The following is a 72,089-nucleotide window of genomic DNA, read 5'->3' on the forward strand; positions in this document are numbered from 1 at the left end:
TTCGCGGCTCAGCTCGCGACTCACTCGTGGGTAGACCTTCCAGTCGCGAAAAACACTTAGAAAAATTTTTCAAACTTTTGTCCTTGAGTGTTTTGGCGGCTTGATCTGGCGACTTTTTGGCGACTCGTTTCAGTCGCGAAAATCGCGTGTTTTGGATATACAGGGGCAGTTTTTAAAATTTTTATTTTCCCTCAATCCTTTTGTGACTGTTCATTGTCTTTCTCATCTGCTCTTACACATTGACACCGTGCCTCCATTTTCGATCTCCATTATTTGCCTCTTTTCAGCTCAAAATCGTCGACTAACAGGTATGGTTTTCTGTCCTGCACTCTATTTTACTTGTTGTTATGGTTTTCCCTCTGGTTTATTCACATTTGATTGTGATTTTGTGATGGGTTTTTAGCTCAACTATCACTCTTTGTCCGTGCTCAGCTTGGATGCTTGTGTTTCTGTTTTTGAGCTAGTTTGTTTTGGTGGTTGTGTTCTTCATCATGTGCTTAGCTAGGGTTAGCTATTTTTGTCTGATCTGCTGTTGATGTCGTGTTTCACTGATCCTGTGGGGTATCATGTTGATGTGTTGTTGAATGTGGATCCTTTTTCAGCTGATTATGTGGTTCTATTTGAACTCCCTATACTGTGTAGTTCATTTTGGGCCATTTGTGTCCCTCATTGCTCTTTTCTGACCATTCTCATCCAGCTATTAGGGTTTCTTCATTGTCCCTAAAATTTCACTAACCCATTGCTAATTTAGTCTGTTGGATTGTGTTCTGTCATTTCCCTTGTTCATAATGCAAACTGGTCATGTCACCATTCAAGAAAGCTATTGTGAAAGGAGGTAGTTCCAAAGGGAAGGAACCAGTAATTGATGTTGATGATTACCCACCTCAACCAAAAGGGACTCGCTCTTCATCAAAGAGATTCGATCCCAACAAGTTCAGATCATATGCAGCCTATCAGTCTTATGAGAATTTCTTTCTACATGCCACACCACTACTAGAAAGAGCTTTGGATCAGTCCTCACTTCATGACACTGACATTCCGAAATGGTTTGCTCACAAGGATTGGAATTATCTTCTCTCTGATCCGGATGATGTGTATGAAGAGTTGGTAAAAGAATTTTATGCTAACGCAATTGTGGAAGGAGATGAACTTAAGTGCTGGGTTCGGAAAAAGAGCTTTTCTGTCTCTCCTACATATCTAGCAGAAATTCTTCACATCAACAGACCCATTTTCCGACATTCACCGGTTTATGATGATCTCTGTCCAGATGAGGAGCTTCTCAAAGAAAGTCTTGGTCAAGACTTGGAGTTCTCACCCAATGGCAAATCCATCAGTGTTTCCTCTCTTTCTCCAAAATTGAGAGTGCTTACAATTGTGATGTTTCACAATTTGTACCCCTTATTAAGCACTGGGTATATGAACCTCGGACGTGCTTTGTTTCTTCATGATCTGATCTCTGATGTGGAAATAGACATCTGTGCTCATATCTTTCATGTTCTGCGCAAAACGGTTCTTCGAAATGAGTCTCGGATATGCGTTCCTTTCTGCAGTCTCATTTCACGGATCTTGAAGCTCAAGGGAATTTATCCAACGGCTGATGAATCTCCTATCTCCAAACCAAGTCCAATCAACATGCGTACATTCAATGCAAGCATTGGACATAGTCGGAAGAGAGCCAAACCAGAAACTTCTGCATCTCACAGTGACTCTTAGTTCAACACTCTCTCCCTAGATGAGAAACTTGATCGCATTGTATCCTCTGTCCACGAGTTGAATACAAAGATGTCTGGACTCACAGCTTCTCTACACCATCAAAGCACTCGATGGGATATGAAGTTTACTTCTCTTCAAACTCAATTGGATTAAATTCAGAGAAAGCTGGAAGAGGATGACTAGCCTATTCCATGACAAAAAGGGGGAGTGATAGGCTATCATGATCAGAGGGGGAGAATATTATCAGAGGGGGAGAATATTACTTAAGGGGGAGTGTCTTTGCATTCTTCTTCTGTTTCATTTTTTTTCTTTAAGTTGATATATTGTGTTTTGTAAACTGTTATTCAGGATGTTTTTGTATTTGTACCCATGTGCTTTTGTAAGCTTTTAGGGTTAATGGTTTATGCATAGTTTGTAGGCTTTGTGGTATGTACCTTGCTTAATGCAGCCTTTATGCTATGTTGAAATCAGTACTCTAATCTAAATGTTCTGCATTTTGGTTTATGTACTGTCACTCTTGTGCCCTTGTAGGATTGTTCCTAGATGCATATGCCTTGTGTGTTATGCATTGGTTGAGTGTTGAGCATACAAGTGTCTTGCCTTGTGCTTGTTAACTTGTATGTCCTTGTGTTCATTCCAAGTGTGAATGAGCACTGTGATCATCAAGTCATGGTTTGTTTATTAACTCCATCTTTGCTTGATCACATATTGCCTGTTTCATATGCATTTATAATTTTCTGCTTACAATGATCATGGTGTATTGTTGTGTTTCAGGACTATTATGTTCATATGATTCAAGTGCTTCACAGTTTCTAGAGTTAGGTGTGAGTGAGTTTTGTTCAACTGTTCCCAACTCACATGTTAAGTCTAGAGTCTGTTTTAGGGTTTTGTCACGGAATAGCCAAAGGGGGAGATTGTAAGGTTGAATTTATTCAACCATCTAATTGGCTTTATTCCGTGCCAAATTTGCTTGTAATTCAGCATTTAGTAACCCTGTATTTAGGTGGGTTTGTTGTAAGGGTAGTGAGTGAGATAGAGTGAAATTTGCTCAAGAGTGTGCAAGAAAACAGAGACTCGCGGCTGGGACTCGCGGGTGACTCGCAGCTGCAAGCCGTCAGAAGCAGCACACGTGCCAAGCATGCTGGAAGATGAACAGTCATGCTAGCTGGAGCACTACAGGTCAAAACAGGACAACTGGCCATACGGTTAACTCGCAACTGGATCTCGCGACTTAGTCAAGCCGCGAGGTCAAGCCGCGAGCCACCCCTGTTTTGTAAAACCTAACGTTTCACATTCCTCTCCCACTCCAGTATAAATACCCCTTTTACCCACGATTGAAAGAGAGCTTCCAGAGAGAATTTTGAGAGAGAAACCCTAAAGAAAAACCAGATTGTTTCACCCACAATCTCTACCTTAGAGTCTCTTCAAATTCCTCAACTCTTTTCCTCTCCATTGTCAAATCCTTGAGAGGCATTATACCAAACCTGGTTCTCACCATCATCATCACTGTGAGACAGTTGTTTGGATTTCTGGGAAGCAGTTAGGAAGGAACCAATCTTCATTGGTTGATGCTACGGTCTAGTAGCGGAATCCGGGAAGCTAGAAAAGAAAAAGGTTTGGCACAACCTCGTTGGAGCAAGAAGCTTGGAGGGTTTAGGTGCACTGGGTAGATTAGGCTTGGAGGGTCTATTGCTGTCCTTGTATCCCAACTGTATTTTCTAGTGGATTGATTACCGCTTGGAGAGCGACGGAGAGGTTTTTCGCCGAGAACTTCGGTTTCCTCTTCGATAACACATCGCGTGTTGTCTTTGTGTTTGCATCTTCCTTCCTCTCTATCTTTGCCTTTTTATTATCTGCTGTGGTTTTATTTTGTTATGGCTTAGATAGTCTTTAACCAATTTCATATTATAGCATGTGTTAAGTTTCCGCACACTAGTTGTTTGACATATTGCTTGTATTGGTTAAGTTGTAATTTGGGGGTCTAAACGTTCAAAGGTGTTTTATATACGTTTTTGAACTTTCAGCGCAGATGCGACTAGCGCTTTTCCTTGGGTCGTTACATATGGTATCAGAGTCGGCCCGGTGGGGGAGATTGTGATACCTCAATTTAATTGATTATGTGATGTGTGTGGGTGTGTGATGAGTTCCACATCGGGTATTTACTGGGTTGAACTGGGCTTTATTAATAAATACAAGGAGCCTCAATTGTGACTAGTCCTTTTGAGGCATAGCGTAGATGTGGCTAGCGCTTTTCCTTGAGTCATTACATATGGTATCAAAGCCGGCCTGGTAATCCCGTGTGGGTTCAGAGACACTACCCCACAAAGTGGGCCCTAACGAGGACATTAGAGATTTAAGTGGGGGAGATTGTGATATCCCAATTTGATTGATTATGTGATGTGTATGGGTGTGTGATAAGTCCCACATCGAGTATTTACTAGGTTGAACTAGGCTTTATTAATAACTACAAGGAGTCTCAATTGTGACTAGTCCTTTTGTCTACAGAGAACAAGGGAACCAATTTTTTTCAACTGCTGTTCTGTTCTTTGTCAGAAACAAAATCTATGAAACCCTGTGGCTCCCATTACAAGCAAGAAACCTGATACACTTCCTTTGCTAGTTGAAGTCACAATGACCAACGAAACGACCAAAACCCAACTACCAAATGATCACAAAGAAAAAGATTGAGGAACGAAAATTAGATTTGTTTGTTAGCATGTTTTTATGTCGTGGGCTAGGATGGTAATTGTCCTTAGTATTTAATAAAACATGTATTAGTTGGAGTGTATTTTAGTGAGCATTTGTTAGATAGTGAATAGTGATCACCACATATTGTTAATAAGGTCCGGTTAATGTGCCCTTAGAGCATACATTAACAAACCTGTTTTTGGAAAATTTTATCGGCAATTGAAAAAGCTGTCAAAACTTTTTCAATTCTCAATAAAACTTTTTCCAAAAATAGTACACCATTGTGTGCCCATTAGTAAAATCCTGGTTAGTATTGAACAATTTTTAGTGCACCTTACCATTAATGGTATGAATTTAATATTGTGTAATTTATTTGGTTAAAGGCAGTCTTTAATAGGATAGGCTTGCATTTTAAGTACTCACAATGGAAAGGTCCCTAGTCTTATGCTGGCGCATTGCTATTACTGTCACCCCAAAGCTAGTGCCATTGCCTATATTAGGTTATGAGCGAGTCCAACAGACAAGCCCTGACTGGTATGGTTCCAAGCTTCATGTCAGGATGACCAGCTAAGGAGAATCGTCATATTTGGAGGAAAAAGATTGGAAGCTCTCAATGTCACCTTTGCACACTTTGAGCTTATCTTTTAGGGTGGTCCCATTAGCACATCTGTGCTTGTTTGTTCTTTTTCATTTCTTTCATGAGTTATAAAAAAATAAAAATAAAAACCAAAAATAATAATATAATGTGATAAAAAAATTATAAATGAAAAATTATAAAAGTATACTTAGTCTGATTAGCCTTGTACGTTCAAGTTCATAGATTTTCCCCTCCATAATCGGGAAAGTCTAGTTTCAATGCCTTTTCAAAGTCGCCTCCATTACCTGCTGGAAGCTCTATTGTCTTATTGGATTCTACACTCCCTGTTATGTTTTAGATAGGGCTTTAAGGCTTTCAAAGAGTTAGTAAAACTGTTGCGATAGCCCTTGCAAGGCCTTTTATTGATAATCTTGTTGTTACTTCATGCAAACCATGGATTAAATTAACAAGAAAATTGAGTACCTTTAATCATTCCAAGTTGATTGATAGGAGCTGATTGGGACTAACTAGTTCGTTTAGTTGGGTGAACAGCGCAGTGACTAAGAGATTGAGTTGCTGAGTTTCTTAGCTATCTGAGCTAGCAATTAGTTGAGATTGGTTTTTGAGCTGGCATTTAGTTAGTTATGATGTTAGTTAGTGACAGTTAGATTTAGTTAGTTCCTAGCAACTTGTAACATAATGTATAACTGTAATTGATAGTTGATTAGCTACTATAAAGGGCTATGGTTACTTGTAATTCACCATCTTAGGAAATAATAAGCAAAAGTACATTTTTCTCCCTCTAAGTTCTTCCCCTTCTCTCTGTGTTCTAATTCTTTAGGAGGCCTAGTTCCCTCGAAAAACTACTCATAATCTTCTTAATTCCATAAGAACCGGTGGGTTCTTATCATCAATGCTCTGATATCAAATGTAATGAACGATTTGCAAAGTTGGACTCTTAGGGAAATTAGTTAAACTTGACCAATTCAAGGTAGTCACCCTCCAAGAAAAGAGAATGAGTGAAAGAAATTGATTGAAAGGAAAGAGGAAAACTGTGACAAATTTCTTATTGATGTTCAATACTATTGACATTTGACTAGTATTTATACAGGTTGGTTCACTTTAAGTTCTCTAGTTTGTTGACTCTAACTCATGTAACTAATTGAGTGAGGCAACTGACTTACTAGCCAACTAATTACAACAAACTCTTAACAGTCCTTTCTTTCATACAATAAACAATTAGTAGTAGACAATTAGATGTAAATATTACAACATTTAGGCTCATTACAAAAAATTATTTATGTAAAGCCTACCTATTTTACTTTGTGCATTTAATAAGGAGTTCTATGACATCTCAATTTCGAAGGTGGGGAGGCTTGAATAATATTGTCCAGAACATTGATAGTGCTCACGTCTTCCCGTCTTAAAGAAGTCCAATTATCTAAGTTTGGTGTGCAAGATGAACTTGAAGCTCTCTCTAGAGTATTGATCTCTCCATTATAAAAGTATTTTGCTAGTCCAACTGCCTTGTTCCAAACACTTCCAGAGCTAGCAGTTGCATTGCCTTGATATGCCTCTTGATCATGTTGATAATTATTTAGTAATCGAATTAATGATAGTAGGAAACAAATTGTAGAAATGGCCGCCGATATAAGGTAGAGACCCCAGAAGCTCTGGATGCTCAAAGGATCTGTATCATTGGATGTTTGGTCTGCTGAACACTCACGTGAGGGAGTCAACCATCTTTCTTCTAGACCTGTTAGGGTACCATCTTCTGATAGCTTTAGAATAGCTTCTGAAAAATCCTTCACTATTGGCGAGCCTTTTTGGAATGCCTGCATGGAGGGTAATTAGAAGTTATTCCTATTAAATAAAAAGACTGTCCTCTTCATTTCAAATGAAGTAAATACTATCTATTTCAGAGTAATAATTTTATTTCATGACAATGTATGAAGTGTCACGTCATTTAATATTCTAAATGACATGACACTCGTTACCCTTTAAACTTATAATTTTTAATCTAAAACAAGAAATTGATACATCTCAAACAGTGAAAATCCTAATACATTTGGAATGGAATTACTAAAACAAAAAATCATAGCATGTTTGGACAATTTTCTATAATTAATATTTATTGAGGATTTATACGTTTAGAACATCACTTAAGCTTTAAAACCATTGTATGAAAATACACGAAGACTTCTTTGAAATAATGAGTTTTAGCCAACATAGAAAACTTGCAGAAACTCTCTACAAAATTGTTTCTTTCCATATTTAAACGGTCTGGAATCCACATTTTCTGCCAAGAATTCAAAAAGACCAATGTAATCTAAAAAAGTGCATGAATCTTTTGAATTTAATTCATTGATGGCCAATGCTAATGTGTAACACTATTGAACTTCTAAATGATCAATTTAAAATTATGTGGAAACTAAAAGATAGGAAGGAGTAATTACTACTCACAAAGCCAAATCCTCCAAATCTATAGGTCTGTCTGGAGGTAGTGAATCCCTTGCAATATTTATTGATGAAAATTTTCTCATATGGAAGTTCAAAAAAGGCAGCAGCTATGCCTTTTTTCCTTGAAATGTTCTTCATAATCAGATTCAGTTGTAACTGTAATGATGTTCTTTGAATTAAATTTAAGAACACTCTGCAGGTAATTCATTACAAATGAATCATTATCACAACCAATTTTTGCATTGGTGCTCCTCAGCCACTTGATATCTCTAACTGGTTGTAGTTGTTGCACAGTGAGCATGGAAGACAGACTAGCAGTGTAGCTTGAGGTTAAGATCAGTACAACAAACAGCCAAACTACCACCACGGCTCGAGTGAGGTTGCTATAAACTCTTTCCCCCGCAAATGTAATTGATTCCATTGGTTAGAAATTCCATCCTGGCTGATGTTTAGTCTTTATCTCTGGGGGCTCCTATTGATTAGAAAGAAATATCATAATAGGATGAACCTAATTGATCATAAAGGGATTAGTCCATTTTGTAAAATTGGCATTACACTGTAAGCAAATTATTGAATCAAGTGCACATTTATTTCAGACATTGTATATTTTCCTGTCAAATATGAGCTGCAACCTTGCAGTAATTCTATCATTCTAAACCTCAAACTTAAACCTACCTCTTTAACTCCCACTAACTGCAAAGTACTAGATCTCTTAAAATTATCTAATTACATGTACAAAAATAAGAGAATTTGTGCAATGGTAAGCTAATTATATTACTTTACATCCTAGACCCACAAGTTATTAGGGGTGGGCACAATGAGGCAGCCTTGACGCTGTTTAGACTCCATTAACAGTATGGAAGACTTGATCATTATCTTGTGCTAAGTGTCATAGAGCACTTATCATGATCATACACATTGGTGCTCATAAAAAATATAAAACATATCATAGACATTGGTACTTACTATGGGCAAAGAACAGAGTGGAGAATGTGAACCAAAGTGAGGTACGAATCTGATTCTTCAATGGGCCTTTAAATTCTGGATTATATTGATGCTCCAAGAACCATACTATAAGCATTGTGTAAATCAAGATGATTATTAGTTTTGGGATTTTGGGATTCCTAATTAGGGCCTGTTGCAATTATAGATTTCAATTGCTAATATTTTCCCTCTCTGTTCTTTTTTGTTTTTCCCAGGGAAACACGATAGAAGATCAAATTCTACCTAGGCTTTGTCTCTTGGCATTTTAAGGAATGGCTAGTAATGTTTTTAATTTAATTTAGGATTTCCTCCCTAACCTGTTCTCTTTATTTATTTGTTAGTAGGAGTGAAATTGTGGTTTTTGGGTCCAGTTTAGCATTTTGTTTTACTAATTTGTGTTGTTTGATAAGTGATATGTATTTCTATATATAAATATATGTGTAAAGCCTGATATTACTAGGAAGAATATCCTCCTAACAGAAAACTTAAACTCTTTGTAGCAAGATGCTGTTGTTTACTAGTACACACAAAAGTCATAATTTCCCCCAGTGTGGTGGTTTTGGTACAGGTATGCTTGCTTTTCATTGCAAGATATTTTGGTCTTCCTCAATGATACAAGGTTGCTTATTCTGTTCTCTTAATGCTTTTGTCTCTCCTTAACTTCTGTTCATATAATGTTTATTTTTTACTATAGGGAAAATGTCATATCTCAATTAGGAGAGGTTGAGGAAGAATAGGGTCAAAGCTGAAGTCCCTCATGGAGATATTATCTCATTTGATAAGAATATCATTCCATGTTTTTATATATGATTAGTGTTACTGATGAGGTAGATATTTACTATTTAAATTAAAAAAAAGGTTTGGAAGAGGTGGGTTAGGCTGATTTCAGGACTCAAACTTGGAACACATTGCTTGAGGCGGACATAACTTGCTATCGCAATGTCTTTTATTTTAATTTTCTTTATAATTTGTAGGAGTGGTCTTGATTCTGTAGGTTCCTTGAACAAATTGAATTTGAGGAATTGTTACCCTTAAAACATATATTCTAATGCTTTCAAGTGATCATGTTTGACAACCTACATAGTTATTAACATTTTTGTTTCCTTCAACTTATAACTTGCATTTGCGTTTGCATTTGTGTACAAAGAAGTTCTTGTGTCCACACCGATGCCAGATGGTGCAGTTTTAAAAAGAAAAGAAGGTATATTCTTGATGATGTGTTATACTATTTAATGGTATTTTGTTGTATATTTGCTTCTCATAGTGCTTATTACAAGTGGCTGTATTGGATATTGCATGATAGTGGTAATGTTTTTTAGAGACTTTTAATTATTGATTTCTTCCTTTTAAATGTTGGGCTTTTCTGGGTTTTGCATGTAATTAAAATTTTAGTTGATAATCTATTTGAGTGATGAAGGGGAAAATCAAACGCCTTGATTTAGCAAGTATGGTTAAACTACATATAGGTAAATCATTCCAAATTTTTGTAGCATTCCCTGTTATAATGTTTTGAAGATAAAATGTTAACTATAGTCTTTTTTTTTTATATAAAAAAATATCATGCAGAGGGTTGTAATTTAGTGCTTGAGTTTTCTAATCACATTTATGATGAGTATTTTTGCTGTATGTTATGTATATTAAGCAATTTTTGGGGTGATATTATCAAATTTACATCTTAAGAACTTTGAAATCTTTGTGAACATGTACTTTTTTTTTTTTGTTCTGCCTCCTATCCATGGTTTTGGCATGTTCTTTTTAATTTTAGGGTAATTCTATAGATTTCTTAGAGTAATGCAGGATGGAGGTTGTCTAATCTTGACTTTTGAGTAAAATTTGATGGCCAAAATTGCACCATATTTGTCACCAATAAAAAGATATATGTTGCAAGTAACAATGGCAAAATTTCTAATTGATGTGCAGTCATTAAAATGTTGAATTTTGGTTAAAAGGTTGGTATCAACCTAATTTTTAGCATCTTTTACAATTTTAAGTGAATACATGTAAATTTGGTTAAATGTTAATTTTTATGCCTTACAGGGCTTTGAGGAGTACATAAATTTGATTTCGGAAGATGTTGGAAAAGTCAACATCAAGAGGGAGAGCAAAAAACTTTAGGTGGGTTCGTTTTTTCATTTTCCTTTACTTTTAATCTCCCAAATGTGCATACTCTAAATGTGGTACATCTATTTTGTTATTTGTCGATTACATAAAAAAATAAAATAAAATAAAATAAAAATAAACAATGTACGGGGTAGATTCTTTTTAAGAGATGCAACACAATAGCCATCTCTCTCTCTCTCTCTCTCTCTCTCTCTCTCTCTCTCTCAATAGTGGAGATAATGATTTCAGAAATTGTGTAAATTGGCATTATGTTTCCTTTTCAATCCCATTGAGGTCTAGCATCTTTGTTTACTGGTAATGTTATAATTTAGATACATTTTGCACATCAAGAACGATTAATGTAATTTATGAAGGATATTTGATTGAATGAGTATGAAATTAACTATATTTGGGTAAGTATTGGAGTGTACTTATATTAGTTATATTTTCTAAATATGATCTCAAGCTCTTGGTTATCATGATATCTCATTGTATGTGATAGATTTTATTGGTTTGGTATATAATTTATACCATGATATTATTTTATTTTTTTCATATTAGGGAAGTTATTAATAGCTTTTCCATGCATCGCACAAGTTAGCGACTAATAATTCTATAAAAACAATAATATAACAAAAAATTTTGAATTCTTGCAATTGTCATTTAATTTTCATAAATTTTAGAGTTAGGGTTTTCGTGACTTTAAGTTAGGATATTTGGAAATAAGGAAATTCAGAAAATAATTAATTTGGAGAAGATATAGTCTTTAAAAATGAATGAAATATCACATTTCCATAAGTGAGCTAAGTCAAATGAAATTGGAATAGTTAATTTAGGACATATCTTAAGGGGCACTTAAAAATAAAATCTTTCATAAACAATGAGAATCAAATCATTTTTAAGTTATTTTCAAATTCAAAATTTGGAAAGATAATGGTTTTAAATAAATTAAATTCTAAAATATTTTTTAATAAAAGATATAGTCAATTAGGTTTAAATTTCAAATTTGATTCTAATTCATTTTAAGTCAATTTAAGTTTTGAACCTCTCTCTCTCTCTCTCTCTCTCTCTGACTTACGTACTCACCTTTCCTTGTGAGTTTTCAACCTCTCTAATCTGCTTTCTTATCAGATTAGAATCTCATGAAGTAGCTGTTTCTGAACAGCAGGCTCAGTTTAGCATTTTGTTCAGATAATTTGAAATCTTGGTTATCAAACCATTAATGTCTCATTATGTCAATCTTTCTAAAAAAATCGAGTTCAATTCCTTCAACCATTGCAAGGTCAATGTTCTGATATCAAATGTAATGAAAAATTTATGAAGTTGGACTCTTAGGGAAATTAGTGGTAACTAGACCAATTTGAGGTAGTTGCCTTCCAAGAAAAGAGAATGAGAGAAACAAATAGGTTGAAAGGAAAGAATAAATGTATATGACTAGTTTCTTATTGAGGTTCAATAATATTGACACATATTTATACAGGCTGGTTTACATCGAGTTCTCTAGTTAGTTTACTCAAACTCGGTAAAATTAATTGAGTGAGACAACTGGCTAACTCACCAGCCAACTAATTGTAACAAATTCTTAACAACCCTTTACAACACCCCTTACCCCTTCCAACAATTAGTAGTACACAATTAGAAGTAAATATTACAACATTTGGGCTCATTAAAAAAAATCATCTATAACCTACCTATCCCACTTTGTGCATTCAACAAGGAGTTCTATCATCTATGACATTTCCATTTCTGAAGGTGGGGAGGCCCGAGCAATATCATCAGGAATGTCGATAGTGTTCATGTCTTCCCATCTTAAAGAAATCCAACTATGCAAGTCTGGCGTAGATGAACTTGAAGCCCTCGGTGGAGTAATGATCTCTCCATTGTAAAAGTATTTTGCAAGTCCAACTGCCTTGTTCCAAACTCTTATAGGGCTAGGAATTGCATTCTCTTCGTTTGGCTCTTGATGATGTTGATAATTCTTTATTAATCGAATAAATGATAGGAGTAAACAAATAGTAGAAGTGGCAGCAGATATAAGGAAGAGACCCCAGAAGCTCTGGATGCTCAAAGGATCTGTATTACTGGATGTTTTGTCAGTTGAACACTCAGATGAGGGAATCAACCATTTTTTTTCTAGATCCGTTAGGCTACCATCTTCTGATAGTTTTAATATGGCTTCTGAAAAATCCTTCGTCATTGGTGAGCCCTTCGGGAATACCTGGATAGAGGGTAATTAGAATTTAGAATTGATTCTTACTAGATAAAAAGATGATCCTCTCAATTTCACTTGAATTAAAGACTGTCTATTACATCGTTAAAATTTTAGTTTCTGACAAAGTATAGATTGTCACGTTATTTAAAACTTTAAACAACATGGCCCTAGATACAACTTTAAATTTATAATAATATTTAATCTAAAGCATGAAAATTGATACAATTCAAATGGCGAGGATGCTAATGCATTTGGAATGGAATTACTAAAACAAAAATCATATCACTTATGGAAATTTTTATTTAATCAATATTTATTGAGGATTTATGTCATTAGAAGTCAGAACCAATGTCTGAAAATAAATGAAGACTTCTTAGAAATGATGAACTAGTTTTAGCCACCATCGAAAGCTTGTATAGAAACTCTCTACAAAATTGTTTCTTTCCATATTCAAACGGTCTGGAATTCAAATTTTCTGCAAAGAATTTATAAATACCTGAAATAATCTAAAAATGCATGAAAATTTTGAAATAAATTCTGTGATGGACAGTGCTAATATGCTTTTCTGGAAAAATTCAGTATTAAGCCTTTTTTTTTTTTTTTGGGGTGTGTGTGTGGAGGAAAGGAGCATGTAGAAGGAGTGGTTATTACTTACAAAGCCAAAACCTCCAAATCTATAGGTCTGTGTGGAGGTAGTGAATCCCTTGCAATACTTGTTGATGAAAACTTTCTCATATGGAATTTCATAAAAGGCTGCAGTTATGCTTTTGTTTCTGAAATGCTCTTGATAAGCAGATTCGGTTGTAACTTGAATGATGTTCGTTAACTTAAGCACTTCCTGAAGGTAAGTCATTACAAATGAATCACCATCACAACCAATTGGTGCATTGCTGCTCTTCAGCCACTCGATATCTCTAACTGGTTGCAGTCGTTCCACAGTGAGCATTGAAGACAGATTAGCAGTGTAGCTTGAGGTTAGGATCAACACAACAAAAAGCCAGACTACTACCACTACTCGAGTGAGGTTGCTATAAACTCTCTCCCCTGCAAATTAATGGATCCCATTCATTAGAATTCTCATCTTGGCTGTGTTTAGTCTTTTCTCTGGGGGCTCCTATTGGTTAGAAAGCAATTTCATTATAAGATGAACCTAATTGATCCTACAAGGGTTAATCCCTTTTTAATCTTGGCATTATGTTGTAAGAAAAATCTTGCATCAAATGAAAGTTTCTATTTCACACACAAGTATATTTTCAAGTCATATATGACCTGCAACCTTTCAGATATTCTAGCATTCTAAACCTTGAACGTAAACCTACCTCTTTATCTCCCTCTAACTACTAAGTGCTAGGTTTCTCAAAATTAACTAATTACACATACAGAAATAACAGAAGGATTTGTGCCATGGTAAATCAGTTATATTATTTTACATCCTAGACAACCATAAGTTATTAGGGGTGGGTACAATAAGGCTAATTAGACTCCATAAACAGTGTTGGAAACTTGATCTTTACCTTGTGCTGACTGCTATGCGTCACAGTACTTATCATAATCCCAAATATTGGTGTCCATTAAAATAATAATAATAAAATAAAACAGATTATAGAAATTGGTACTTACTTTGAGCAAAGAACAGAGTGGAGAATGTGAACCAAAGTGTGGTACCAATCTGATTCTTCAGTGTGCCATTAAATTCTGGATTATATTGATGCTCCAAGAACCAAACTATAAGCATTGTGTACATTAAGACGACACCAGTCATTAACCACATTTTCCAGGTAAGAGGCTTCAAGAACATCCATGCTGATCCTTCAGGTTGTGCAGGAACTACCATGGACAACCCTGACTCGGCATATGGCTGAGTAAATTCCACATATTTTGTACGGTTCGCAAATATTGTCACATCCCCAACAACAGCATCGAATGTCTTCCATTGTTGATGGTCCGTACAAAACAAGCATAGTTTTTATCAGAAACGAGTTCATAACCGAGAAACAAAACAAAACAATAAACAACATGAAAAAAGTGCAGGTTATATACAACTTATTTTAGTCATAGATTCACTACTCTTCCTAGGGCATTCTCTCTTTCATTCAAACTTAGGCTAACTATCACCAAAGTCACACTGGCAGTGTTTCTTGCTGTGTAAGTTAGAAATGAGAAGTTTCAAAGTTACGAGAAACCATAAGAAGAAAATTCTGTACAAATTTATCTCCTCAATAGTCAAGACTCATTTTTCTTCCCTTGGTAGCATCGTAGAAATTTGACCTATAGAAAATTTGACTCAAAGGCTCTTTTCTATGCAATATCAAGACTGCAAAGAATTTACACATCTCTTTTTCTTCCTTTATAAGATAATCGAAGTTTAAAAAAAAAAAAAAAAAGTTAGGACACATGATATACTATAATTGGTAAAACATAGAGTGGAACACCTAGAGGGGGATAGATGATTTCTATTCAAATTTGGTGGTCTATTGAATTGAATTTCATTTATACTATATATTAATATATCCAAAGGAACTTTTTGCTAGGTGAGTATAAACAATGAGGAAAATTTTTGGGAAGTTCATAAATATAAGTGAACATATAAACAAATTGAGAAATTAACGAAGAGATTCAAGAAATTGAATGGTAAATCTAGAGTTGTTACCTTGTTGTAGACACAATCAATCAAATCCTCATAGGTGCCATTCAAGGGTATGAATTTATAGGGCAGAGAATAAGGCAATTTTTTAAGCACCTCTTTGAAGACATCAATGCACCAACCATCAAATTTGGAATTATCTAGGTTCCCGCTGTAGTCAACCTTTACAAACTTCTGAAATGAAGTTCTACCTGGAACTCCAATTTTCAAAGGATTTTGTTCAGTAGGCATTGCCCAACCCTTTGGAACTTGAATGAGATATCCTGGCCAAGTTACTGGACCTGCAATTTTCTCTGTACAATTTTTCATCTCAACCCTTTCCGAGAACCCAAACTCTGATGTCCAAAAGTCTAATTCTTCGTATCCTTTCTTTACAACATTTACTATCCTCAATATAGGAGTTTGCAGCAGCTTTCCTGCTTCGAAATTTATTTGGTCACTTAAACCAGAGAAATTGCTTGACAGTATATTTTCTAACATTATCTTTGGGATAATTGAGTTATTAATCATTCTCTCTATGGCCTGTGAAATTGTCATAATGCTATCATATGCTCTTAGAGCATAAATTCCAGGTTCGTGATTATGTTCCTCAGGATACTTGGTTTCAAAGATTTTTGTGAACTGACCAAAGAAACCTTTATAAGAATTACTACTATTAGAATAGTAGGTCTTGATTCCCAAAGCACCTTCCATAGAGGAAATAACAGAGTTGTTTACAGAGTCCAGTACACTCGCAACACTCCAAGGAATTATCCAAGCTGACTCTCTTCCTACAAGTCCTACTTTCTTAGCTTCTCTGAACAAATGAGATACCATTGGTATTGATGACTGAAGAATGATAAAAGCCCGAGATTGTGTTGTTAAATGTAGTTTCAAAAGCTCATCAAGAACAAATGCCCCTGCATTAGGGAGAGAAGAAACCGGTGGAAGAACCAATTGATACTCAATCTCTGAATCAACCTTCTGAAGAGCCTCAGATAGAAGACCTAACATCCCTGAGTCACTGCCATATGCATCATCTTCATATATTGCTATAACCCTTCTCCAGTTATAGGCCCGAACAATTTCTGAAATGCATTCAATCTGAGCAGAATCATTGTTAGCCATTTGAATCAAGAAAGGCCAACGATGTTGCAGAATTGGTGAGGTTATAGCAGGAGCTGCAAATGAAAGAACTGGAACACTAGCTTTGTTTCCAATAGCAGCCACTAATGCTGCTTCCTCCCACTTGTTCATGCCAACAATCACTTGCACTTTCTTTTCTTTAATAAGCTCATCAGCTGAACCCAAACATAAAAAATAAATAAGAAACAATATAATTAAAATCAAATCAAGAATCTTTCATAATCATCCTAATAAGAAAATAACTGACCAGCAGAAACAACTTGAAGGGGGCCTTTCCCGGGGTCTTTGAAATAGAGAGACAGCTTGTGACTCTTTGAATGGTGGTTGTTGAAGTTTTCAGCAGCAATTTCCATAGCTATTTTCTCTTCTTTCCCGATTCGGGAACTGACATCAATGATGGCGCCGATATTTGTAACTTCGTTAGTCGTATTAGCAGCTTCACCTCCATGAGAGAGTGAGAGAAGAAAGGAGATTAGTATGAGAAAGAGGAGGCAAAACTTTATCACTGTTTTACCGGTAATGAAAGGGAAAGCCATTCTGAGAATTTGATAATTACGTTCACCCAAAAAGGAAATAAAAGAACACAGAAACAAGTCTCTTAAATCTTAATGACAGCAACTATTATAGATGGACATGGTTGAATACTACTCAATTCACGCAAATGTGTATGATAAAAAACGACAAAAAATAGAAGGCTGGCTGGTTTTAACATTATTCAAAATGTCGGAATCGAATTTTTGTTTTTTATGTATCTTTGACTTGGTGCCTTAGTTAGACTTGACTGATTCAATCGAACAAATAAAAACGAAAAATAACAAACTCGATTGTGTGCAGGGAAAGTTGGCTTCTGATGGTCAAATTCAAGCAACTTTTTTGGTGGCAGTGTGTAAGATGTTATTTTTGACTTGTGATGTTAAGAAAGTACAATAAAAAATAAGTTGTTTAATCACCTCTAAATGCGACCAGTGATACATATATATATGCGATGTCAACGTTTATAGAGGATACGAAAATTCATGCCAGTTGCCACCCCCATATTATGATATTTAATACTCAATAATTTTTCTAATAATAAATTATTCATTTAATATTCTCTTATAATATATGAATGAATGGGTGAACTTATCTAATTTTTTTAAAAAAATTTAGCTTATAAGAGCATTTATAGTAAGAAAGTTTTTTAAAAAAAAATAGTTTTTAGTAACTCAAAATACTAATTTATCTATCTTAACACTCCACCTTATAATACAGTTAATATCAAAAGTTTTATTTTAATATTCAATACATTAAAATAATATAAACAACACAATAAATAACTATCATAACTATTAACACATTAAAATACTATTTTTTTAATGTCAGGATGACCCATTGGGACCCAAGCTAAGGAGAATCGTTGTATTTGGAGGAACAAGATTGGAACCTCTCAATGTCACCTTTGCACACTTTGAGCTTATCTTTTAGGGTGGTCCCATTAGCACGTCTGTGCTTGTTTGTTCTTTTTCATTTCTTTAATGAATTAAAAAAAAAATTCCAAAAATAATAATATAATGTGATAAAAAAATAATTATAAATGAAAAATTATAAAAATATACTTAGTCTGATTATGTTCAAGTTCAAAGATTTTCCCCTCCATAGTCGGGAAAGTCTAGTTTCAATGCCTTTAGAAAGTCGCCTCCATTACCTGCTGGAAGCTCTATTGTCTTATTGGATTCTACACTCCCTGTTATGTTTTAGTTAGGGCTTTAAGGCTTTCAAAAAGCTAGTAAAACTGTTGCGATAGCCCTTGCAAGGCCTTTTATTGATAATCTTGTTGTTACTTCGTGCAAACCATGGATTAAATTAACAAGAAAATTGAGTACCTTCAACCATTCCAAGTCGATTGATAGGAGCTGATTGGGACTAACTAGTTCATTTAGTTGGGTGAACAGCGCAGTGGCCAAGAGATTGAGTTGCTGAGTTTCTTAGCTATCTGAGCTAGCAATTAGTTGAGATTGGTTTTTGAGCTGGCATTTAGTTAGTTATGATGTTAGTTGCTGACAGTTAGAATTAGTTAGTAACTGTAATTGATGGTTGATTAGCTACTATAAAGGGCTATGGTTACTTGTAATTCACCATCTTAGGAAATAATAAGCAAAAGTACATTCTTCTCTCTCTAAGTTCTTCCTCTTCTCTCTGTGTTCTAATTCTTTAGGAGGCCTAGTTCCCTCAAAAAACTACTCATAATCTTCTTAATTCCATAAGAACCAATGGGTTCTTATCATCAATGCTCTGAAATCAAATGTAATGAACGATTTGCAAAGTTGGACTCTTAGGGAAATTAGTTAAACCTGACCAATTCAAGGTAGTCACCCTCCAAGAAGAGAGAATGAGTGAGAGAAATTGATTGAAAGGAAAGAGGAAAACTGTGACAAATTTCTTATTGATGTTCAACACTATTGACATTTGACAAGTATTTATACAGGTTGGTTAGTTCACTTTAAGTTCTCTAGTTTGTTGACTCTTAAACTCATATAACTAATTGAGTGAGACAACTGACTCACCAGCCAACTAATTGCAACAAACTCTTAACAGTCCTTTCTTTCATACAATAAACAATTAGTAGTAGACAATTAGATATAAATATTACAACATTTAGGCTCATTACAAAAAATTCTTTATGTAAAACCTACCTATTTTACTTTGTGCATTTAATAAGGAGTTCTATGACATCTCAATTTCAGAAGGTGGGGAGGCTTGAATAATATTGTCCAAAACATTGATAGTACTCACGTTATCCCGTCTTAAAGAAGTCCAATTCACTAAGTCTGATTTGCAAAATGAACTTGAAGCTCTCTCTGGAGTATTGATCTCTCCATTATAAAAGTATTTTGCTAGTCCAACTGCCTTGTTCCAAACACTTCCAGAGCTAGCAGTTGCATTGCCTTGATATGCCTCTTGATGATGTTGATAATTCTTTAGTAATCGAATAAATGATAGTAGGAAACAAATTGTAGAAATGGCCGCCGATATAAGGTAAAGACACCAGAAGCTCTGGATGCTCAAAGGATCCGTATCATTGGATGTTTGGTCTGTTGAACACTCGCGTGAGGGAGTCAACCATCTTTCTTCTAGACCTATTAGGGTACCATCTTCTGAAAGCTTTAGAATAGCTTCTGAAAAATCCTTCGCTATTGGCGAGCCTTTTTGGAATGCCTGCATGGAGGGTAATTAGAAGTCATTCCTATTAGATAAAAAGATTGTCCTCTTCGTTTCACACGAAGTAAATACTATCTATTTCAGAGTAATAATTTTATTTCTTGACAATGTATGAAGTGTCATGTCATTTAATATTCTAAATGACATGACACTTGTTACCCTTTAAACTTATAATTTTTAATCTAAAACATGAAATTGATACATCTCAAACAGTGAAAATTCTAATACATTTGGAATGGAATTACTGAAACAAAAAATCATAGCATATTTGGACAATTTTCTATAATTAATATTTATTGAGGATTTATACGTTTAGAACATCTCTTAATTAGCTTTAAAACCATTGTATGAAAATACATGAAGACTTCTTTGAAATAATGAGTTTTAGCCAACATAGAAAACTTGCAGAAACTCTCTACAAAATTGTTTCTTTCCATATTCAAACAGTCTGGAATCCACATTTTCTGCCAAGAATTCAAAAAGACCAATATAATCTAAAAAAGTGCATGAATCTTTTGAATTTAATTCATTGATGGCCAATGCTAATGTGTAACACTATTGAACTTCTGGTTGATCAATTTAAAATTATGTGTAAACTAAAATATAGAAAGGAGTAATTACTACTCACAAAGCCAAATCCTCCAAATCTATAGGTCTGTCTGGAGGTAGTGAATCCCTTGCAATATTTATTGATGAAAATTTTCTCATATGGAAGTTCAAAAAAGGCAGCAGCTATGCTTTTTTCTTTGAAATGTCCTTCATAATCAGATTCATTTGTAACTGTAATGATGTTCTTTGAATTAAATTTAAGAACATTCTGCAGGTAATTCATTACAAATGAATCATTATCACAACCAATTTTTGCATTGGTGCTCCTCAGCCACTCGATATCTCTAACTGGTTGTAGTCGTTGCACAGTGAGCATGGAAGACAGACTAGCAGTGTAGCTTGAGGTTAAGATCAGTACAACAAAGAGCCAAACTACCACCACGGCTCGGGTGAGGTTGCTATAAACTCTTTCCCCTGCAAATGTAAATGATTCCATTCATTAGAAATTCCATCCTGGCTGATGTTTAGTCTTTATCTCTGGGGGCTCCTATTGATTAGAAAGAAATATCATAATAGGATGAACCTAATTCATCATAAAGGTATTAGTCCATTTTGTAAAATTGGCATTATGTTGTAAGCAAATTATTGCATCAAGTGTACATTTATTTCAGACACAGTATATTTTCCAGTCAAATATGAGCTGCAACCTTGCAGTAATTCTATCATTCTAAACCTCAAACTTAAACCTACCTCTTTAACTCCCACTAACTGCAAAGTACTAGATCTCTTAAAATTATCTAATTACATGTGCAGAAATAAGAGAATTTGTGCAATGGTAAACTATTTATATTACTTTACATCCTAGACAAGACAGCAACAAGTTATTAGGGGTGGGCACAATGAGGCAGCCTTGACGCTGTTTGGACTCCATAAACAGTATGGAAGACTTGATCATTAGCTTGTGCTAAGTGTCACAGAGCACTTATCATGATCATACACATTGGTGCTCATAAAAAATATGAAACATATCATAGACATTGGTACTTACTGTGGGCAAAGAATAGAGTGGAGAATGTGAACCAAAGTGAGGTACCAATCTGATTCTTCAATGGGCCTTTAAATTCTGGATTATATTGATGCTCTAAGAACCATACTATAAGCATTGTGTAAATCAAGATGACACCGGTCATTAGCCACATTTTCCAGGTGAAAGGCTTCAAGAATATCCATGCTGATCCTTCAGGTTTTGCAGGAACAACCATGGACAACCCTGACTCTGCAAATGGCTGAGTAAATTCCACATATTTTGTACGGTTGGCTAATATGGTCACATCTCCAACAACAGCATCGTAAGTCTTCCATTGTTTTTAGATCATACATGGCAAGCATAGTCTATCAGAAACAAGTTTGTATCTAAGAAATAAAAGAAAACAATAAACAAATGAAAAAGTCCAAGTTATGTCCAACTTATTTTAGTCATAGATTCACTGCTATTTTAAGGGCTTTCTGTCTCTTCCAGAAGGAGCCAATCAAAGTTAGGCAAACTATCAGAAAAGTCTTACCCGAGTGTTCTTGAAGGGCAATTTAGAAATGAGAAGTTTCAAATTTTTGAGAAACCAATATCAGAAGACAAATCTGTATAAAATTTGTCTCCTCAATACTCATTTTTCTTCCCACAGTAGCTTTGTACAAATTTGACCTATGGGAAATTTGACTCGTAGACTCTTCTTTGCAAGACGGAGACTAGAGAGAATCTACATTTATGCTTAATTACTTGCTCTTGAAAGCAGCCGAATGTTGGAGGTCTATTGAATTGAATTGTATTTATTCTACTATATATTAGTATATTCAAAGGAACTTTTTGCTAGGTGTGTATAAACAATGAGGCAAATTTATTTTTGATAAGTTCATTAACATAAGTGAACATATAAACAATTTGAGAATTTAATGTGAAAGTTTGTTTGTTTTATGTCATGCAACACAGGAACATTAACAAAGCGATTCAAGAAACTGAATGGTAAATCTAGGGTTGTTACCTTGTCATAGACACCCTCAACTAGTTCCTCATAGCTGCCGTTCAAGGCCACGAATTCATAGGGAAGAGAATAAGGCAAAATGTTAAGCACCTCTTTGAAAACATCAATGCACCAACCATCATATTTGGAATTATCTAGGTAATTCCCCCTGTAGTCAACCTTTACTAAATCCTCAAACGGAGTTCTACCGGGAACTACAATTTTCAATGGATTCTGTTCAGTAGGCATTGCCCAACCCTTTGGAACTCCATTCAGAAATCCAGGCCAAATTACTGGACCTGCAATTTTCTTTGTACTATTTTTCATCTCAATGCTTTCTGAGAACCCAGACTCTGGCATCCAAAAGTCTAATTCTTTGTATCCCTTACTCACAACATTTACTATCCTTAATATAGGAGTTTTCAGCAGCTTTCCTGCTTTGAAATGTATTTGGCTACTTAAACCAGAGAAATTGCTTGATAGTATACTTTCTAACATCATCTTTTGGCTAATTGTGTTACTAATCTTTCTTGTAAGGTTGAATTTATTCAACCATCTAATTGGTTTTATTCCGTGCCAAATTTGCTTGTAATTCAGCATTTAGTAACCCTGTATTTAGGTGAGATTGTTGTAAGTGTAGTGAGTGAGATAGAGTGAAGATTGCTCAAGAGTGTGCAAGAAAACAGAGTGTCGCGGCTGGGACTCGCGAGTGGACTCGCGGAGAGAGAAACCCTAAAGAAAAACAAGATTGTTTCACACACAATCTCTACCTTAGAGTCTCATCAAAATCCCTCACTCTCTTCCTCTCCATTGTCAAAACCTTGAGAGGCATTATACCAAACCTGGTTCTCACCATTATCATCTCTGTGAGACAGTCGTTTGGAGTTCTGGGAAGCAGTTAGGAAGGAGCCAATCTTCATTGGTTGATGCTACGGTGTAGTAGCGGAATCCGGAAAGCTAGAAAAGAAAAAGATTCGGCGCAACCTCGTTGGAGCAAGAAGCTTGGAGGGCTTAGGTGCACTGGGTAGATTAGGCTTGGAGGGTCTATTGCTGTCCTTGTATCCCAACTGTATTTTCTAGTGGATTGATTACCGCTTGGAGGGCGGCGGAGAGGTTTTTCACCGAGGTCTTCGGTTTCCTCTTCGATAACACATCGGGTGTTATCTTTGTGTTTGCATCTTCCTTCCTCTCTATCTCTGCCTTTATATTATCTGCTGTGATTTTATTATGTTATGGCTTAGATAGTTGTTTAACCAATTTCATATTATAGCATGTGTTAAGTTTCCGCACACTAGTTGTTTGACATATTGCTTGAGTTGGTTAAGTTAATTTTTGGGGGTCTAAACGTTCAAAAGTGTATTGGTACACATTTTTGAACTTTCAATTGGTATCAGAGCGGGTACACTTGTTGTGGTTTAAATACCTAAGTGTGATCCTTGACCCCTTGTGTTTATTTGCCATGGATTGTGCTTTGTATGACTCTTTGCATGATTTGGTTGGTAATGAATGTAACATGCCACGTGTTTGTGAAATTGCCTCTATGAGTGTTAATCCTCATAAGTGTGATGACATGTTATTTGAATCTATGGGTGTTGTTGACAAACTCTTCAAGAAAAATGCTAAGAAGTTTCAAAAGAATTTGAGCAAGTTATTTTGTGAAAAGGATGATTTGATTGCTAAGCTCAATGAATCCAACAAATTGGTTGAGAAATATAAAAAACTTGCTGAAATTTCTCTTGAAAAGCTGAAAGAGTTTGAATGTTTGAATATGGACTTGGAAGCTAAACTTGTTTTGTCTAACAAACTTGTTGATGATCTTAAATGTGAAAATGAATCTCTTAAGATGCATGCCAAGTATTTGATTGCTGAACCTATTGTTAAAAAGGATGAAAATATTTGTTGCAATCATGTTGTGGTACCCGATTTTGTGCCTAGTGTGTGTTCTACCTTAAAGGACAAATCGGTGTACATTCCTCCACATAAAAGAAATCAAAAGGTGGAGAGAAAGGCTGTTAAGTCAAAGCCTTCGTTTAGGTCTCAACCTAAGGCTTTGGATGGATCTAAGTTTGTTCCAACTTGCCACCATTGTGGTGTGATTGGTCATATAAGACCTCAATGTCATAAGTTGAAGATGGAACAAAATCATATTGCTAGATCCCTTCCCAAAAGGCCTAGTGGACCTAAACACATTGTGTGTCACCATTGTGGTGCCTTTGGTCATCTAAGACCTCAATGCTCTAAGTTTCATGCTTTTAAAAGAATCAAAAGAAAAGAAAAACTTGAGCTTCTTGGAAGTGGTGCTAAAAAGGATAAACCGGATTTTAGTGATAATAGCATGTTGCTAAAGAAAATGTTTAATGCTCTTAACTCCTTGTCTATGTGCATCTCCGGTTCTCATTCTTCCAACCCTCGTCTCACTTCTCATGAGACACTCATTCCAAACAATCGTTCCGTTTGGATGAGGAAGGGTTCCTATGGTTGAGCTTTTGCTCTTTTGGTCCTTGATCTAATTCTTTCGATCTTTGTAGGACCCTTCATGCATTAAATGTCATATCTTCATGCATTTTGTGCATCTTGCATTTATTTGTATGCATTGTTTCGTTTTTGATCTTTCTTTTATGTTTCTATTTTGTGTGAGTAAAAAATCCAAAACCACATAAAAAGTGAAAAATTCAAAAAGTTTGATCGTATATGTTTGAGCACATATCACATGTGAGTTTGGCCTTGTACCTTTGTACAAATGGCTTTGTGCATTTTCGAGCTTAGCTTGTTATTTTTGCACTTATATCTTTGTGGGAAAAATCTTGACATTTTTGTGTGAATGTTGTAAATCGATCTTCAAGCTTGTCATGAATGATTTGTCAATAGTCATGTTGGTTTTGATACATGCGTAGACTTGTGCTTATATCTCTTCCCACTCTTTTATCTTTATTGCTTAAAGAGCTCAATAAATGTAAATCTCAAAATGAAAAGAGATAATGAGCTGCAAAAGCCGTCGCACATACTAGTATTCGACTAGGAAAAAGGGAAAGCGACTTATATGAAAATGTATGATGCCCAAAAAGCCAAAGGCTTGTTCATCAAATTGAAATATCAAAAATTTCAGGCATCAATCTCAAAAATGAGATGTATTGCTCAAAATGAGTTGTATTGATTCAAAATGATCAAATGATATGAATTGTAAGAAGCCAAATGAAAAGCTTCAATCTTATGTAATCATTTTCTTGTGGGAGGTCATATATGTTCACTTCTATAATTGAGATATACCACTTGACTTAGTACTAGTTGTGTATGACTTGATTGAATTGATCATTGAAGCTTCATTCTAGACTAAGGACTATTCCACATTTGATACACACACATAACACACTTGCCTTATGTTCAATGAATGTCTTATTCATTTGTTAGATTGTACTTGTCTAAATGTGATGTGTGTGTGCTCAATCATATATGGTTCAATCCAAAAAGATTTTTGATCATTTTATATGTTTTTGGAAGTGATTTTTATCACTCCTTGAGTTTATGTTTAGTGCTTACTTTGTTTTTCAATGTTTAAACATGTTCTGGTTTGAAAAACTTGTGTCAGTTTTTTTGGCCACTCATTTTGGCTACTTGCGTGAGCTGCCAGCAAGCTGCCAGTTTTGGCTGGTCGGTTTGGCGGCTTGCAAGCCGCGAGTCTAAGCCGCGAGCTCAGACAGAGAGGTTTCGCGGCTCACTCGCGACTTGGCTCGCGACTCGCCAGTCGCGAGTCGCCCAGAATCAGCTTTTTAAAGAGCTTTTTCGTGGGAAACTTGTTTTAAACCTCTCCCATCCTCTCTAAAACCCCTCTTTCAATATTTTTACATCAAAACCCAACCAATTTGAATGGTTTTTCAATCCATTAACATCTCTAAGGTAATTATAAACTCTTTTCATTGATTTTGATCCTTAGATTATGTTTTGGAGAGTTTTGTGCTCTTGGTTGGGATTTTCATCATAGGGGTTAGGAAAACTTATTTTTTGTCAATTTTCTTCATGGGATTGGTTTCTTTTGTTGATATGCATTGGATGTTGGCCCCTTGTGGCAGAAAGAACATGTATTAAGGGTGGATTTCTTGATGTTCATGCATTGTTTCACATTTTTGTTTATAGTGTGCATGCTAGGTGTTTGATAAAATGCCTCTTAGACATTTTCTCGCTTGTTTGGACTCCGATGAGTACCAAAATTTGGGGTTTCTCATGTTTCCTCATTAGGAACATGTTTGGTTCATTGGTTGTGTATTTTAACACACTTTGCCCCACATGTGCATTTTTCATGCATTGATCATGCATTGCACTTAGCCACCTCTTGCACACACCTTTACTACCCTTGTCATGCATTGGTCTTGACCTTGCTGTTTCATCCTAGCATGTCATGCTTACCTTATGCTTTGTAGCATGTTACTTTGTCTTAGGTTTGAGCTTCATTTTCTCATTCATCGTGCACCCCTCATGCATCATTAGCATTGTTCGTACCTTCATCTCTTGCCCTCGTTTCTTCTTGACCCTTTGTCTATTCCTGACAAAAAGGGGGAGAGTATACTCTAGAGTATATTCCGGAGTATTTTGTCATTTCTATATGACTCTTGTGCACATCCTTAGGGGGAGAAATCTCCTTTTCTCATGCACATTTGTAGGGGGGGAGATATTCCATAGGGGAGATGCATATACCAAGGGGGAGAAGACATTGAGATAATAAGAAAACTTTGTTTTGAACTAGCACAGGCTTTATGGTGCTTTGAGTTATGTTTTGTGATTCTCTTCGCATCTTGTTTTTGTTTTGGACATGCATACTTCCTTATGCTATTGTGCTTCTTTGAATGCATGTTCGGATGATCAATTGCTTTGCTATGTGATCATTGTAGTCATTTCTATACTTGTTATATTATACTTGTCATTTATTACTTGCTTTACCTTGAGGGTCTAATGTGTTTTGTGCAAGTGTTTCAGGGTACAAGTATATATATGTTCCAAGTGCATCACAGCTTCTCATCACTTTGAAGGGGAGAAATTTTAAGCACTTTTAGTTTATATTGTTTTAGTTTTTATTCAATATAATGTGTTTGTACCCATATGCTTATGTAAGCTTTTAGGGTTATTGTTTTATGCATAGTTTGTAGGCTTTATGGTTTGTACCTTGCTTAAGTGCAGCCTTTATGCTATGTTGAAATCAGTACTTTAATCTAAATGTTCTGCATTTTGGTTTATGTACTGTCACTCTTGTGTCCTTGTAGGATTGTTCCTAGATGCATATGCCATGTGTGCTATGCATTGGTTGAGTGTTGAGCATACAAGTGTCTTGCCTTGTGCTTGTTAACTTGTATGTCCTTGTGTTCATTCCAAGTGTGAATGAGCACTGTGATCACTACCTTGTGGTGTTCACTTGGTTGATCAAGCCATGGTTTGTTTATTAACTCCATCTTTGCTTGATCTCACATTGCCTGTTTCATATGCATTTATAATTTTCTGCTTACAATGATCATGGTGTATTGTTGTGTTTCAGGAGTTTATGTTCATATGATTCAAGTGCTTCACAGCTTCTAGAGTTAGGTGTGAGTGAGTTTTGTTCAACTGTTCCCAACTCACATGTTAAGTCTAGAGTCTGTTTTAGGGTTTTGTCACGGAATAGCCAAAGGGGGAGATTGTAAGGTTGAATTTATTCAACCATCTAATTGGCTTTATTCCGTGCCAAATTTGCTTGTAATTCAGCATTTAGTAACCCTGTATTTAGGTGGGATTGTTGTAAGGGTAGTGAGTGAGATAGAGTGAAGATTGCTCAAGAGTGTGCAAGAAAACAGAGTGTCGCGGCTGAGACTCGCGGGTGGACTCGCAGCTGCAAGCCGCCAGAAGCTGCACACGTGCCAAGCATGCTGGAAGATGAACAGTCATGCTAGCTAGAGCACTACAGGACAAAACAGGACAACTAGCCATACGGTTAACTCGCGATTGGAACTCGCGACTTGGTCAAGCTGCGAGGTCAAGCCGCGAGCCACCCCTGTTTTGGAAAAACCTGACGTTTCACATTCCTCTTCACTCCAGTATAAATACCCTTTTAACCCACGATTGAAAGAGAGCTTCCAGAGAGAATTTTGAGAGACAAACCCTAAAGAAAAACAAGATTGTTTCACACACAATCTCTACCTTAGAGTCTCATCAAAATCCCTCACTCTCTTCCTCTCCATTGTCAAAACCTTGAGAGGCATTATACCAAACCTGGTTCTCACCATTATCATCTCTGTGAGACAGTCGTTTGGAGTTCTGGGAAGCAGTTAGGAAGGAGCCAATCTTCATTGGTTGATGCTACGGTGTAGTAGCGGAATCCGGAAAGCTAGAAAAGAAAAAGGTTCGGCGCAACCTCGTTGGAGCAAGAAGCTTGGAGGGCTTAGGTGCACTGGGTAGATTAGGCTTGGAGGGTCTATTGCTGTCCTTGTATCCCAACTGTATTTTCTAGTGGATTGATTACCGCTTGGAGGGCGGCGGAGAGGTTTTTCGCCGAGGTCTTCGGTTTCCTCTTCGATAACACATCGGGTGTTATCTTTGTGTTTGCATCTTCCTTCCTCTCTATCTCTGCCTTTATATTATCTGCTGTGATTTTATTATGTTATGGCTTAGATAGTTGTTTAACCAATTTCATATTATAGCATGTGTTAAGTTTCCGCACACTAGTTGTTTGACATATTGCTTGAGTTGATTAAGTTGTATTTTGGGGGTCTAAACGTTCAAAAGTGTATTGGTACACGTTTTTGAACTTTCATTTCTCTCTATGGCCTGTAAAATTGTCATGATGCTATCATATGCTCTTAGAGCATAAATTCCTGGTTCATGATTATGTTCCTCGGGATACTTGGTTTCAAAATTTTTTGTGAATTGATCATAGAAATCCTTATAAGAATTACTACTATTAGAATAGTAGGTCTTGATTCCCAAAGCACCTTCCATGGAGGATATAACTGCTTTACTAACGGAGTCCAGGACACTAGCAACACTCTCCGGAATTATCCAAGCTGATTCTCTCCCTACAAGTCCTACTTTCTTAGCTTCTCTGAACAAATGAGATACCATTGGTATTGATGACTGAAGAACAATAAAAACCCGAGATTGTGCTGTTAATTGTAGTTTCAAAAGCTTATCAAGAACAAACCCCCCTGCATTAGGGAGAGAAGAAACTGGTGGAAGAACCAAATGGTACTCAATCTCTGAATCAACCTCCTGAAGTGCCTCAGATAGAAGGCCTAACATCCCTGAGTCACTGCCGTATGCATCATCTTCATATATTGCTATAACCTTTTTCCAGTTATAGGCTCGAACAATTTCTGCAATGCATTTTATCTGAGCATAATCATTGTTAGCCATTTGAATCAAGAAAGGCCAACGATGTTGCAAAATTGGCGAGGTTATAGCAGGAGCTGCGAATAAAAGAACCGGAACATTAGCTTTGTTTCCAATATCAGCTACTAATGCTGCTTCCTCCCACTTGTTCATGCCAATAAGCACTTGCACTTTCTTTTCTTTAATAAGCTCATCAGCTGCACCAAAAATTGTTAAGAAACAACATAGTTAATATCAAATCAAGAACCTGTTAATCGTCATAATAAGAGAATAACTGACCAGCAGAAACAACTTGAAGGGGGTCTGTCCCGGGGTCCTGGAAATGGAGAAACAGCTTGTGATCAGTCTTTGAATGGTTGTTGAAGTTTCCAGCAGCAATTTCCATAGCTGTTTTTTCTTCTTTCCCAATCCGGGAACTAACATCAATGATGGCACCAATATTTGTAACTTCGCTAGTTGTATTAGCAGCTTCATCTCCATGAATGAGTGAAAGAAGAAAGGATACTAGAATGAGAAAGAGGAGGCAAAACTTTATAACTGTTTTACCGGTAATGAAAGGGAAGGCCATTCTAGGAACTTGATAACTGTGTTCACCCAAAAAGAACAAAAATAAATACTAAAATAAAGTACAACACACAAAAGTCTCTTTTAAATCTTAATTACAGCAACTGTTATATACGAACATGGTTGGATAATATTCAATATACAAAAAAGCGTGTAAGAGGAAATGAAGACTGACTGGTTTTAATATTATTCAAAATATCAGCTACGAATGTCGGAATAGAATTTTTGTTTTTCAGTGTCTTTAACTTTGGTGCCTTTGACTGGACTAATTCAATCTTCAAAAAAAAAAAAAAAAACTCGATTCTGTGCAGGGAAAGGTGGCATCATGGAAGATGTTATTTTGACTTGTGATGTCGAAGAAAGTATAATACAGAATAAATTGTTTAATTGCTCCTAATAGGACCAATGATACATGTCAACGTTTTATTTTTATTTTTATTTTATTTTTTTGATTTCTTTATTACGAAAAACGAAAGAGAAAGCAAACAACAGAGGGAAATTTATATGGTAAAAAACGAAGGAGAAAACAAACAACAGAAGGAAATTTAATCATTCCATATGAATGGGTTTTAGAGCATCCACATTTAGCTTATACTTTTTTTTTTTAGCCCATTTTCTATATTTAAGTCAAATTCTCATTTTATTTTATTTTTTTTCAAAAAAGGAGTCAAATTCTCTAATTTTTTCTAGATTTCCATTTAAGTAAATTTTTTTTTTTAAATAAAATAAAATTTGGCAATAAATTTGGTTGTAACTTAAGGTTATAGCTCCAATCATTCTCTTTTTATTGGATTTGATCATTTTGACAAATTTACATTTGAATTACATTTTCTTCTTATATCTTTCATGTCTATAAAATTTCCAAATGATCAAAGATTAATATTTAACTCATTAATCATTTGTTTAAATTTCAAGTTTTTGTGGTCTAAAATTATGCATAAAAAATAAGTTTGTAGGTCAAATAGTTAAATTATATATAATTGGCATGAAATTTGAAGTGTGTACTAAGAACATAAAGAATATACAATCCAATTGTTAGATTTTAAAATTATGTAGTTATATTAATTTTTTTAATGAAAATTGTAGTTTTAGGTTACAACTAAGTTTGTAGTCAAACTTTGTCTATCTTGTATAATATGTTATAAAATTTTATCTCTCCAAAATTTTTTTTTTGGGTTATCTCTTTTCATCCTTCTGCAATATTTTAGCCTCATCAAGCTTCCCATCAGAGCACCAACAAATCACAATATTTCACCTAAAAATATCACCAATTTTCACCAAAATTAATTTTATTTTCACCAACAAATCACAAATTTTTTGGTAGCCCCTCTCCGTCCTCTTGAAAAATAACATCACATCACTGGGCCTCCCTGCTCAGACCAACGTATCGATGACTAGCCTTAAACATTCTTCTAGTGGCCTCCCTATTGATCCTCATTAGGGTCAATGACTCTTTAATATCACGCCCCAGAATAGTCTACTGCATGAGAAAAGCCAAGAGTTTTATTTATTTAATATCATCATTATTATAAATTGTATAGTCTTATCATTTTTATTCTAAAATTAAATAAAATCTTACACGTTGTGCAGTTGTGCTTGCAATATGTGACCTTAGTTTAAGTGTTACATATTGTACAACGTAATTTTTCTATGCGAGATTTTTTTTTTTTTTGGAGAAACTTTTCCATACGAGTCATTATAGGTATAAGTAAATTAAAAAACTTTCTCAAAAAAAAGAAAAGTACATTAAAAAAATGTTAACATAGTTTATTTTGAGTGAAAACCTAGTACCAGTGTTTTTAAAAATTAAAATATTGGTCCAATTAGTAACTGAAAGTAATTTTTATATGTAACTTAAAATATTTTTTTGTTCTCTTACCACTGTTATCTATTTTATTATTAAATTGAAATTATTTAATTGAAATTAATTCTCATTTTACATCAATTATTTTTTGTTTTCTTATTCTATTATTTATATTATTTCTTATTTTAATTGAAAAAAATGGGGAAAGTAAATGGAATAGATAATAATGAAGTTCTCATTAATTTAGTGTAAAAGAAAAAGGGGAGGATGGATGTGGGCATGGGATGGTTTTTACCTCCTGAGTCACACATTTGCTTCCTTCAAAATGGGAAGAAAACTAAGGAGAAAATACAAATATAAAAGAGAGTTGTTATTTTTCCCTTTATGTCTCTCACTCTCCCCATCCTCAACCGTATGCAAAATTAGGAGATTACTCACCAAAGTCTGAGTAATAAATCAATATTGCAAGATTTGAATGGCTTTTATGGCACGCTCAAATCAATTTTACCAAAATCTGAGCGCAGGGACGAACCTAGCAAAGCCTCGGGCCCCCCCGGCCTAAAAAAAAAAAAAAAAAAAAAAAGTAATCATACTCCCCAAACCCCAACCCAGCCCTTATTGGCCCCCCAGCCCAACCTCTCCAGTCCCCCCAATTGGAACAGCCCCGAACCAAGCCCAACCCAAAAATAAAATAAAAAACCTATTAACCCTTTTCCAGTCCCCCCAGTTAGAACAGTGCTTGTTGTTGGGTTATTTATTTATTTATTTATTTTTTAAAGATGATTGTGAATTGAATTTGAATATGTGATTGTGTTTGGGACTTGCGAGTCTCTATTTGTCTATATATATATATATATATATATATATTTTGCAGCTGTTGAGTGGGAGTGTTTGAGTTAAGAAACTGAGATATGAGATGTGAAGTAATTATATATAAAGCATTTGATTGTTTGATAGTTTGTTGGTAGTGTTGGGGCAATAGGGAATAGGCATTGGACAAAGATGCCAAAAAAAATTGGTTAATGCATTATAAATTAGTAGTGGGGTAATAGCGCATTTGAGTGACAAAGATAAAGAGACAAAAGACCAAGAGAGAGAGAGAGAGAGTATAATAAAAATGTGACACAAATTTATCAAAATAAAGGCTTGAACAAGATTAGATTTTATGTAGGAGAAATCGGTAAAAATCTAATTTTTCCAATCAAGCTTTACTTTTCATGTCATTTAAATTCCTAGCACTTTACTTTCCTTGTCATTTAAAAATTACAAGTCATTTACTTTCCCTTGTCATTTAAATTCCAAGCATTTATTTCTTGTATTTGTATTCCTGGGAAATTATTGTATACTCCCAGAGCACCATAAATGTGTACTCCCTCCTCTCATATGAATGGTGTGTCTCACTAATTAAATTCATGATGGGACCCACCATTTATGTGAGAGAAGGGAGTACGTATTTATAGTATTTCGGGAGTACCTAATAATTTTCCTATATTCCTTTATTTTATTGCACTTTACTTTCCTGTCTTTTAATTTATAGCACTTATTCATTATTGTTGCTTCTTATTCCTTCTCATAACATAGTTTTCACACATTAATAGCTTGGGCAAAACAAATCTCTAAAGTATGCTTTTCCAAAAGAAAATGATTTTTCAAAAAAACTTTACTTCTTTTCAAAAAAAATAAAAAAAAAATCTTAAAAAAACTTTTAAAAATTTTTCCTTTCTTTTTCAATAAAATACTTTCAAAAAAAAAAATCTCTTTTCCTTTCTTCCTCAACACCCCCCCCCCCCAACCAAAAAAAAAAAAAAGGTAGTTTTTTTCTAAAATAAACCTCCCCTCTTTCCAAAGAAATAAAATGATTTTCTTTTACTATGTTAGAAATTATTTTCCAAAAAAAAAAAAGGAAATTTTTTGAATGTGCAAAGTTTCTAAAAGGGAATAATCTTTTACACCACATTTTCTCTAAATAAATCATAGGATTTTTGGAACCCAAACTTTTTTTAAAAATGAAACCCATGAACACTCTCTTTGAAATACCCCTTTTCAATATAAGTTCCCTAAAAATAACAAAAAAAAAAAAAATTAATTCTTTTCTCCTTCTTTAAAAATAAAAACCCATGAAACTTTTCAAAAAAAAAAAAAATCTTTTATTCCTCCCTCTTTTCAGAACTACCCTTAAAAAAAAAGGATTTTCAAAACTAACCTATTTTCCTTTAAACTTTGTCATCAAAGAAAAAATCATGGGATTTTTTAAAAGTCAAACTCATCTTCTTTAAAAACCTATAAAAATTTTCTACTAACTCTCTCTTTTCAAAATTCCTTTTTGGTTTCTCAAAATTGGTGTTTGAAAACAAATGCTAGATGCCATGAAATTTTCAGGTTCCCCTTTAAAATAAAAACATTGGCATTTCTTTCCTCTTAATAAACTCTTTCCAAAACCCTTTCTTTTTCCAAAAAAGAAAATACAAAAACTTGTTTTTATAAAGGATTTTCCTATTTTTCTCATTCAAAAGTGATAAGGGTATTTTTTTACTAAGAAAATTTTCCAACTCTTCTTTACCAGTCGGGTCAAACATCTCCTTCAATCTCCTTGAGACTTGTTGGGTCAAACATCTCCTTCAGTCTCCTTGAGACCTATCAGGTCAAGCATCTCCTTCAGTCTCCTTAAGATCCTTCGGTCTCCTTTAGACCCAACGAGTCAACATCTCCTTCGGACCCAACTGAACATCACATGTATCTCCGTCCATAAGCCTAAGAACACCCATCAGGTTAACATACATACCGACGGGTGGAAACACTTAGGTCCTATACAATTTTGAGTGTACTCCACTCATATCACCCTATATGGAAAAAACTTACACACCACGCCTAAAGACCCTACTACATATTCGTATCCTTCCAGTATGGGAAGTAAAGCACTAAGATCTCGAGGCTTTAACTCCATATCTTCTCTACAAGGAAAGATCCTATATTTAAGAGATTTTGGTCAAATCTACACCACTATATAAACATCAAGTCTCTACTACTCCAAGGAACGTGAAATTTCCTAACTCTCACACCTTTGAGTTCTTGGAGATTCTTCTATCAATGACTTAACCTTCGGAGAGTTTTTGACCGGCACCCCACCAGTGCTTTTTGTGGGTTCTTTGTTCTCTTGTTCTTCAGGTACCCTAATTGGCGCGCGTGTGGACAATCAACTCACTGATGATTTTGTGCATCATCAAAATGAATTTTTCCCTCTAAAAAAATTGATGAAAATAGTTTTCTAAAAACTCTTCCCTTTATCAAAAATAACAAAATCATTTCCTCACCATTTTTTTTTTTTTTTAAAGCTTTCCTTTCCTCAAAAAGTTAAAATTTTCAAAAGTAAAGAAAAACATTATTTTTACAAAATGTGCAAACTATTTAGAGAAAAACTCTTTTTTCCAAAAAAATTTGAAAAAAAGTGCAAAATCATGAATTTTAATAAGCCAAGAATGTATTGACCCCTTTGGTAACTTAATCAATTAATTTATCCAAGTGAAATTAATTAGATTCAATTACATGCAATAAGCATGGCAGCACAAACAAATCACTAACTAAGTTAAATGCAGCGAAAAATAAATTTGACACAGGTGATTTCTTTACAAGAAAATTGAGTACCTTTAACCATTCCAAGTCGATTAGTAGGAGCTGATTGGGACTAACTCATTCGTTTAGTTGGGTGAACAGCGCAGTGACTAAGAGATTGAGTTGCTGAGTTTCTTAGCTATCTGAGCTAGTAATTAGTTGAGACTGGTTTTTGAGCTAGCATTTAGTTAGTTATGATGTTAGTTAGTGACAGTTAGAATTAGTTAGTTCCTAGCAACTTGTGTCATAATGCATAACTGTAATTGATAGTTGATTAGCTACTATAAAGGGCTATGGTTACTTGTAATTCACCATCTTAGGAAATAATAAGCAAAAGTACATTCTTCTCTTCTAAGTTCTTCCTCTTCTCTTTGTGTTCTAATTCTTTAGGAGGCCTAGTTCCCTCAAAAAACTACTCATAATCTTCTTAATTCCATAAGACCCAATGGATTCTTATCATCAATGCTCTGATATCAAATGTAATGAACGATTTGCAAAGTTGGACTCTTAGGGAAATTAGTTAAACCTGACCAATTCAAGGTAGTTGAAAGTTCAAAAACGTGTACAAAACACCTTTGAACGTTTAGACCCCCAAAATACAACTTAACCAACTCAAGCAAAATGTCAAACAACTAGTGTGCGGAAACTTAACACATGCTATAATATGAAATTGGTTATAAACTATCTAAGCCATAACAAAATTAAACCACAGTAGATAATGTAAAGGCAAAGATAGAGAGGAAGGAAGATGCAAACACAAAGACAACACGCGATGTGTTATCGAAGAGGAAACCGAAGTCCTCGGCGAAAAACCTCTCCGTCGCCCTCCAAGCGGTAATCAATCCACTAGAAAATACAGTTGGGATACAAGGACAGCAATAGACCCTCCAAGCCTAATCTACCCAATGCACCTAAGCCCTCCAAGCTTCTAGCTTCAACGAGGTTGCGCCGAACCTTTTTCTTTTCTAGCTTCCCGGATTCCGCTACTAGACCGTAGCATCAACCAATGAAGATTGGCTCCTTCCTAACTGCTTCCCAGAACTCCAAACAATTGTCTCACAGAGATGATAATGGTGAGAACCAGGTTTGGTATAATGCCTCTCAAGGATTTGACAATGGAGAGGAAGAGAGTAAGGGAATTTGAAGAGACTCTAAGGTATAGATTGTGGGTGAAGCAATCTGGTTTTTCTTTAGGGTTTCTCTCTCAAAATTATCTCTGGAAGCTCTCTTTCAATCGTGGGTTAAAGGGGTATTTATACTGGAGTGGGAGAGGAATGTGAAACGTCAGGTTTTACAAAACAGGGGTGGCTCGCGGCTTGACCTCGGGGCTTGACCAAGTCGCGAGATCCAGTCGCGAGTTAACCGTATAGCCAGTTGTCCTGTTTTGTCCTGTAGTGCTCCAGCTAGCATGACTGTTCATCTTCCAGCATGCTTGGCACGTGTGCAGCTTCTGGCGGCTTGCAGCCGCGAGTCCACCCGCGAGTCCCAACCGCGAGTCTCTGTTTTCTTGCACACTCTTGAGCAAACTTCACTCTATCTCACTCACTACCCTTACAACAAACCCACCTAAATACAAGGTTACTAAATGCTGAATTACAAGCAAATTTGGCACGGAATAAAGCCAATTAGATGGTCGAATAAATTCAACCTTACAATCTCCCCCTTTGGCTATTCCGTGACAAAACCCTAAAACAGACTCTAGACTTAACATGTGATTTGGGAACAATTGAACAAAACTCACTCACACCTAACTCAAGAAGCTGTGAAACACTTGAATCATATGAACATAATACTCCTGAAACACAACAATACACCATGATCATTATAAGCAGAAAATTATAAATGCATATGAAACAGGCAATATGTGATCAAGCAAAGATGGAGTTAATAAACAAACCATGGCTTGATCAACCAAGTGAACACCACAAGGTAGTGATCACAGTGCTCATTCACACTTGGAATGAACACAAGGACATACAAGTTAACAAGCACAAGGCAAGACACTTGTATGTTCAACACTCAACCAATGCATAGCACACAAGGCATATGCATCTAGGAACAATCCTACAAGGGCACAAGAGTGACAGTACATAAACCAAAATGCAGAACATTTAGATTAAAGTACTGATTTCAACATAGCATAAAGGCTGCACTAAGCAAGGTACATACCATAAAGCCTACAAACTATGCATAAAACATTAACCCTAAAAGTTTACAAAAGCACATGGGTACAAACCAAAAACATCCTGAATAACATCATCAAAATATATTAAAGTTTAAATCAAGAGTATAAGTTAAGAGTTAGGAACATCTATACACCAAAACACAGTGTATCAAAACCATAAAAACACTAAAAGTACCCAACAAACATAAACCTAAAGCCATAAGTTTAGAAGATAAGACTAAAAACAAAAGTATGATAAAAGTATGTGTGTACTCCCCCTATCACTATGCACACTTCCCTTTGAACTTTTCTCCCCCTTACTGAATGCTCTCCCCCTTTTTGTCACGAATAGCTAAAGACTCTCGTCTAACTTTCGTTGAATCTCATCAAGCTGATTCTCCATAGTCTCGAGGCGCATTTGGACATGGTTGTTTGTGGAGTAGAGGAGTGCCACAAGCTCATCAACGCATTTCTGAATATGCTCAAGTACGCTGCCGACTCTATCAGTATGAGGAGCAATCTGTGCTTGCGAAATACTAGCTGGTGAAGCTTCAGGAACAGCACGTGATGTAGATGTGGTATGTGCAGGTGTCTTTGAGTCAGGGGCAGAAGGAGTAACCGGAGAGAGGTGAGCACTTCTTGGTGATTTAAAGGAGTGACTTCTGCTAGCTTGAAGAGTGAACAAGGAAATGGGACGTTGACGAGTCAACATTTTTCCATCTGCAGGAGGAATAATGCCTGCACGAAGAATGAGCTTCATGATGAGACTGCAAAATCGAATAACTCCTCGAGCTGCAGATCGACACGCGGTCTTCCTCAAGGTGTAGTAGATGTGAGCACATATATCAATGGGGGCTCCTGTAATAAGGTCACAGAGAAATAGAGCTCTCCCAAGATTGATGAATGTAGTGTTGGACAGTGGGTAGAGATTGGTGAACATGATCAACTTCAGTGTGGTCAGCTCAGGTGCAAACTTTGCGGTGCTGATGGATGTTCCTGCACTGGATACTTCATGGTCGTGTCCAAGGATTTGTAGAATTTCTCCAACCTCTGGATTTTGTTCATCATAAGGAGTTAAATTCACATTCTGAGGTCTGGTGATGCTGAAAAGACCTGCGATGGAGTCTAGGGTAACACTAAACTCTGTTCCTTTGACCCAGAAAATGAGTTGAGGTCCAAGATCAGTTGCATTGGAGAAGCATTCTTTGACCAGCTCATCCATTGGATCATCAAAGTTTTCGAACAAGTTTGCCCAGTCTCGTTTCTCAAAGATTCGAGGGATGAAAGTAGTCCCTAAGGTGTTGAACTCTACTACTCGTTCCACTATAGTGGTTGACTTGTCAAACACATTTGAGTAGGCGTGTGAGTTAAGGGGAAGTCTAAATCTATCCTCATTGGGATCTTGAGATGCCTGAGATGATAGACGAGTCCTTTTAGCAACTGGTGTTGCTGGTTCGTCAGCAACAATATCTTTACCCCTGGAAGATCGACGAGACATCTGCAAGAGAACAGGCCAACAGCAAAGAACCAAACAACAATACCCCACAAGATGATTGTCAACAAGGTTCAGTGTAAATAATATTTCAATATATAAACACAAACAGAAGATAGTGCAGACCCAACCAAAACTACCAACAATACACAGAAGCACAAACTAACACGTGCAGCAAAATTGGTGATAGTGCACCAAGACATAGATAGACAGCACAACTGACAAACTGTCATTGAGACAGGTTAACATGACCATGATATGCAATCAGATACAGCATTTGAACATTTAGAGCAGATAACAAAATTCACTCCATCAGAGACATGAACAAGGGGAAAAAATTTCAACTTGAAGAAACCAAAAACATTCACACTGGAACACGTGGTTGAGAGACATACATTATGTTATCATAAAAACTCAGTAACCAAAACCAAACACCAACATCAATACTCAAGCAAGTGTAATGAGTAAGTCAAATAGACACCAAACCCATTTCAGAAAAGATTCTCAGATTCAATAATAGACAAAAATCAGAACAATGAAAAGCACATTGTGACTGCTCAGCATGAAAACAGGTGAGAACAATATCAAACAAGACACGCCATACCCATTACACAAAGAGATAAGAATAACGAATACAATACTAGTCCAAACAGTAACAGAAATATGCAGGAAAAAAGGAAAATGAGATTGAGAAAGCAAAACCCATACCTTTTCTTGATGATTTGGATAAGAAATGAAGCACCAATGAGGTTCGAAAAAAAATGGATTCACGAAGTGTTTGGAAGGAAAACAGTTTAAAGAGAAGATGAACAGTTACAAAAGTTCGAGGGAAAACTGAAAAAGGTTTAAAAACTGCTCCTGTTTCTGCAAAACACGCGATTTTCGCGACTTGATTAAGTCGCCACACAGTCGCCAGCTCAAGCCGCCAAAGCACTTAAGAACAAAATTTTGAAAAATTTTTCTAAGTGTTTTTCACAACTGGAAGGTCTACCCGCGAGTGAGTCGCGAGCTGAGCCGCGAAAATCTCTGAGTGAACCTCGCGACTGGACCTTCTACTCACGAACAAGTCGCCAAAAATGACCAGCGAAGATGCGACTGAGGCTCGCGACTTGACATACCCGCGACTGAGCCACCAAAACAGGGCAAAACAGTATTTTTGACATTTTCAGATTTTTCAAACAAAATACTTTCCAAAAACACCTAAAACACTCAAAAATCTTTTTGTGCTTGAATTAACACAGATTGAGCATGTGAAAACACATTTTATCAAGTACAATCACACAAATGAATATGGCATTTATTGAACATAAACTTGTGTGTTGTGTGTGGATACCAACAATGAGATAGTCCTTCGTCTAATGTGAAGCTTCAATGATCAATTCAACCAAGGCATACACAATTAGCACTAGATCATGAAAGCTGAATAGTTCCCTTCTCCATCACAGCTCTCTTCAGATTCTGAGTCAGACGAATCTGAGTCACTCAAGGTCGTGGCATACACTTTGCCTTTCGATTTCAAATAATTCGGACATTCCTTCTTAAAGTGTCCATGCCCGTTACATTCAAAACAAATGACACCTTGTGTGGGTTAGGATTCTTTTCCATCTTTCTTTTTGAAATCCCTCTTCTCCCTTCCAGAACTTTGGAATTTTCTTTTATCATCAAATTTGCCATTATTTTTGAATTTCAAAAACTTTCTGAAATTTTTAACAGGATAAGCTACATCTTTGTCAACCACATCTTCTCCCGATGAGTCTTGATCTTCCACCTTCTCATTAATGGTCTTTAGAGTAAGGGATTTACTCTTCCGTTGATTGGGCAGCGACATCTCATAAGTCTGCAGAGAACCAACCAGCTCCTGTACTTTGATGTCGTCAAGATCCTTGCTCTCTTCAATGGCTGTCACTTTAGCACGAAAACTTTCCGGCAATGATCGAAGAATCTTCCTTACAATCTTTGAGTCCTCCGTTTTCTCCCCCAAGTTAAACTTACTGACAACCATCTCATTTAGCTTCCCATAGAAAGAGTCAAAAGACTCATCCTCACTCATTTTAAGCTCCTCAAACCGAGTGGTCAGCATTTGTAACTTGATGTCTTTCACTTTCTTCGTGCCTTCATAAGTGGTTTCCAGAATCTCCCATGCTTCTTTGGCAATGGTAATGTGAGAAATCCTGTGAAATTCATCTGGAGACACACCACAGAAAATAGCATTGAGTGCTTTACTGTTAGCATTAGATGCAGCAAGTGCTGCCTTATCCCATGTGGATTTGGCTGCCTCAGGTTTGGTCCAACCAATCTCAACAGCATCCCAAACGGATTCATCAATAAAACACAGAAAAGCTCTCATACGAACCTTCCAAAAAGCATAATTACTACCATCAAAATATGGAGGTGCATTTAGGGATTGAGACCTATCCATCTCAAAAGGGAGTCAAGGATCACACAATAGTAATGAAACCAACAGCAGTGTACCCGCTCTGATACCAATTGAAAGTTCAAAAACGTGTACAAAACACCTTTGAACGTTTAGACCCCCAAAATACAACTTAACCAACTCAAGCAAAATGTCAAACAACTAGTGTGCGGAAACTTAACACATGCTATAATATGAAATTGGTTATAAACTATCTAAGCCATAACAAAATTAAACCACATCAGATAATGTAAAGGCAAAGATAGAGAGGAAGGAAGATGCAAACACAAAGACAACACACGATGTGTTATCGAAGAGGAAACCGAAGTCCTCGGCGAAAAACCTCTCCGCCGTCCTCCAAGCGGTAATCAATCCACTAGAAAATACAGTTGGGATACAAGGACAGCAATAGACCCTCCAAGCCTAATCTATCCAGTGCACCTAAGCCCTCCAAGCTTCTTGCTCCAACGAGGTTGCGCCGAACCTTTTTCTTTTCTAGCTTCCCGGATTCCGCTACTAGACCGTAGCATCAACCAATGAAGATTGGCTCCTTCCTAACTGCTTCCCAGAACTCCAAACAACTGTCTCACAGAGATGATAATGGTGAGAACCAGGTTTGGTATAATGCCTCTCAAGGATTTGACAATGGAGAGGAAGAGAGTAAGGGAATTTGAAGAGACTCTAAGGTATAGATTGTGGGTGAAGCAATCTGGTTTTTCTTTAGGGTTTCTCTCTCAAAATTCTTTCTGGAAGCTCTCTTTCAATCGTGGGTTAAAGGGGTATTTATACTGGAGTGGGAGAGGAATGTGAAACGTCAGGTTTTACAAAACAGGGGTGGCTCGCGGCTTAACCTCGGGGCTTGACCAAGTCGCGAGATCCAGTCGCGAGTTAACCGTATGGCCAGTTGTCCTGTTTTGTCCTGTAGTGCTCCAGCTAGCATGACTGTTCATCTTCCAGCATGCTTGGCACGTGTGCAGCTTCTGGCGGCTTGCAGCCGCGAGTCCACCCGCGAGTCCCAGCCGCGAGTCTCTGTTTTCTTGCACACTTTTGAGCAAACTTCACTTTATCTCACTCACTACCCTTACAACAAACCCACCTAAATACAGGGTTACTAAATGCTGAATTACAAGCAAATTTGGTACGGAATAAAGCCAATTAGATGGTTGAATAAATTCAACCTTACAGTAGTCAACTTCCAAGAAGAGAGAATGAGTGAAAGAAATTGATTGAAAGGAAAGAGGAAAATTGTGACAAATTTCTTATTGATGTTCAACACTATTGACATTTGACAAGTATTTATACAGGTTGGTTCACTTTAAGTTCTCTAGTTTGTTGACTCTTAAACTCATGTAACTAATTGAGTGAGACAACTGACTTACCAGCCAACTAATTGCAACAAACTCTTAACAGTCCTTTCTTTCATACAATAAACAATTAGTAGTAGACAATTAGATTTAAATATTACAACATTTAGGCTCATTACAAAAAATTCTTTACGTAAAACCTACCTATTTTACTTTGTGCATTTAATAAGGAGTTTTATGACATCTCATTTTCAGAAGGTGGGGAGGCTTGAACAATATTGTCCAGAACATTGATAGTGCTCACGTCTTCCCGTCTTAAAGAAGTCCAATTATCTAAGTCTGGTGTGCAAGATGAACTTGAAGCTTTCTCTAGAGTATTGACCTCTCCATTATAAAAGTATTTTGCTAGTCCAACTGCCTTGTTCCAAACACTTCTAGAGCTAGTAGTTGCATTGCCTTGATATGCCTTTTGATCGTGTTGATAATTCTTTAGTAATGGAATTAATGATAGTAGGAAACAAATTGTAGAAATAGCCGCCGATATAAGGTAGAGACCCCAAAAGCTCTGGATGCTCAAAGGATCAGTATTATTGGATGTTTGGTTTGTTGAACACTCACGTAAGGGAGTCAACTGTCTTTCTTCTAGATCTTTTAGGGTACCATCTTCTGATAGCTTTAGAATAGCTTCTGAAAAATCCTTCGCTATTGGCGAGCCTTTTTGGAATGCCTGCATGGAGGGTAATTAGAAGTCATTCCTATTAGATAAAAAGATTGTCCTCTTCGTTTCACATGAAGTAAATACTATCTATTTCAGAGTAACAATTTTATTTCATGACAATGAATGAAGTGTTACGTCATTTAATATTCTAAATTACATGACACTCGTTACCCTTTAAACTTATAATTTTTAATCGAAAACATGAAATCGATACATCCCAAACAGTGAAAATCCTATTACATTTGGAATGGAATTACTAAAACAAAATTTATAGGAAAATTTTATTTAATCAATATTTATTGAGGATTTATGTCTTTAGAAGTCAGAACCAATGTCTGAAAATAAATGAAGACTTCTTAGAAATGATGAACTAGTTTTAGCCACCATCAAAAGCTTGTATAGAAACTCTCTACAAAATTGTTTCTTTCCATATTCAAACTGTCTGGAATTCAAATTTTCTGCAAAGAATTTATAAATACCTGAAATAATCTAAAAATGCATGAAAATTTTAAAATAAATCTTGTGAAGGCCAGTGCTAATACGTAGTATGCTTCTGCTTCTTTTCTGGAAAAATTCAGTAGTGAGCTTTATTTGGAATGATCAACTTGAAGTTATGTGGAAACTGAAAGGCTATAAGGAGTATCTTTTTTTTTTTTTTTTTCTTTTTTGTGTGTGTGTGTGTGGAGGAAAGAGAGCATGTAGAAGGAATAGGTATTACTTACAAAGCCAAAACCTCCAAATCTATACTTCTGTGTAGAGGTAGTGAATCCCTGGCAATACATGTTGATGAAAACTTTCTCATATGGAAGTTCAAAAAAGGCAGCAGCTATGCTTTTGTTTCTAAAATGCTCTTCATAATCAGATTCATTTTTAACTTTAATGATGTTCTTTAAATTAAACTTGAGCACTTCCTGCAGGTAAGTCATTACAAATGAATCACCATCACAACCAATTGGTGCATTGCTTCTCTTCAGCCAATCGATATCTCTAACTGGTTGCAGTCGTTGCACGGTGAGCAATGAAGACAAATTAGCAGTGTAGCTTGAGGTTAGGATCAACACAACAAAAAGCCAAACTACCACCACCGCTCGAGTGAGGTTGCTATAAACTCTCTCCCCTGCAAATTAATGGATTCCTTTCATTAGAAATCTCATCTTGGCTGCAGGGGCGTAGCCAGGAATTTTTGTTTGGGGGGGCCAAGTTGCAACACTAATATATTTATCAAGACAACCTCATACACACACATAAATACACATGCTTTTTTTATTATATACACACTTTTTTATTTGATAAGTTATATATATACATACAACCAACAAAAAAAGAGCTTAATATTTTCAATCAAAATTATGTTTGATTACTATCTTTCATAAAATTAATAAAATTCATTTTCACAATTTTCATAGTGAAATTCTTAAAAAGTTTCATTTTCTATAAAAATTATCAAATTTTATACTAATGTAAGTAAAATTATTCAATTGAACTAATGTAATTTTCAAAAACAAGAATGATTCAAAACTTGGAGGGACAAATTAGGCTCCAAACATATTTGAAGCTATTTTGCTTTGACCCATTATGTGGCAACTAAAGAAACATTTCATGTGTAGTTTTAATGACAAAATTTTTTTAACGAGTCAATGACTTGTTAATTACCACATAACGGGTTGAAAAAAGATAAATTCAAACATTTTTGGTGCCAAACTTTTTCAAATATTTAACAAATATAAAAACACATTTTGCAATAAAAAATAGAATTGCGAAAAATAAAGTTATGCCCCTATAAAGACTGTAAGGTTGAATTTATTCAACCATCTAATTGGCTTTATTCCGTGCCAAATTTGCTTGTAATTCAGCATTTAGTAACCCTGTATTTAGGTGGGATTGTTGTAAGGGTAGTGAGTGAGATAGTGTGAAGATTGCTCAAGAGTGTGCAAGAAAACAGAGAGTCGCGACTGGGACACGCGACTGGACTCGCGGCTTCAACCCGCCAGAATCTGCACACGTGCCAAGCATGCTGGAAGATGAACAGTCATGCTAGCTGGAGCACTACAGGACAAAACAGGACAACTGGCCATACGGTTAACTCGCGACTGGAACTCGCGACTTAGTCAAGCCGCGAGGTCAAGCCGCGAGCCACCCCTGTTTTGGAAAAACCTGACGTTTCGCATTCCACTCCTCTTCAGTATAAATACCCTTTTAACCCACGATTGAAAGAGAGCTTCCAGAGAGAATTTTGAGAGAGAAACCCTAAAGAAAAACCAGATTGTTTTACCCACAATCTCTACCTTAGAGTCTCATCAAAATCCCTCACTCTCTTCCTCTCCATTGTCAAATCCTTGAGAGGCCTTTATACCAAACCTGGTTCTCACCATTATCATCTCTGTGAGACAGTCGTTTGGAGTTCTGGGAAGCAGTTAGGAAGGAGCCAATCTTTATTGGTTGATGCTACGGTGAAGTAGCGGAATCCGGAAAGCTAGAAAAGAAAAAGGTTCGGCGCAACCTCGTTGGAGCAAGAAGCTTGGAGGGCTTAGGTGCATTGGGTAGATTAGGCTTGGAGGGTCTATTGCTGTCCTTGTATCCCAACTGTATTTTCTAGTGGATTGATTACCGCTTGGAGGGCGGCGGAGAGGTTTTTCGCCGAGGTCTTCGGTTTCCTCTTCGATAACATATCTGGTGTTATCGCTGTGTTTGCATCTTCCTTCCTCTCTATCTCTGCCTTTACATTAATCTGCTGTGGTTTATTTTGATGTGGCTTAGATAGTTGTTTAATCAATTCCATGTTATAGCATATGTTAAGTTTCCGCACACTAGTTGTTTAACATATTGCTTGTGTTGTTTAAATTGGTTTTTGGGGGTCTAAACGTTCAAAAGTGTTTTTGTACACGTTTTTGAACTTTCAAAGACCATTTTTTTTTTTAAAGCATCATTAGACTAATTCAAATATTTAGAGGGGGCAACTCTTATTTTTGTAAACTAAATTTTGAAAACATTAAAATAATTATATATATTTAAAAAAATTTCAAAATTTGGGGGGGGCGGCCATGGCCCCCCCACCCTTCAAGATGGCTCCGCCCATGCTTGGCTGTGTTTAGTCTTTTCTCTGGGGGCTCCTATTGATTAGAAAGCAACCTCATTGCAAGATGAACCTGATTGATCCTACAAGGGTTAATCTCTTTTTAATTTTGGCATTATGTTGTAAGAAAAATCTTGCATCAAATGAAAGTTTCTATTTCACACAATTATATTTTCCAGTCATATATGACCTGCAACCTTTACCTTTTCTTAACTGCTATGCGTCACAGAGTACTTATCATAATCCCAAATATTGGTGTCCATTAAAAAAATAATAATAATAATAAAATAAAACAGATTATAGAAATTGGTACTTACTTTGAGCAAAGAACAGAGTGGAGAATGTGAACCAAAGTGTGGTACCAATCTGATTCTTCAATGTGCCATTAAATTCTGGATTATATTGATGCTCCAAGAACCAAACTATAAGCATTGTGTACATTAAGACGACACCAGTCATTAGCCACATTTTCCAGGTGAGAGGCTTCAAGAATATCCATGCTGATCCTTCAGGTTGTGCAGGAACTACCATGGACAACCCTGACTCGGCATATGGCTGAGTAAATTTCACATATTTTGTACGGTTGGCTAATATTGTCAAATCCCCAACAACAGCATCGAATGTCTTCCATTGTTTATGGTCCGTACAAAACAAGCATAGTTTTTATCAGAAACGAGTTCATAACCGAGAAACTAAACAAAACAACAGACAAATGAAAAAAGTGCGGGTTATATACAACTTATTTTAGTCATAGATTCACTGCTCTTCCAAGGGCATTCTCTCTTTCATTCAAACTTAGACTAACTATCACCAAAGTCATACTGGCAGTGTTTCTTGTTGTATGAGTTAGAAATGAGAAGTTTCAAAGTTACGAGAAACCATAAGAAGAAAATTCTGTACAAATTTATCTCCTCAATAGTCAAGACTCATTTTTCTTTCCATGGTAGCATTGTAGAAATTTGACCTATAGAAAATTTGACTCGAAGGCTCTTTTCTTTGCAAGATCTAGACTGCAGAGAATTTACACATCTCTTTTTCTTCCTTTATAAGATAATTGAAGTATAAAAAAAAAAAAGTTAGGACACATGATATACTGTGATTGATAGAACATAAAGTAGAATACCTAGAGGGGATAGAGGATTTCTATTCAAATTTGGTGGTCTATTGAATTGAATTTTATTTATATCCAAAGGACCTTTTTGCTTGGTGAGTATAAACAATGAGGAAAATTTTTGGGAAGTTCATAAATATAAGTTAACATATAAACAAATTGAGAAATTAACGGGGGAGTTTGTTTGTTTTTTGTCATGCAAGTATGAAAAGCATGAAAATTAACGATGAGATTCAAGAAACTGAATGTTAAATCTAGAGTTGTTACCTTGTTGTAGACAAAATCAACCAGATCCTCATAGGTGCCATTCAAGGGTATGAATTTATAGTGCAAAGAATAAGGCAATTTTTTAAGCACCTCTTTGAAAACATCAATGCACCAACCATCAAATTTGGAATTATCTAGGTTCCCGCTGTAGTCAACCTTTACAAACTTCTGAAATGGAGTCCTACCTGGAACTCCAATTTTCAATGGATTTTGTTTAGTAGGCATTGCCCAACCCTTTGGAACTTGAATTAGATCACCTGGCCAAGTTACTGGACCTGCAATTTTCTCTGTACAACTTTTCATCTCAGCGCGTTCTGAGAACCCAGACTCTGATGTCCAAAAGTCTAATTCTTCATATCCTTTCTTTACAACATTTACTATCCTCAATATAGGAGTTTGCAGCAGCTTTCCCGCTTCAAAATGTATTTGGTCACTTAAACCAGAGAAATTGCTTGACAGTATATTTTCTAACATTGTCTTTGGGCTAATAGAGTAATTAATCGTTCTCTCTGTGGCCTGTGAAATTGTCATAATGCTATCATATGCTCTTAGAGCATAAATTCCAGGTTCGTGATTATGTTCCTCAGGATAATTGGTCTCAAAGATTTTTGTGAACTGACCATAGAAATCTTTATAAGAATCACTACTATTAGAATAGTAGGTCTTGATTCCCAAAGCACCTTCCATAGAGGAAATAACAGAGTTGTTAACAGAGTCCAGTACACTTGCAACACTCTCGGGAATTATCCAAGCTGACTCTCTCCCTACAAGTCCTACTTTCTCAGCTTCTCTGAACAAATGGGATACCATTGGTATTGATGACTGAAGAACAATAAAAACCCGAGATTGTGCTGTTAATTGTAGTTTCAAAAGCTCATCAAGAACGAATCCCCCTGCATTAGGGAGAGAAGAAACCTGTGGAAGAACCAATTGGTACTCAATCTCTGAATCAACCTTCTGAAGAGCCTCAGATAGAAGACCTAACATCCCTGAGTCACTGCCATATGCATCATCTTCATATATTGCTATAACCCTTCTCCAGTTATAAGCCCGAACAATTTCTGAAATGCATTCAATCTGAGCAGAATCATTGTTAGCCATTTGAATCAAGAAAGGCCAACGATGTTGCAGAATTGGTGAGGTTATAGCAGGAGCTGCAAACGAAAGAACCGGAACATTAGCTTTGTTTCCAATAGCAGCTACTAATGCTGCTTCCTCCCACTTGTTCATGCCAACAATCACTTGCACTTTCTTTTCTTTAATAAGCTCATCAGCTGAACCAAAAAAAAGTTAAGAAACATTATAATTAATATCAAATCAAGAATCTGTCATAATCATCCTAATAAGAAAATAACTGACCAGCAGAAACAACTTGAAGGTGGTCTTTTCCGGGGTCTTGGAAATAGAGAGACAGCTTGTGACTCTTTGAATGGTGGTTGTTGAAGTTTTCAGCAGCAATTTCCATAGCTACTTTCTCTTCTTTCCCGATTTGGGAACTGACATCAATGATGGCACCGATATTTGTAACTTCGTTAGTCGTATTAGGAGCTTCACCTCCATGAGAGAGTGAGAGAAGAAAGGAGATTAGTAAGAGAAAGAGGAGGCAAAGTTTTATGACTGTTTTACCGGCAATGAAAGGGAAAGCCATTCTGAGAATTTGATAATTATGTTCACCCAAAAAGAAAATAAAAGAACACAGAAACAAAAGTCTCTCTTAAATCTTAATTACAGCAACTTTTATTTATGAACGTGGTTGAATACTATTCAATTTACGTAAACGTGTATGATAGTCATTGATAGAAAACGACTAACGAAATCGAAGGCTGGCTATTTTTAACATTATTCAAAAAGTCGGAATAGAATTTTTGTTTTTCAGTATCTTTAACTTAGATCCTTAGACTTGACTGCTTCAATCGAACAATTTAAAAATAAAAATAAAAATATGATTGTTTGCTGGGAAAGTTGGCTACTGATGGTCAAATCCAAGCAACTAATACGAGGCATCATGGAAGATGATATTTTGACTTGTGATGTTAAGAAAGTTCATTACAAAATAATAACCGCTTCTAAGCGATGTCAACGTCTAGAGAGGATACGAAAATTCATGCAAGTTGCGACCCCAATGTTATGCTATGCAGTATGCAATTAATACGCAATCATTTTTTTAATAATAAATTGGGTCATGCTAACGAGTACCTTTAAGATACTCATTAATAATCTATTTTAAGAAAGTTTTGATACCACTTTTATGATAAATGAAAAAAGCTGTCAAAATATTAATTAATTTTTTTTCCCATAAAAACTTTCTTTAAATGGACTATTAACCAATGCCCTAAAGGCACTCGTTAGCATTTCCCTAATAAATTAATCATATAATATATAATATGAATGGGTTAGAACATTCACACCAATTTATCTAAAATTTTTGTTAAATTTTAGCTTATAATTATTTTCTTTTTCTTTTTTTACCCCATTTTTTATATATAACTAAATCAAATTCGCTTCTTCTCAATAAATAAATAAAAAGAACGTAGAAGAAGTCAAATTACTTTTTTTCTCCCCATATTTCTAGGAAGCATGGTGCGGATTCGAGTTTGGGTGCGGATTCAAGTTTGGGTGCACTGTGACGACACGGTAATTTTTGAAAAAGTAAGATATGAGTGTGGTGAGATACGTTTATTAATAAAATATTAAATATATTTTTATTTATATTTTCTATACATTGCAAAGCATTTTATTTCATATAATGGTAAAACATATAACTATTAAGAGCATTAATAGATAATACAATGAGAGATGGAGGGAGTCTAAGGGAGAGATGGACTACTAAAGTCATGGGTTAGAGAAAGAGAGAGGAGACAAAGAGAACGAGAGAGACTTTGAGGTGATTTTAGGGTTATTTCTTTAAATTAGGTTGTCAAAATGGTGTGTTTTGATGTAATATTTTACGTTTTTTTTTTTTTTTTTTTTAAACAATGACTTCTTCTCATATTAGAGTGATTTGAGGCTTGTTTCGGCCTTTGTTGAACCGAATTGGCCCGAATTATTAAAAAAAAAATAAATAAAAAAAAGAAGAAGAAGAAGTTTGGCCACAGATGTGTGTGCAACCGCGTCCATGGCCGCACGACACGTCCGTGCGTATCCGACTTGGGTGCCCCGGCCCAATCATTTAAGTAATCATTTTATTTTATTTTATTATTTTTTCTTCTCTCTAAAAATCTTACTCCCTCCATCCCACTTTGTTTGTCCTCTATTCCATTTTGAGATGTTCCAAAATATTGTCCTGTTTCTAAAAATAAAAGTCATTAATTTACTAATGTTCCTATTATACCCCTATTAATTTACTAATTCAATTTTTTGATAAATTTATTTAAGGGTAGCTTTGGAAATTTATACATTTTTAAAAGGTAGACAAGACAATAAATGATGTTCCCTTAAAAAGTTTGACTTTTCAAACAGGACAAACAAAGTGGGACAGAGGGAATACTTTTTATTTTTTATTTTTATATTTATTTCTCTTTCCATCCTTCTCCACTATTTTAGCCTCATCAAGCTTCCTATCTGAGCACCATCCTTTTACCAACAAAAATCCCCAATTTTCATTAACAAATAACAAAATTTTCACCAACAAATCACAAACTTGTTGGTGGCCCCTCTCCATACTGTTGAAAAATAACATCACATCGCTCAAACCAACCTATCAATTCCTACCTATAAAATTCTTCTTGCAACCTTCCTATCAATCCTCATCAGGGTCTATGATTCCTAAAATCACGCCCCAAACCCACTAGTTCTAGTGCATGAGAAAAACCAAGAGTTTCTAAAAATGAAAAAGAAGTTTTCACACACATGGTTAATTAAAAAAAAAAAAAAAAAAAGAAGAAGAAGAAGAAAAATCACACACATGGTTGCATCAACTAATAAAGTATAAACAATATTATCTCTTTTAAGAACAATTAAATTCAATACAACTATGTGTTTGAATTTAATTTAGAAACTTAATACAGCAGACCTAAGGAATTGTAAATATGTTTTACCAGTAGTAGGTTCCAATTAGCTTAGTTAGTAAAGTCTTGTTGTCAAATAAGAAATTTAGAATTTGAATCATGCCTACACAAAAATTGATTGGTATCTTAGTTTAATGATAAAAACTAATCATTGTGAAGCGGATGTCATGGTCCATAGGTCAAAATTCTATCGTATTTATCTAAATATAAAATTTTACCAATAAATTATTATGACTAGTATTATTCATGTTTGATGTGTGGATTAATTGGCCATGTGTCATTTGATATGAAATCTAATGGATGTAAACAAAGGATGCTTATGCATTGGTGCATGTGCTTATTGTTCTAATTAATTCTAGAACTATGAACCTATAATTGCAATTAACATGAGAACCAAAGTAGAAAGCCACAGAATAACAATGAAAGCCAATAAGTACATCTCTCACTTGTAATCAACATTTTCCCTATAATGTTGTTAGCATATTAACTTTCTTGTAATCTTAATTGTTTTTACAAGATTTGAAGATGCAACCATTGGCCGTGCACCTCCTTGCCAAGTACTCCCAAACATGTAAATGATATCACACAAATAGTCATGACCCTTGAACATCTAAATAGATTAAGGGTTATGCTAACGAGTGATCTTAGGGCATTGGTTAACAATCCATTTTAGGAAAGTTTTGACACTACTTTTATGGGAAATTAAAAAAAAAAAAAAAAAAAAAAAAAAAAAAAAAAAAAAAACTGTCAAAACATAAGCATATAGGAAAAAAAGAAGAAAATATTAGAGAGTAGAGAAGTGATGACCTTCATCAAAATATGTTGAGTTTAATGAAAGGTATATACCCAAATTCTTTTCATTGGGGTATGTTATCAAACAACTAGAGTGCAAATAAATTGAACTCAAGTTGTGAAATGAAATCCAGCGGCCATGAGTTCCTAAACACTCAATACAAAAATCATTCAAGATACATCATCCCATCAAGACCAACCATAATCATCAAAGAGCTCAACATGGGTATCAAAGAAAAGCAACCAAAAAAAATAAAAAATCAAGTACACATATGGCAAAAAATTTTATGGGCCAAAAAAATCAGGGAATTTAATCTGACTAAAAGAAAGATGGTCGCAAACAAATTAATTTAGAAGTTAGAACATGTTGCCATTAAAATGAATGCAAAAATTGGTTAAACTATGAAACTTTAGGGCACACCAACCTTCAATATTACATCAACGGAATGCAGCAACAATGACCACATTTCAGTAAATTCCAAATTATTGTTAATTGAGAAATTTAAATAAATAATAAAACACTAAAAGATATGGAGAATAGACTTGATTTGAATAACTTTTTCAGAGCAGGATTTCCATTAGATTAGTATTAGATATGCTTCCCCCAGCCTTAGCAATGTACCAATGCCAAGTGACGAGGTCAATGGAGACACTAATTTCTGAATCAATAGCCAATCCAAAGTATCCAAGGAGAGGAGAATTGGAGTAAGTGGAAAATCGACAATAAAGCCAGGCCTTGGTCCGTGGTGAACTAGACTATGGATTGGGTTTTTGTATTTGTCCAAAAACTGGGCTACATGAGACTTATCTTTCGGAATGCTTTTTCGAAATACCTAGAAAAACAGTTCCCTAAACTCCAAAGACCCAGAAAGAATACCAGAAAAACTTGGCGAAAATGGCACACTACCACTATTTAGCAAAAAAATTAGCAATTTATCACTATTTTGGAAATATGTAGAGATCTACCACTTTTTAAAATTCGAGTTTGTAAAACTCGAGCTTGCTGTGAAACTCGAGCTCCAAAAACTCGAGTTCTTTGGAAAAATATAAAAAATTTTCATGGTACTCGAGTTCCATAAACTCGATTACCATAATAAACTTGATTTTGCCAAACTCGAAACATATTTCTGAAAAAGTAGAAGATTGCAATATAAGTTGCAAAAATGTGCTGTTTGGCTATTTTCACCAAAAAAAACTCGTTGCAAAAACTGAGAGCAGAAAACAGAGTAAAAAATACAGTGAAAACCTAGAAAAACAAACAGACCCAAAAATCTCACCGCTTTAATTGTACTCAGAAACCCAAGAAAGCAGATTCAAATTCAGAGAACAAAATAATAATAAAAAGGGGTAAATTCCTTTCTCATTCCTCAAAATAAAATCTCTATGTACATGTTCATAGTTCATAAACTATGTCTATGCTATATATACACTTCTCTGTACTTAGAAAATTGCACAAAGACTCGATAAGACTTCAAACCCCATAACACAAGAATATCCAACACGACTTTCACACGCCAACACATAACCCACCCTCAATCTACAATCTTCAGAACTTCCATTCCTTGAATCCATTACCCACGCATCATCTAGAGGCACTAGATCGAAGAGAGGGAGTGAGAGCCTTAGGGTTTGAAATTTTTGAATAGGGAGAGAGAGAGGGGTTTGTACTAGGATGATTGAAGAGGAAACCACCGCCTTTGGTGGCGGTGGCATTTAGAGTGGAGGAGCTTGACACATTTGGGTCTGGGTTTGAGCGGAATCGAGAGTGGGTCAATCGAGAAAGAAAAGAAAGCACCACCATCGACGGTGGCGGTGGTGGTGGCGATGAACATAGGAGTCAACGCTCAAACCTTTCGGCCATGGATAGGGGTGGCAATTTTTATCCATATCCATGAACCCACCCATTACCCACCTTATTTGGATAAGTCTTAACCCAACCCATTTCAATATTTGGGTTAAATGGGTAAAGACTCATTTGGTTATTTAATTAGATGGGTCTAAATGGATAATCCCACTAATACCCACTAAATCCATCTAAAATTTAAATAAACAACATAAAATCTAAATTTCTTGAAAATGACTAAAATACCCCTGAAACTTAAAAAAATGACCAAAATACTACCAAAACTCAAAAAATGACCAAAATACCCCCAAAACCTAGAAAATGACCAAAATACCCCCAAATCCAAAAAAAATGACCAAAATATACTTGAAACCCAAAAAATGACCAAAATAGCCCCAAAACCCAGCAAATGACCAAAATACCCCCCGAAACCTAAAAATTATTAAAATACCCCTAAAATCCAAAAAATGACCAAAATACCTCTGAAACCCAAAAAATAACAAAAATACCCCAAAAACCTAAAAATGACCAAAATACCTCCAAAACCCAAAAAATAACCAAAATACCCCTAAAACCCAAAAGAATGACCAAAATACTCCCAAAACCCAAAAAATAACCAAAATACCTCTGAAACCCAAAAAATGACCAAAATACGTTTGAAACCCAAAAAATGACCAAAATACCCCCCAAAACCCACAAAATGACCAAAATACCTCCAAAATCCAAAAAATGACCAAAATACCTCTAAAACCCAAAAAATAACCAAAATACTCCTAAAACCTAAAAATTACTAAAATACCACCAAAACCCAAAAACTGACCAAAATATCCCCGAAACCTAAAAATTACCAAAATACCTCCAAAACCCAAAAAATAACCAAAATACCCCTGAAACCCAAAAAAAATGACCAAAATACTCCCAAAACCCAAAAAAAGACCAAAATACCTCTGAAACCCAAAAAATGACCAAAATACCCCTAAAACCTAAAAATGACCAAAATACCTCTAAAACCCAAAAAATGACAAAAATACCCTTGAAACCCAAAAATGACCAAAATACCTCCAAAATCCAAAAAATGACCAAAATACTTCTAAAACCTAAAAAATGACCAAAATACCCCTAAAACCTAAAAATTACTAAAATACCACCAAAACCCAAAAAATGACCAAAATACCCTCAAAACCTAAAAATGACCAAAATACCTCCAAAACCCAAAAAATAACCAAAATACCCCTAAAACCCAAAAAAATGACCAAAATACTTCCAAAACCCAAAAAATGACCAAAATACCTCTGAAACCCAAAAAATTACCAAAATACCTCTGAAACCCAAAAAATTACCAAAATTCCCCTAAAACCTAAAAATGACCAAAATACCTCCAAAACCCAAAAAATGACAAAAATACCCTCGAAACCCAAAAAATGACCAAAATACCCCCAAAACCCACAAAATGACCAAAATACCTCCAAAATCTCTAAAATGAGCAAAATACCCCCAAAACCTCTCAAATGTCCAAAATATCCCCAAAACCCAAAAACTGACCAAAATACCCTCAAAACCCAAAAAATGACCAAAATACCCCCAAAACCCACAAAATGAGAAAAATACCTCCAAAACCTCTAAAATGAGCAAAATACACCCCCCCCCCCCCCCCAAAACCTCTAAAATGTCCAAAATATCCCCAAAACCCAAAAATTACCAAAATACCCTAAAAACCAAAAAATGACCAAAATGCTTCATAAACCTAAAAAATGACCAAAATACCCTCCTAAACCTTAAAAATGACCGAAATACCTTTGAAACCTTAAAATTACCAAAAATACCCCCGAAACCTAAAAAATGACCAAAATACCTCTGAAACCTGTAAAATGATTAAAATACCCCAAGACCTAAAAAATTACTAAAATAATCCCAAAACCTATTACAATGACCAAAATATCCCAAAAACCTAAAAAAATGACCAAAATACCCCCAAAACCTAATAATTACCAAAATACGCCCTAAACCTAAAAAATTACCAAAATACGCCCTAAACCTAAAAAATTACCAAAATACTCCTTAAACCTAAAAAATGACCGAAATACCTCTAAAACCTAAAAAATAACTGAAATACCCCAGAAACCTTAAAAAATTACCAAAATACCCTAAAACCTAAAAAATGATCGAAATATCCCCAAAAACCTTTAAAAATGACCAAAATAACCCCAAAACCTAAAAAAATGATCGATAAAAACCCATGAAACCCAAATTATGACCAAAATGCCCCTAAACATGTAAGATGACCAAAATACACCTGAAACATCTAAAATTATTGAAATAGAGGTTTCAGGGTATTTTGGATGTTTCAAGGATATTTTTGACAAATTAAAGGTTCTAAGAGTCTTTCATTCATTTTATAGGTTTCGAGGGAATTTCAGTAATTTTTTTAGATTTCGGGGTTATTTTGATCATCTTTTAGATTCTAAGGGTATTTTAGCCATTTTTTAGGTTACGAGGGCATTTCTGTCATCTTTTAGTTTTAGGGTTATTTCGGTAAATTTTTAGGGTTCAGAAGCATTTTGGTAATTTTTAGGTTTTGGGGTATTTCGGTAATTTTTTAGGTTTCGGTGGTATTTTGGTCATTTTTAGGTTTCAAGGGTATTTCAGTCATTTTTCGGGTTTCAAGGGTACTTGGTATTTTTTGAGTTTCGGGAGTATTTTGGTATTTTTTGAGGTTTTGGGGGTATTTTGGTCATTTTTAGGTTTTGGGGGTATTTTGGTAATTTTTTGGGTTTCGAGGGTATTTTGGTAATTTTTAAGTTTTGGGGTATTTTGGTCAGTTTTTGGGTTTCAGGGGTATTTTGGTAATTTTTTAGGTTTCGGGGGTATTTTGGCCATTTTTTGGGTTTCGGGGGTATTTTGGCCATTTTTTGGGTTTTGGAAGTATTTTGGTCATTTTTAGGTTTCGGGGGTATTTTGGTAATTTTTTGGGTTTCAGGGGTATTTTGGTAATTTTTAGGTTTTGGGGGTATTTTTGTCATTTTTGTGTTTTGGGGGTACTTTGATCATTTTTTGGGTTTTGGGGGTATTTTGGTCATTTTTAGGTTTTGGAGGTATTTTGGTCATTTTTTAGGTTTTGGGGGGTATTTTGGTAATTTTTAGATTTCGGGGGTATTTTGGTCATTTTTTGAGTTTTTGGGGGTATTTTGGTATTTTTTTGGGTTTTAGGGGGTATTTTGGTCATTTTAGTGGTTTTTAAGCATATTTGGTGATTTTAGAGATATCAGGGGTATTTTGGTCATTTTAGAGGTTTCATGGGTATTTTGGGATAATTTTAGAGATTTTTGGTATAATTTTGGATGTCTAAGGGTATATTGGTAATTTTGGAAGATTAGGGGTATTTGCATTATTTTAGGTATTTATGGGTATTTTGGAGGTCAAGAGGGTATTCAAGTAGTTTTAGAGGTATTTGGGTCATATTGGGTTAAATGGGTGGGTTACTAATTAAATGGGTTGGGTTGGTAATGGATAATTAATTTATATATAAATGGGTCATAAATGGATAAATGGGTAATTATACACCCAACCCATCTATGACCCAACCCATTTATGACCCAACCCGTCCATTTGCCACCCCTAGCCATGGAGTTGGAGAGTGAGAAGGGTTGGGAAACCGGTTTGATAAGGAAGTAGTGGGTCGGGTTAGTCTGACCCAGTTAGTTAAGAGTATTTGAAAAGTTAAAAGCCATATATAATAAGCCTAACCCAAAGTAAAAAGAAACAATTTCACGCCCAAATAACAAGTCCAGTCCACCGATTATGCGACTTAAGCCCATCAGCCGTCAAACTTCCAAAATTTCACAAAGGCCCTTCAAGTCATAAAAATGTATATTTGGTCCCAAACCTTATCAAAATAAAAATATTTTCTTTAAAATTAATAAAAATTTTAAATGACATTATTTTCACATTTTATTGAATTTAAGCACTTGAGTTTCTTGTTGTTTCTTTGTCTTTTTGCATGAAAAAAAAAAAATGCTTGGACAGGGCTTGCAATACTATGCAATGCTATGGAATGAGGTAAGCCTCATCAAATTTTTGTCATGCAATTTGCTTTCCTAGTAAATGCAATGCAATCACATACTTCTTTATGTTTTCTAGTTGTGTTTTCTAGAATAAATTGTTCATGTGTTCATGCATTCATGCATTTTGCATATGCTTGCATGCTTATGCATTTGCCAGGTCATCTCAATGAATAAATTTATGTGTTTATATAATCACATGCTCATGCATTTTCCCATGCCATTCTCTAGGGTAGATTGTACAAGTTTCACATGGTTAATAATGAACCAAATGCCAAATTCTTTAGCTATCCTTTAAATGTTGAATCTTTGGATTAATTTTGAAACAATGTGCTATCCTTTGGGATAGGTGTGTTTTAGGGTGTCTAACCAAGATTTTGAATTTTTTTTAATTATGGAGATTGTTTCAAATTGTCAATTGGAACAGAATATTTTGATACCAATATATATTGATGCACCATTTTCAGGATTACATGCTATACACACACACACACAAAAAGTTTGGCTACAAATTTGGTTGAAGCCTAAGACTACAATTTTACTCAATATCTTTTTATTGAATGTAAATTTTGACAAATCTATCATTGGATTACATTTTCTTCTTACATCCTTTATTCTTGCAAAATTTTCAAAAGATCAAAAATCAATAACTATGTCATCAATCAATTGTTAAAATTGCAAGCTTTTATAGTCTTAAATTATGCATCATCCATTTTTCATTGAGTGTACACAATTTTATTACATCAATGCACTTAAATTTTTCTACGAATCTAGACAATCTGTACATCATATGTACTCAATCTATAATAGAATTTATAAAATTCTATACATTCAACTTATCCATTTTTCCCAAAATGTACACAATTCTGTGTGTTCAATGCACTCAAATTTCTCTAAGAATCTATACAATCTGTATATCAAATATACACAATTTTTTGTTGAATTTACTCAATTTTGTACATTTATCATATTCATTTTTCACTAAATCTACACAATTTTTTGTTGAATTTACAGAATTTTGTACATTTAGTTTATCCATTTTTTACAATTTTGTAAAAATAACACATTCATTTTTAATAAGAATCCATGAAAAATTTGTACATCAAATGTACACAATTTTGTTGTTGTTGAATTTACTCAATTATATGCATTTAAAGTATCCATTTTCATTGAATGCATACAATTCTGTACTATGAACGCTCTCAATTTTTTTTAAGAACACATCAAATATATAAAAATTTTAATTGAATTTATATTTTTAATGGATCCATTTTTTACTAAATGTACACAATGCTTTACATGAACGCACTTAATTTTTTTTAAGAATCTAGAAAATTTGTATATCAATTGTACAAATTTTTGTTTTGAATCTACACAATTCTGTATGATGAACCCACTCAAATTTTTCTTAGAATCTAGAAAATTTATACATCAAATCTATACTATTTTTTGTTGAATTTACAAAATTTTGTACATTGAACCTATCCATTTTTCACTGAATGTTCACAATTCTGTTACATCAATGCACTTAAATTTTTTCTAAGAATCTAATGAATCTGTACATGAAATGTACAATTTTTTTTGATGAATTTGCACTATTCTTTACATTCAACATATCCATTTTCCACCAAATGTACATAGCTTGGATGTTCATATGCTTGAATGCTCACATGTTGGATTGATGCTCACGTGATCAATGACCATAATGTTTGGGTGATTAATTTTCGACGCTTCTCCCTTTGTTTGTTTGCCTCTTTGTTCATTTCATGCTTATTTAGATTCTAGGGTTAGGGTGCGTGTATATGCGTAAGGACCTACCTAGTAAACTCCATTTATGTAACCTAGTAATACAAATGAGGGCCACTTCTAGCTACGCAGCCTGGGGTGCTTAACCCCATCCTGCAATCATACCCTAACTCTGAACTCAATTGTGTAAACCTTCATCATGGAGTTATTAAATGTTACCTGAACCTATAATCAGACGACGACTCCTTCCCTGCCTTTATTTTAGAGGCATTTGCATATTCTCGGGCTTGTTGCCGATGATGAACTCAAATTGTCGTGAGGGAGAACAAGCAAAATACATACCCCACCTACACGACAGGGGGAGTTGAAAGGTACAAAAAGGGAGTGTGGCCTACAGCGCTTATAGTGACCACTCCATTGAAACTAAGGGTCGTCAATGGGCCGGGTCGGGCTTGCTCGGCCCATTTTTACTTGGTCCATGGGCACAATGGGCTGGGCATAATGGGCTATTAACTAGTTAACGGGCTGGGTCAGGTTGGGCCGAAAGAGAAAACCTCAACCCATGACCCTGCCCATGGGCAATGCCCATTTTGTATTTAGCGAACTGGGCTATTGGGTTAGGTCTAATAAGCTACCCATAGGCTTGTGTTAGCATATTATTTTATTATTTTTATAAGGAAAGAATCAATTTTTTATAAGGGAATAATCAATCTATTTTTTTAAAGGAAAGAATTAAAGAATTTAATGCCTAATTACAAATTTTTTTACAATCAAATCTATTTAATTTTTTGTTTTGTTGATGGAAACCTATTTAATTTTTATTTATTAAGGCTTTAAATAGTTTTTATATTTTTATCTTTAATACAAAAAATGTCAAATGGTTAATTCAAATTTGCTAGACTACTAGAAAAATATATATTTAGTAAACTAAGTTTAGCACAATTACTTTGAGTATCTTAGTAGTTAAGGGAGTTCATAAAAAATTTCTCTATAATATCTCAAGATCAATCCTTCATATACTTCCTATATATTTTTGTTATGAATTATATGTTATTAGGCTGGGCCAATGGGTTAGGCCAACGGGCTGGGCAACGGGTTGGGCTAATGGACTACCCATGGGCCTCAATAACAATGGGTCAGACCGCCCATTAGCCCGGTGGACCGTCGGGTTTCTGGGTTGGGCTGTGGGCCGTGGGCTTTTTGATGACCCTTAATTGAAACTAGTGAGTTAGACTTCAATTATTGTTGGATTATGGATAAATGGAACTTTACTTAGTAGGGTCACCGTGCACACGTGCACCCATTTCTAGGTAATCTTTTTTTTTTTTTTTTTTTTTTTTAACGGTAACAGGACTTGCAAACCTGTGATACATTAAGTCCCCACTTCAAAAACACACATCTCATAAAAAAGAAAAAGAACTCAACATTACGAATATCGAGTTCTAGTTAGAACTCAACGTCAGCAATGTCAAGTTCTAAAAAAATGGTATTTTATTAGATAGTTTGAAAAAATGGCTAATTGGCTACATCATTTAAAAATTAAGATTATTATGCCATTTTTTTTTCCAATAAACTGTAAAAAATTAAAGATGTGATTTTTTGTATGTTATTTTTACACCTGTGACCTGTCCAGAGAAGAAGGAAACCAATGTTTTCCAACTGCTGTTCTGTTCTTTGTCAGAAACAAAATCTGTGAAACCCTGTGGCTCCCACTACAATCAAGAAACCTGATACACTTCCTTTACCAGTTGAAGTCACAATGACCAATGAAACGAACAAAACCCAACTACGTACCAAATGATCACAAAGAAAAAGATTGAGGAACGAAAATTAGATTTGTTTGTTAGCATGTTTTTATGTCGTGGGCTAGGATAGTAACTGTCTTAAGTATTTAATAAAACATGTATTAATTGGAGTGTATTTTAGTGAGCATTTGTTCGATAGTGAATAGTGATCGCAGCATATTGTTAATATTGAACAATTTTTAGTGCACCTTACTATTAATGGTATGAATTTAATGTTGTGTAATTATTTGGTTAAAGGCAGTCTTTAATAGGATAGGCTTGCATTTTAAGTACTCACGATGGAAAGGTCCCTAGTCTTATGCTGGCGCATGGCTATTACTGTCACTCCAAAGCTAGGTAACAGTTCAATGTTGTAATGCCACTCTGCTGCTTTTTTTCTTTCTTCTTCTTGGAAGAGTAATGCAGCTCCGCTGCTGCGCGCTCTCATCATACCCGCTTTCTTTCTTTCTCTTATTTTGAAGAGTAATACTGCTCCGCTGCTGCGCGCTTTCATCATACCCATGTACTTCCAATTTGAAAAGTTGAAAGATTCTCAGATTACGTACAGAGTAGTGGGAAAGATACCTATAATGAAAGGAATGGCAAATTTCTCTCATGACATTTCCTCTAAACTGAAAATCCATCAAACGCTTTAATTCCCAAAGTTTCTCTGGCAATTTGGCAAGTTTTGGGGGTCCAACAACTGAGATTTTCAAGAGACCTCAAACTATCAAATTTGTTAGTTGGAACAAATTTGAGGTATTTACGATCGATTAGATCTGATAAAGGGTAGGTAATGAAGCAATCGATTGCATACTCACCCAAATAAAGTTTTGAGAGACTCTTTAAAATCCCCTCAAATTCAATCTCCTTTAATTCTGAGTAGCCATAAAGATTAAGAATTTCAAGGGACTCCATTTTAGAAGTCATGCTAGGAAGATTGATAAGGGAGCGACAGTTTCCCAAATCTAAAACAATAAGCCTACTGAGTTTCCCAATGGATGGGTGAATCTTAACCAAATTAATGCAATTCCAAAGATAGAGTCTCTCAAGGCTCGGACACCCGCTGAATTCAGGTGTCCAAATAAGTTTCCTAGAATTTCTAAGATCAATGTACTTCAACTTGTCCAAATACTGTTACAATAGAAGGGAGAAAAAAGGAATAATTAGTTTCCAATAAATGTAGAATTTAGTTTAATAGGTAAATATTTTTCAAATAAAAGATTATTAATGAAAGGATGAAGCTCAAATATATGGGGTAGTATATTGTGTGTGCCTGCTCCATGGACCCCATGAGATACTTAGTGCAAATACACTGGGAGTGCATTGAACCACCTCCTAGAGAGAAAAATAATAAATAATAGAAAAGCAATTAAAAGAACTAATTACCTTTATTCCTTCCCAAAGATATTCAATTTTGCTCCACAGTAAAGTAAGTACAACAAGTTTTTCTGGTTGGAAACTGGATGGTAAACATTTTGAAGAATAGCTAAACCAATCAAGATATCTTAGATTATTAGAAAGATAATCGAGTCCATTTGGGATGTGCAAAGCATCAATTTTAAGCAATCTAAGATTAGCCTTGTATGTTCAAGTTCAAAGATTTTCCCCTCCATGATCCGGAAAGTCTAGTTTCAATGCCTTTTGAAAGTCGCCTCCATTACCTGCTGGAAGCTCTATTGTCTTATTGGATTCTACACTCCCTGTAATGTTTTAGTTAGGGCTTTAAGGCTTTTAAAGAGCTAGTAAAACTGTTGCGATAGTCCTTGCAAGGCCTTTTATTGATAATCTTGTTGTTACTTCATACAAACCAGGGATTAAATTAACAAGAAAATTGAGTACCTTTAACCATTCCAGGTCGATTGATAGGAGCTGATTGGAACTAACTAGTTCATTTAGTTGGGTGAACAGTGCAGTGACCAAGAGATTGAGTTGCTGAGTTTCAGCTATCTGAGCTCGCAATTAGTTGAGATTGGTTTTTGAGCTGGCATTTAGTTAGTTATGATGTTAGATAGTGACAGTTAGAATTAGTTAGTTCCTAGCAACTTGTAACATAATGCATAACTGTAATTGATAGTTGATTAGCTACTATAAAGGGCTATGGTTACTTGTAATTCACCATCTTAGGAAATAATAAGCAAAAGTACTTTCTTCTCTCTCTAAGTTCTTCCACTTCCCTTTGTGTTCTAATTCTTTAGGAGGCTAGTTCCCTCAAAAAACTACTCATAATCTTCTTAATTCCATAAGAACCAGTGGGTTCTTATCATCAATGCTCTGATGTCAAATGTAATGAACGATTTGCAGGGTTGGACTCTTAGGGAAATTAGTTAAACTTGACCAATTCAAGGTAGTCACCCTTCAAGAAAAGAGAATGAGTGAAAGAAATTGATTGAAAGGAAAGAGGAAAACTGTGACAAATTTCTTATTGATGTTCAACACTATTGACATTTGACAAGTATTTATACAGGTTGGTTCACTTTTAAGTTCCCTAGTTTATTGACTCTAACTCATGTAACTAATTGAGTGAGACAACTAACTTACCAGCCAACTAATTGCAACAAACTCTTAACGGTCCTTTCTTTCATACAATAAACAATTAGTAGTAGACAATTAGATGTAAATATTACAACATTTAGGCTCATTACAAAAAATTCTTTATGTAAAACCTACCTATTTTACTTTGTCCATTTAATAAGGAGTTCTATAACATCTCATTTTCAGAAGGCGGGGAGGCTTGAATAATATTGTCCAGAACATTGATAGTACTCACGTCTTCCCGTCTTAAAGAAGTCCAATTATCTAAGTCTGATGTGCAAAATGAACTTGAAGCTCTCTCTGGAGTATTGATCTCTCCATTATAAAAGTATTTTGCTAGTCCAACTGCCTTGCTCCAAACACTTCCAGAGCTAGCAGTTGCATTGCCTTGATATGCCTCTTGATCATGTTGATAATTCTTTAGTAATCAAATAAATGATAGTAGGAAACAAATTGTAGAAATGGCCACCGATATAAGGTAGAGACCCTAGAAGCTCTGGATGCTCAAAGGATTCGTATCATTGGATGTTTGGTCTGTTGAATACTCACGTGAGGGAGTCAACCATCTTTCTTCTAGACCTGTTAGGGTACCATCTTCTGATAGCTTTAGAATATCTTTTGAAAAATCCTTCGCTATTGGCGAGCCTTTTTGGAATGCCTACATGGAGGGTAATTAGAAGTCATTCCTATTAGATAAAAAGATTGTCCTCTTCGTTTCACATGAAGTAAATACTATCTATTTCAGAGTAATAATTTTATTTCATGACAATGTATGAAGTGTCACGTCATTTAATATTCTAAATGACATGACACTTGTTACCCTTTAAACTTATAATTTTTAATCTAAAACATGAAATTGATACATCTCAAACAGTGAAAATCCTAATACATTTGGAATGGGATTACTAAAACAAAAAATCATAGCATGTTTGGACAATTTTCTATAATTAATATTTATTGAGGATTTATACGTTTAGAACATCTCTTAATTAGCTTTAAAACCATTGTATGAAAATACATGAAAACTTCTTTGAAAAAATGAGTTTTAGCCAACATAGAAAACTTGCAGAAACTCTCTACAAAATTGTTTCTTTCCATATTCAAACAGTCTGGAATCCACATTTTCTGCCAAGAATTCAAAGAGACCAATATAATCTAAAAAAGTGCATGAATCTTTTGAATTTAATTCATTGATGGCCAATGCTAACGTGTTACACTATTGAACTTCTGGTTGATCAATTTAAAATTATGTGGAAACTAAAATATAGAAAGGAGTAATTACTACTCACAAAGCCAAATCCTCCAAATCTATAGGTCTGTCTGGAGGTAGTGAATCCCTTGCAATATTTATTGATGAAAATTTTCTCATATGGAAGTTCAAAAAAGGCAGCAGCTATGCTTTTTTCTTTGAAATGTCCTTCATAATCAGATTCATTTGTAACTGTAACGATGTTCTTTGAATTAAATTTAAGAACATTCTGCGGGTAATTCATTACAAATGAATCATTATCACAACCAATTTTTGCATTGGTGCTCCTCAGCCACTCGATATCTCTAACTGGTTGTAGTCGTTGCACAGTGAGCATGGAAGACAGATTAGCAGTGTAGCTTGAGGTTAAGATCAGTACAACAAAGAGCCAAACTACCACCACGGCTCAAGTGAGGTTGCTATAGACTATTTCTCCCCTGCAAATGTAATCGATTCCATTCATTAGAAATTCCATCCTGGCTGATGTTTAGTCTTTATCTCTGGGGGCTCCTATTGATTAGAAAGAAATATCATAATAGGATGAACCTAATTGATCATAAAGGTATTAGTTCATTTTGTAAAATTGGCATTATGTTGTAAGCAAATTATTGCATCAAGTGTACATTTATTTCAGACACAGTATATTTTCCAGTCAAATATGAGCTGCAACCTTGCAGTAATTCTATCATTCTAAACCTCAAACTCCTACCTCTTTAACTCCCACTAACTGCAAAGTACTAGATCTCTTAAAATTATCTAATTACATGTACAGAAATAAGAGAATTTGTGCAATGGTAAACTAATTATATTACTTTACATCCTAGACAAGACAGCCACAAGTTATTAGGGGTGGGCACAATGAGGCAGCCTTGACGCTGTTTGGACTCCATAAACAGTATGGAAGACTTGATCATTAGCTTGTGCTAAGTGTCACAGAGCACTTATCATGATCATACACATTGGTGCTCATAAAAAATATGAAACATATCATAGACATTGGTACTTGCTGTGGGCAAAGAATAGAGTGGAGAATGTGAACCAAAGTGAGGTACCAATCTGATTCTTCAATGGGCCTTTAAATTCTGGATTATATTGATGCTCTAAGAACCATACTATAAGCATTGTGTAAATCAGGATGACACCGGTCATTAGCCACATTTTCCAGGTGAAAGGCTTCAAGAATATCCATATTGATCCTTCAGGTTTTGCAGGAACAACCATGGACAATCCTGACTCTGCAAATGGCTGAGTAAATTCCACATATTTTGTACGGTTGGCTAATATGGTCACATCTCCAACAACAGCATCGTAAGTCTTCCATTGTTTTTAGATCATACATGGCAAGCATAGTCTATCAGAAACAAGTTTGTATCTAAGAAATAAAAGAAAACAATAAACAAATGAAAAAGTCCAAGTTATGTCCAACTTATTTTAGTCATAGATTCACTGCTATTTTAAGGGCTTTCTGTCTCTTCCAGAAGGAGCCAATCAAACTTAGGCAAACTATCAGAAAAGTCTTACCCGAGTGTTCTTGAAGGGCAATTTAGAAATGAGAAGTTTCAAATTTTTGAGAAACCAATATCAGAAGACAAATCTGTATAAAATTTATCTCCTCAATACTCATTTTTCTTCCCACAGTAGCTTTGTACAAATTTGACCTATGGGAAATTTGACTCGTAGACTCTTCTTTGCAAGACGGAGACTGGAGAGAATCTACAAAAGCAGCCGAAATTTGGAGGTCTATTGAATTGAAGTTCATTGATTCTACTATATATTAGTATATTCAAAGGAACTTTTTGCTAGGTGTGTATAAACAATGAGGCAAATTTATTTTGATAAGTTCATTAACATAAGTGAACATATAAACAATTTGAGAAATTAATGTGAAAGTTTGTTTGTTTTGTGTCATGCAACACAGGAACATTAACAAAGCGAGTCAAGAAACTGAATGGTAAATCTAGAGTTGTTACCTTGTCATAGACACCCTCAACTAGTTCCTCATAGCTGCCATTCAAGGCCACGAATTCATAGGGAAGAGAATAAGGCAAAATGTTAAGCACCTCTTTGACAACATCAATGCACCGACCATCATATTTGGAATTATCCAGGTAATTCCCACTGTAGTCAACCTTTACTAAATCCTCAAACGAAGTTCTACCGGGAACTACAATTTTCAATGGATTCTGTTCAGTAGGCATTGCCCAACCCTTTGGAACTCAATTTAGAAATCCAGGCCAAATTACTAGACCTACAATTTTCTCTGTACTATTTTTCATCTCAATGCTTTCTGGGAACCCAGACTCTAGCATCCAAAAGTTTAATTCTTTGTATCCCTTACTTACAACATTTACTATCCTTAATATAGGAGTTTGCAGCAGCTTTCCTGCTTTGAAATGTATTTGGCTACTTAAACCAGAGAAATTGCTTGATAGTATATTTTCTAACATCATCTTTTGGCTAACTGTGTTACTAATCTTTCTCTCTATGGCCTGTGAAATTGTCATGATGCTATCATATGCTCTTAGAGCATAAATTCCTGGTTCATGATTATGTTCCTCGGGATACTTGGTTTCAAAAACTTTTGTGAACTGATCATAGAAATCCTTATAAGAATTACTACTATTAGAATAGTAGGTCTTGATTCCCAAAGCACCTTCCATAGAGGATATAACTGCATTACTAACGGAGTCCAGGACACTAGCAACACTCTCTGGCATTATCCAAGCTGATTCTCTCCCTACAAGTCCTACTTTCTTAGCTTCTCTGAACAAATGAGATACCATTGGTATTGATGACTGAATAACAATAAAAACCCGAGATTGTGCTATTAATTGTAGTTTCAAAAGCTCATCAAGAACAAAGCCCCCTGCATTAGGGAGGGAAGAAACTGGTGGAAGAACCAAATGGTACTCAATCTCTGAATCAACCTTCTGAAGAGCCTCAGATAGAAGACCTAACATCCCTGAGTCACTGCCATATGCATCATCTTCATATATTGCTATAACCTTTTTCCAGTTATAGGCTCGAACAATTTCTGCAATGCATTTTATCTGAGCATAATCATTGTTAGCCATTTGAATCAAGAAAGGCCAACGATGTTGCATAATTGGCGAGGTTATAGCAGGAGCTGCGAATGAAAGAACTGGAACATTAGCTTTGTTTCCAATATCAGCTACTAATGCTGCTTCCTCCCACTTGTTCATGCCAATAAGCACTTGCACTTTCTTTTCTTTAATAAGCTCATCAGCTGCACCAAAAATTGTTAAGAAACAACATAGTTAATATCAAATCAGTTAGTTCCTAGCAACTTGTAACATAATGCATAACTGTAATTGATAGTTGATTAGCTACTATAAAGGGCTATGGTTACTTGAAATTCACCATCTTAGGAAATAATAAGCAAAAGTACATTCTTCTATTCTAAGTTCTTCCTCTTCTCTCTGTGTTCTAATTCTTTAGGAGGCCTAGTTCCCTCAAAAAACTACTCATAATCTTCTTAGTTCCATAAGACCCAATGGATTCTTATCATCAATGCTCTGATATCAAATGTAATGAATGATTTGCAAAGTTGTACTCTAAGGGAAATTAGTTAAACCTGACCAATTCAAGGTAGTCAACTTCCAAGAAGAGAGAATGAGTGAAAGAAATTGATTGAAAGGAAAGAGGAAAACTATGACAAATTTCTTATTGATGTTCAACACTATTGACATTTGACAAGTATTTATACAGGCTGGTTCACTTTAAGTTCTCTAGTTTGTTGACTCTTAAACTCATGTAACTAATTGAGTGAGACAACTGACTTACCAGCCAACTAATTGCAACAAACTCTTAACAGTCCTTTCTTTCATACAATAAACAATTAGTAGTAGACAATTAGATTTAAATATTACAACATTTAGGCTCATTACAAAAAATTCTTTACGTAAAACCTACCTATTTTACTTTGTGCATTTCATAAGGAGTTCTATGACATCTCATTTTCAGAAGGTGGGGAGGCTTGAACAATATTGTCCAGAACATTGATAGTGCTCACGTCTTCCCGTCTTAAAGAAATCCAATTATCTAAGTCTGGTGTGCAAGATGAACTTGAAGCTCTCTCTGGAGTATTGACCTCTCCATTATAAAAGTATTTTGCTAGTCCAACTGCCTTTTTCCAAACACTTCCAGAGCTAGTAGTTGCATTGCCTTGATATGCCTTTTGATCATGTTGATAATTCTTTAGTAATGGAATTAATGATAGTAGGAAACAAATTGTAGAAATAGCCGCCGATATAAGGTAGAGACCCCAAAAGCTCTGGATGCTCAAAGGATCAGTATTATTGGATGTTTGGTTTGTTGAACACTCACGTGAGGGAGTCAACTGTCTTTCTTCTAGATCTTTTAGGGTACCATCTTTTGATAGCTTTAGAATAGCTTCTGAAAAATCCTTCATTATTAGCAAGCCTTTTTGGAATGCCTGCATGTAGGGTAATTAGAAGTCATTCCTATTAGATAAAAAGATTGTCCTCTTCATTTCACATGAAGTAAACACTATCTATTTCAGAGTAACAATTTTATTTCATGACAATGAATGAAGTGTTACGTCATTTAATATTCTAAATTACATGACACTCGTTACCCTTTAAACTTATAATTTTTAATCTAAAACATGAAATTGATACATCCCAAACAGTGAAAATCCTAATACATTTGGAATGGAATTACTAAAACAAAATTTATAGGAAAATTTTATTTAATCAATATTTATTGAGGATTTATGTCTTTAGAAGTCAGAACCAATGTCTGAAAATAAATGAAGACTTCTTAGAAATGATGAACTAGTTTTAGCCACCATCAAAAGCTTGTATAGAAACTCTCTACAAAATTGTTTCTTTCCATATTCAAACTGTCTGGAATTCAAATTTTCTGCAAAGAATTTATAAATACCTGAAATAATCTAAAAATGCATGAAAATTTTGAAATAAATCTTGTGAAGGCCAGTGCTAATACGTAGTATGCTTCTGCTTCTTTTCTGGAAAAATTCAGTATTGAGCTTTATTTGGAATGATCAACTTGAAGTTATGTGGAAACTGAAAGGCTATAAGGAGTGTCTTTTTTTTTTTTTCTTTTTGTGTGTGTGTGTGTGTGTGTGGAGGAAAGAGAGCATGTAGAAGGAATAGTTATTACTTACAAAGCCAAAACCTCCAAATCTATAGGTCTGTGTAGAGGTAGTGAATCCCTGGCAATACATGTTGATGAAAACTTTCTCATATGGAAGTTCAAAAAAGGCAGCAGCTATGCTTTTGTTTCTAAAATGCTCTTCATAATCAGATTCATTTTTAACTTTAATGATGTTCTTTAAATTAAACTTGAGCACTTCCTGCAGGTAAGTCATTACAAATGAATCACCATCACAACCAATTGGTGCATTGCTTCTCTTCAGCCAATCGATATCTCTAACTGGTTGCAGTCGTTGCACAGTGAGCAATGAAGACAAACTAGCAGTGTAGCTTGAGGTTAGGATCAACACAACAAAAAGCCAAACTACCACTACCACTCGAGTGAGGTTGCTATAAACTCTCTCCCCCGCAAATTAATGGATTCCATTCATTAGAAATCTCATCTTGGCTGTGTTTAGTCTTTTCTCTGGGGGCTCCTATTGATTAGAAAGCAACCTCATTGCAAGATGAACCTGATTGATCCTACAAGGGTTAATCTCTTTTTAATTTTGGCATTATGTTGTAAGAAAAATCTTACATCAAATGAAAGTTTCTATTTCACACACAATTATATTTTCCAGTCATATATGACCTGCAAACTTTACCTTTTCTTAACTGCTATGCGTCACAGAGTACTTATCATAATCCCAAATATTGGTGTCCATTAAAAAAATAATAATAATAAAATAAAACAGATTATAGAAATTGGTACTTACTTTGAGCAAAGAACAGAGTGGAGAATGTGA

General features: G+C 35.2%; 3 protein-coding genes and 1 pseudogene across 3 annotated transcripts; all 4 read right to left on the reverse strand.

Moving 5' to 3' along the window:
- Nucleotides 1-11,929: 11,929 nt before the first annotated feature.
- LOC126726105 (glutamate receptor 2.7-like) lies at nucleotides 11,930-17,538 on the reverse strand. Its single transcript, XM_050431228.1, has 5 exons — nucleotides 16,751-17,538; nucleotides 15,385-16,658; nucleotides 14,355-14,661; nucleotides 13,390-13,778; nucleotides 11,930-12,740 (listed from the first exon to the last, which is right to left on the reverse strand). The coding sequence occupies exons 1-5, from the start codon at nucleotides 17,037-17,039 to the stop codon at nucleotides 12,252-12,254; spliced, it is 2,748 nt and encodes a 915-aa protein (XP_050287185.1). The 5' UTR covers nucleotides 17,040-17,538; the 3' UTR covers nucleotides 11,930-12,251.
- A 1,384-nt stretch (nucleotides 17,539-18,922) lies between these two features.
- Nucleotides 18,923-30,239, reverse strand: LOC126726116 (glutamate receptor 2.7-like). The gene is made up of 6 exons (XM_050431238.1): nucleotides 29,892-30,239; nucleotides 29,023-29,809; nucleotides 22,287-22,785; nucleotides 21,299-21,605; nucleotides 20,330-20,724; nucleotides 18,923-19,698 (listed from the first exon to the last, which is right to left on the reverse strand). Exons 1-6 carry the CDS (start codon nucleotides 30,178-30,180, stop codon nucleotides 19,207-19,209), a joined length of 2,769 nt encoding a protein of 922 aa, XP_050287195.1. The 5' UTR covers nucleotides 30,181-30,239; the 3' UTR covers nucleotides 18,923-19,206.
- A 12,652-nt stretch (nucleotides 30,240-42,891) lies between these two features.
- LOC126726103 (glutamate receptor 2.7-like) lies at nucleotides 42,892-49,822 on the reverse strand. The gene is made up of 5 exons (XM_050431227.1): nucleotides 49,491-49,822; nucleotides 48,132-49,405; nucleotides 47,071-47,377; nucleotides 44,403-44,797; nucleotides 42,892-43,689 (listed from the first exon to the last, which is right to left on the reverse strand). The coding sequence occupies exons 1-5, from the start codon at nucleotides 49,777-49,779 to the stop codon at nucleotides 43,198-43,200; spliced, it is 2,757 nt and encodes a 918-aa protein (XP_050287184.1). The 5' UTR covers nucleotides 49,780-49,822; the 3' UTR covers nucleotides 42,892-43,197.
- A 20,057-nt stretch (nucleotides 49,823-69,879) lies between these two features.
- LOC126726115 (glutamate receptor 2.9-like) overlaps nucleotides 69,880-72,089 on the reverse strand; it is a 4,975-nt pseudogene continuing 2,765 nt past the window's right edge.

The sequence above is a fragment of the Quercus robur genome, chromosome 5 (assembly GCF_932294415.1).
Source record: "Quercus robur chromosome 5, dhQueRobu3.1, whole genome shotgun sequence".
Lineage (NCBI taxonomy): Eukaryota > Viridiplantae > Streptophyta > Magnoliopsida > Fagales > Fagaceae > Quercus > Quercus robur.

Bases quoted from the DNA above. Each gene is read 5' to 3' on its own strand.
- LOC126726116 (XM_050431238.1), bottom strand. From the start codon at position 30,180: ATGGCCTTCCCTTTCATTACCGGTAAAACAGTTATAAAGTTTTGCCTC. The intron at 29,810-29,891 runs GTCAGTTATTCT...TTTTTGGTGCAG, and splicing joins CCTTCAAGTTGTTTCTGCTG to CTGATGAGCTTATTAAAGAA. The intron at 20,725-21,298 runs GTAAGTACCAAT...TTACATTTGCAG, and splicing joins CACTCTATTCTTTGCCCACA to GGGAAAGAGTTTATAGCAAC.
- LOC126726105 (XM_050431228.1), bottom strand. From the start codon at position 17,039: ATGGCTTTCCCTTTCATTACCGGTAAAACAGTGATAAAGTTTTGCCTC. The intron at 13,779-14,354 runs GTAAGTACCAAT...ATTAATTTGCAG, and splicing joins CACTCTGTTCTTTGCTCAAA to GGGAGAGAGTTTATAGCAAC. The intron at 12,741-13,389 runs GTAAGTAATAAC...CCCTCTATCCAG, and splicing joins GATTTGGAGGTTTTGGCTTT to GTATTCCCGAAGGGCTCACC.
- LOC126726103 (XM_050431227.1), bottom strand. From the start codon at position 49,779: ATGGCTTTCCCTTTCATTGCCGGTAAAACAGTCATAAAACTTTGCCTC. The intron at 49,406-49,490 runs GTCAGTTATTTT...TTTTTGGTTCAG, and splicing joins CCTTCAAGTTGTTTCTGCTG to CTGATGAGCTTATTAAAGAA. The intron at 44,798-47,070 runs GTAAGTACCAAT...ATTAATTTGCAG, and splicing joins CACTCTGTTCTTTGCTCAAA to GGGAGAGAGTTTATAGCAAC.